This window comes from Saccostrea echinata, unplaced genomic scaffold (genome assembly GCF_033153115.1).
Source record: "Saccostrea echinata isolate AGI-Se365-2 ecotype Australia unplaced genomic scaffold, CSIRO_AGI_Sech_v1 ptg000032l, whole genome shotgun sequence".
Classification (NCBI taxonomy): Eukaryota; Metazoa; Mollusca; class Bivalvia; order Ostreida; family Ostreidae; genus Saccostrea; species Saccostrea echinata.
The window spans coordinates 7,625,484-7,697,572 of record NW_026889781.1 but is presented as its reverse complement, the minus strand read 5'-3'; the positions used below and the strand labels follow the sequence as shown (position 1 = coordinate 7,697,572).

At 32.4% G+C, this 72,089-nt stretch overlaps 2 protein-coding genes and 1 long non-coding RNA gene across 3 annotated transcripts in view; 2 read left to right on the top strand and 1 right to left on the bottom strand.

Moving 5' to 3' along the window:
* Positions 1-20,789: 20,789 nt before the first annotated feature.
* LOC133197982 (uncharacterized) lies at positions 20,790-22,642 on the bottom strand. The gene is made up of 2 exons (XM_061334135.1): positions 22,539-22,642; positions 20,790-22,084 (listed from the first exon to the last, which is right to left on the bottom strand). Coding segments are annotated over exons 1-2 (1,125 nt in total). The 5' UTR covers positions 22,541-22,642; the 3' UTR covers positions 20,790-20,961.
* A 2,457-nt stretch (positions 22,643-25,099) lies between these two features.
* Positions 25,100-36,602, top strand: LOC133197913 (protein draper-like). The gene is made up of 10 exons (XM_061334089.1): positions 25,100-25,160; positions 25,364-25,603; positions 30,336-30,590; positions 31,663-31,797; positions 32,226-32,363; positions 32,674-32,814; positions 33,430-33,564; positions 34,952-35,092; positions 35,731-35,749; positions 36,431-36,602. The coding sequence occupies exons 1-10, from the start codon at positions 25,100-25,102 to the stop codon at positions 36,600-36,602; spliced, it is 1,437 nt and encodes a 478-aa protein (XP_061190073.1).
* Positions 36,603-64,726: 28,124 nt separating this feature from the next.
* Positions 64,727-72,089, top strand: part of LOC133198010 (uncharacterized) — an 8,830-nt gene continuing 1,467 nt past the window's right edge. The window contains exon 1 of the long non-coding RNA XR_009722483.1: positions 64,727-64,820. This is a non-coding gene — a long non-coding RNA (uncharacterized LOC133198010). The remainder of the gene's footprint in view (positions 64,821-72,089) is intronic.

The window sequence follows — 72,089 nt, the reverse complement described above, 5'->3', positions numbered from 1 at the left end:
GTCAATCGGATGAGTGGTTCTATGAGAACACTCCCGGACAAAAAAGTACCGGAGAAGAAAGTAGAAAAAAAGAATAATAATAATAATAACTAGAAACTCATTACTAGTAATGAGAAGGTCTTCCGTTATACTACTTCCTGTTTGCATGAACATGTCTTTTCCAACGTCGGTATAAGCCTAAAACTGATGTAGAAACAAAATAACTTAAAAAAAAAATACTTTTTGCTTCATTTCCTGTCACGACCGGAAGTAATGACGACAGACGACTTTTACACGATCCAAATGAACTGATGACTGACTATAAGTCCTGAAAGTTTTAGACTTCAGTCTTTTACTCTTACCGAGCAATTGTGAGAACACATTCTAATTTTGGGGACAGGAAAACACACGACCGGAAGTGAATTGAATAAAAATCTCTGAATTTTCTCATGACAATTGTAGTATCTACAGGATATGTAAAACAAAAACAAAAACATTTTAAATACTTATCTGCAAGTGATATTTATGAGAAAGCTAAACATCGAAATAACGTAGTTTATCTCTTTAAAACGGAAGTTTACAGTTTTTGTTTCCGGTGGAATCTAACATATTTCAAAACACGAAAGAGATGCAACGAAGTGAGGCAAGTTTTAATTTTATAAAGAAAAGTTGAAATTTTCGATTTTTTGATCACTTCCTGTGACGATCAGAAGTGACGGCTGACGCGTCTAACCCTATGTGTTTTGCCTACTTCTCAAGGTCTATTACTCATTCAAGTTTGGTGTCTTAATCTCATGCCGTTTCCGAGATCTCACTGAGATAACTTTTCATTTTGAGGACAGGAAAAATACGCGACCGGAAGTGAATTTTACTAAGATTTTTGACGTTACTCTAGACATTTGGAGTCTGAATAATATATCTAAAAATCTTTTCAAATACTTTATCTATAAAAGATATTTAAGGGAAAGTAAAATACTCAAATTATGTAGTTTACCTCTTATAACCGGAAGTTGTCGTTTTTGTTTCCGGTGGGACTGACATATTTCGAAACTACACATGAGATGCAATAATGTGATGCAAAAAAAAAATTCAAAAAAGAAAAGTTGAAATTTTCGATTTCTTTGATCACTTCCTGTGACGACCGGAAGTGACGGCTGACACGCTTAACCCAAATGGGCTCGCCTACTCCTCATGATCTATTACTCGTATAAGTTTGGTGTCTTAATCTCTTACCGTTTCTGAGATCTCACTCGGAAAAAATATTTTTGAAAAAAAAGGAAATCGGAAATATCTGACGACCGGAAGTGAATTTTGAAAAAAATGAAAAAAAAGCCTCGGGGTATTTCCATTCTCTATCAACCCTGAAAATTTCAGAAAAATCCATCTAGTCATCTCTGAGAAATCCTGTCGACAAAAAAAGGGGGGGGGGGAAAAATAATAATAATAAACAGTACAATCACTATAAGGTCTTCCGTCTGGAACGGAAGACCTTAATAATAATAAGAAACAGAGTAAAAACAATATGTTCCCAAACTTCGTTTGGGGAACATAATAAACAGCAAGAATTTTACGCTTAACGACCTTCCTTTTAAGCTACTTTATGTACGGTTTATCCAATGAAACCACCCCGATTTTCTGAGGTAATCCCGGATGAGTGCCTTTTGGCATCACTTTTGAATTTCCAATCCAATGGCAGTAGTAACACTGACGTGTCATATATCAATAAAATGTACATTTCAAGACATTATATCCATAGAAGTTATTATCGAATTTCAGGGTTTAAATTTGGCTGCTTCTATACTCCAATAAGCGATATACAACAGAGGCCTGAGTGCTTAATTTTAAATGTGTTGAATGAAAATTTACATTTTTCTTTTAAATTTGAAATAATCCGTCTTTTTCAAATTGTATTCAGTTGATTTTAAAGACCAGCTTTCGCCTTCATATTAAAAAGTCTCGTGAAAATTTAAACAGGTCGCTTGGTCAGATCCTGTGAAGTCCGTAGGCTAATGCATGTATTGATATCTTCCAGCTGACTTGCAAATATAACGTGAATACTTTATTCTTTTTTAGGATGAAGATTTAAGAAACGTTTATATGAAAAAATAAGGAAAAGGTTAAACGTTGAGACTATGCAGCTGACATAAAACATCATAACACGCAGCTGTTTATTCTCTATGTAAAATCGCCAAAGGACCGGATTAAATACTTGTATACCTTTTAATAAAACAATCATTATTTTACTTGCGTATTTTGGGCATTTTTTAAAATATGAAATTCATATGCTAAGAAGGGCTAGTAATTTTATGTGGATATTATTGCACGGTGTGATTAGCTCACGTAATGACCTATGACCTTTGGAAAACTTCATTATAGGTATGAAGGTTTTTGCACTCTGCATTTTTATATAACAGAAAGATACCACAAATGTATATTTATAAAAATGAAAATGAAAGGATTAAATAGTAAAAAGAAAGAGTGGAAACTTCTATAAAGACTTCATGTATGAAGGCGAAAGCTGGTCTTTAAAATCAATTACTAAATACACTTTTAATAAAATGGATAACTTACTGTTTTAAAGACATTTGTTAAATTTATATTTGTCTACAGAACAAGTATTACCAATCCAATATGTATGATAACACGAGTAGTGATTCACTTTTTTAAACGAGTATAATGTAGGAAATGCTATCAATATAACACAATATCCCCATTCCGTTCCTAATGTGAAATCGATCTATATGTATCATTGATTTTTTTTATCCCATTCTTTATCAAATCTTGCACAAAGAAATAATTTTCCAGAACTTTGTGAATAAATTTTTGATCCGTCAGAACGGGTATCTAATTCTTCCGAATGAATATTTAATTCGTCTGAACCATTGCGTCCAATGGAAATTTTATTTGGCAAAATGAATATCTAATTGGTCCCCACGAAAAACTAATTCACAAAAATCATTATCTTATTCTTATTTTTCTGATCGAGTACGTAAATACATGTTTATAATTCGTGCGATTAATATATCTTATTCATCCAAGGAAATATCTTATTCATCCAACGGAACAAAAGACACACTAATACATTTGTACAGTACTGTTGATAAGATGCGAGTTAGACATTTAATTCGGTTCGCATGTATCGAAAATCGACCAGTGAATGCCGCCTTCAGTTGGAGGCGGTGAATTTCCACTTTTCATAATGGCTCCGGTTCGGACGCTTTCCTGGCACGTCAAATATCGAAATCGTAAAAAATGCCTGGAACACGTCAGATATTTCGGACTAATAGGTATGTTTTTCACTTATGCTTCCTTACTTAACTTGGAGTTATTAGGCATAGCCTTAATTATGCATATGACTCAATGCTAAGAAAGATAACTCAGAAATGTATATTCAACTATTTCGTTTCATCGTTAACAATGGCTTGATTCGTTGCTCTTTAACATACTTTTAAAGAATCTAAATTCTTTTGCAATAGTATCCCTTTTTTTAAGTACAGAAAATATAAATATCTTATAATTATCTTTTGGTTTTTAACTTGAAGTATGTATTATGATTGGACATAATTACTGACTGTACATATTAGACTGCAACAAGAAGAATGGAACGAACTGTAACATAAGGTGTGGACATTGTCGAGGCGGTGTTGAGTGGAGCATGTCCAAATGGATGTGCTGCGGGATACAAAGGAGAAATTTGTATCATAGGTAGTGATGTTATCTTATTACTGGTTGTCCACCATGCTAAATACTGAAATATGATTGGTTTATATTCATTGACTGGTAGTATACTTACTTTTAAATACCTAAATCCCGAAACCTGATTGGTTAAGATTCACTGACTGTATATTTAGTGCATAACTATTCCAACTTAATTCATCTAAGTGTATTTACTGTAGGTGCACGTTTCTCTCATAGATATAGTGGCGCCTCGTTTACTCGGACGCCTCCGTCCCCAACAAAATCGATAAATGAATCGTCCGGATAAGTGAAAAACTTCTCAAAAACCCCCTCTAAGCATGTATTTATGCACATACTGGTATCAATGTGAAGGCAAAGGGGAGAAACTTAATATTTTGGCTTACTGTTTTTATTTTATAGTTTTAAAAGAAGTAATTAAGAAAAATATATCAAAATGTAATTTACATGATAAAAAATGGATAGGCAATTTTATAATCATTGAAGTTCATATTATATGACAGAACTGTAAAACATCATCATTGAAAATGTTCAAATATAAACTAACCCCGTATATTTATTACACAGGGATGTTATAATAGCTGAAAACTGCAAGCAAACTCAAACACGCGCAATCAGTGAAAATATTGCAAACATCCATCGTAAAAGGAAGTCATCTTAACGATTATCATTATTTTTTATTGAGATTTTAAGTTTACATAACTTGAAAAACGTAATAAACTTCTATAGCTAACGTCAGTTTAATATTTCTTTTCTAAAGTGATGGTTGTACATTAAATGGAAAGACATTTCTCAATTCGTTTTTTTGAACTGTCTGGGTAGAAAAATTAAGTTTTATATACATTTACGTTATTAGGAATAGAAAATCGTATTTTAAACTAATGCAGTCAACATTATCAAAGCCATTACGAAATCGCTCATACTTTATTGTTCATTTCATTAACAAGTCTCCAAAATTCTCATGAATTTACTGATGTATTATACGGTAAGCAATATGATTTTGAACGGTTTCTTATTTAATTAATGCACAATGTAAGCTAAATTCTTCGAGCTTCATAATAGACGTGTGATGTCTTTGGGGTAAACACACGCTAATTATATACACTATTTTTTGTAGGTCACGGGTATCTGCCTTCAAACTGACTGCACGGCCAATGTTTTTACAACAATTAACACTACTGCAAGATAAGTGTGAAAAAAAAAAAAAAAAAACGTTTCTTGAAAAATAACTTCCGGATAAACGAGTCATTTTTCAATGAACTATTACGTTTTGTAGTAAACATCGACCGTCCGGATGCGGAACGCGAATTTCCGGATTAATGAGACAGAATAACGTGGAAAAAATCGGTTTCCAAAAATATCGTCCGGAAGATGAAGCGTCCGGATAAACGCGGCGCCACTATATATTACAGAGGTTCACATCTTTATACAAAATTGATAGAATTAACATAAAGTAAAAAGAAAATAAACAATTAAATTCTAAGTTTGCATATTTACCCAGATGTTCTTGGAAAACATTCTTCTTTAGACGCCCCTCCATTTCTTTAGTGTACTTAACGTTTTGGGATACGAGATGACAGAAACCCCACCCAAAAAACAAAGATAAAAAAAATCAATATCCATCTCGTAAGTTAAGAATTTTATTTATTCTTCCTCCTCATCGGGTACATTTGTGCTAAAATTTCACTGAAATCTACTCACAACTTTCTGATTCATCCTATGGACAAATGGTTAGAAAGACAAAATGTCATATTTGCAACAATGGCAGAGATAAAAAAAATAGAAACAATACTATAAGATCATACGTGTATCATACGTGTATTATATATTCAGGTATTAAAATGTATATATTCTGACTAAAAAAAGAAGAAAAATAGATTTATATCAGATTTTATAACAATAGTAGAATGAGTCAACAGCCCGTGGTCAGTGAATCACAGGAAAGCAGTGATAAGAACTTACCTCTTGAGAGCGCAATGCAGAAAGAGAAAATGTACGATGCCCTTGGCAGCAATGTCAGTCGAACAGATGAAAAAGATGTGGAAATCAACACGTCATTACAAACAACCTAGTGCATATATTATTACGACATTGGAGGACATATGTTCTTTAAATGAATTACGCGGTTTTGCATAACATTTCATAGCATTAACCTGACAATCCTTCATGTACACTCATTTCGGTCCATTTTAAATGTCTTGACAAGGAAATTGAATGAAAGAATGTTCTATTGCAAATGCTCTCAAACAAGGAACACATTGATTTGAAAGGCGTTTTATGCATGATCAAGCATTCTAAATGTAAAATATATATATTTTTAATATTTATATTGTATTATTTTATACTGTGACCTTGAATGACTTTGATTAATAGCGCTTTGTATATTGCAGATAAAGATGTATCACCTTCCATGATGTATTAATCGTTCAATGTTATTCTTATCCATATATGATTAAAAGAAATATAATTGTTTTTTGTACTAAGCATATAACTTTGTTTTTGTTGAATTAGGATCTTCTTACGATAGCTGTTCAAGAAGTAATGCAGTGTACGGTTTATCATAATAAATGTCGATGCACTTAATTTTTATTTTTTCACAGGTAGAGAAGTATCATTTGAACACCGAAAACTGCATGCTTTTTCCTACAATTTTTCGCTTAGAAATTTACTTTTAAAGTAAGCATGGTCATTACACTGTGCTGAAAATTGTTTAAAAATGGTCTTTGCATTGAAGACGTATGTCAAAAGTGCATAAAATCGCTGAAGGACCAAAATGAGAGATGTGATTTTGATATCTGGAATAACAAGTCTTTCACGCTGTACAGTGATCAAAAGAATGTTACAAAATTACATTTGAACTGGTCGGATCATAATCTACAGAGACACCAAAAGATGTCGATGCTCTGATGAACGTAATATCTGTAATTGCCAGTTTTACGGTGAATAATGATATTAGATGGGTGCCTTATTTCCTTTCAGATGCCTAAGAGAAAGACATGATTAAATGTGTCAATGCTCTATCAACAAATATACATTATATTATAACAGAAGGTATGATAAACGTGGTTGATGGGCTCAAAACATTGGTTGAATCTTTATTTCATAAAAAAGGAAGAACAAGAATAAAAAGTAATCAGAAACAAGATGTGTTTGTGAAACACTGATGCCTCCGCATGACAACTTATAGCAAAGGTTAAACTTTCTCAAATGCAAATCAAATATGTTAATACGCAAAGTAAGGTCTTGGCTCTAGGAATATACCTTTGAAATATGAAAGCCCTAGCAGCAACCATTGAATAGATACGGAAAAGATTAAAGTTTTTTCAAAAGTAAGTCAGACATCAAGGTCAAGGTCAAATGGTCAACATTAATGGTGCCTTAGGAAAGGCCTTCTCACAAGAAATATACAGGTGAAATATGAAAACTGAAGCACCAATCGTTCAAAAGTTATGACAGAGGTTTAAGTTTTTCAAAAGTAGGTCAAACTCCAAGGTCAAAGTCAAAGGATAAAAGATGTTGGAACCCAAAAAAAGGTCATGTTACAAGGATTGCATATATGAAGTATGAATGCCTTAGCAGCAATTGTTCAGAAGTTATGGCCAAGGTTGATTTTTTTCAAAAGTAGATCAAACTCCAAGGTGAAGGTCAAAGGGTCAAAGTTTTTGGTATCCAAGGGAAGGCTTTGTCACAAGGATTACATATGTGAAGTACAAAAGATGAAGTACCAATTGTTCAAAAGATATGTCCAATGTTAAAGTTTTTCAAAAGTAGGTCAAACTCAAAGGTCAAGGGTAAAGGGTCAAAGTTGTTGATATTCAAAGGAAGGACTTGTCACAAGGATTACACATGTGAAGTATGAAAGCCTTAGCACCAATTGTTCAAAAGTTATGGCCAAGGTTAAAGATGGATAAAACTTTGCAAAACTGGGTCAAACTCCAAGGTCAAGGTCAAAAGATCAAATATGGTGCTACCCAAAGAAAGGTCTTGTCACAAGGAATACACATGTGAAATACGAAAGCCATAGCTCCAACCATCAAAAGTTATCGGCAATATTAAAGTTTTAGCGGACAAACAGACAGACAGACAGACAGACGGAAGGACAGGGAAAAACTATATACCCCCTAATCTTCGATACGGGGGCATAAAAAGCCGTCGTCTTATTTTTGAAAAGAGAAAACGCTTTGGTAAATTTCCATTCAAATAGACATATTAAGTATTAATCATCCACGCATCCACTGCTATTTAGACCAGAGAAGCAGTCAATTTTACACCTCAATCCATTTGCCTTCTAAGAATTATTTTTAATTTTTCTACATCATATTTTTTATATGAGGTATGATAAATATTACAGAAAACAATGACTCTTTATGAACAAATAAATATTTCATTTGAAGCAAAATATAATTTGACGGACTTAATATCAAAGTCGTAAAAACAAATAAATAATTTTTAAGAACAAACATCTTATTCGACGAAACAAATATAAATTTTAAATCTTATCCATAAAAAAGCTGTAAAAATTGCACATAGTAATAACAAACTGTGTAGGTTTCATAACATTGAATATGACTTCAGACTTTATACCATACATGTAACTGTCTGAGGATACATACTTTAAAAAGAAAAAGGTGAAGATAAAGAACAATTATTGAACTTAAGTACAGTTCTGTGTAAAAGTCATGCAAAGGGTGATATATGAGGGTTCTCAGAATTTGATGATTTTTCACACATAGTTTTCTTTTGCCCTATGAACCATGTATGCAAGAGGAAAATTGTTTTGATTCACGGTTACCATGGAAACATGGGTAAAGAAATTTCCCTAGCAGCCAGCCAATTTTCAGCTTCGATGGACTAAAAAATCTCTTATCTTTTAGGCTCAAATTAAATGTAAATACTAGAAGAATTTCTTTTTCATTGCTGTTATTCTCAAGATAATGATCTTAACAGTTTTCACAATCAAAAATATAGAAATAAGATTTAAAGATATATCTGTGATAGGTGTGGGAATATATGCATGTTTTTCCTTTTTTGCTGACTCATCATTTTCCTTGATTCTGGAATTATTCAATGCCCAATTACTCCAGTGATGGACCTCATACAGACATCTTGTGTATATAACATAAAAGCAGAGGATTTTGAATTTTAGAATTTGAATTCAGAAGCGTATAATTTTTAAATATTCCTATCCGTTGCCTAGCAACAAAAATGGATGTTTTGATGAATAAAGTGAGTAAAAATGTAAAATGCTAAAGTCATAAATCACATAACTTGTTATCTTTGAATACTCAAAACAAATTTTACAATAAATTGAAATTTTTGAGACCTCTCTGTAAACTATGGAATGTTTTACAATTTGTAATCTCCATGGTAACAGCAATTTCCCGTTAGCAACACATCATAGAATAATAATTTTAGCATGTTCACGTACATGTTGTTAAGGATTCTTCAAAGCATGCTGTAGAATTGTGATTAGGCAAATTTTACAATGCAATTAGCATCTTATAAAATTCTATTTTTCATTTTATTTTCCCATAGCAACGATTCTGAGCACATAGCAACCAATGTAACCTATGTAGAGTTAAGAGTCATTATCTGTAGGAATTTCAACTGTTTTGATACTCAGAATAAAGATTACAGGACATTGGCATGTAAAATCATTGCTGGTACAAAATATACATAAATATATACATTTGCAATCAAGATTTAAAAATTCAAACTATGAATGTTACCATGGTAACGGGTATAAACATTTTAGCTCACCTGAGCCGAAGGCTCAAGTGAGTTTTCTGATCGAAATTTGTCTGATGTCTGTCGTCGTTGTCGTCGTCGTTGTAAACGTTTCACAATTTCGTCTTTTTCTCCAGAACTACTGGTAGTGTAGATAAGTTTGTTCAAATCATGACCGGATGTGGGGAGGGGGGGGGGGGGAGAAGTTTGGGCCACATAAGGCAATGAATTTTCTTACATAGGAATTCATACGTATATGGGAAATATCTTTAAAAATCTTCTTTTGAAGGACAACAAATCCATTAATTAATCATACAGAAGCTGCAGATTCAAGATCGTTCAAATCATAACACTTAGGGGTAGTGTGGAGCCACAACAATGATCAAAGTTATACAAAGGAATACATAAAAACATGCATGAAATGACTCTTACAGCTAAGTGATCTGTGGGTTAAAAAAACATTTGGTAGTGTACTTTATCAGATGAGTTGAAATGGTATATATTCCCGACGTTAAACGACGTGGATAAAGCAAACACCACGTCACACAATTATAGATGTTTAATTAATTGCACAATTAAAGATATTTCAGTTAGCTCATAAGATTTTCTTTTTTCACAAAAAATCAAGATAATCCCTGTAAAATGATGTTAATTGATTTCTATCCAAATCGACGACACGTTAATTGATGATGTCGCACTGTAAACGTTGAAATGCATGAAAGAAAGTTTTTTGTAAATCTATACAAAATATGAAATCTTGGAATGATATTTGCTGTGTCTTTTAAAACATATGTGACAATTTGTTAAAGATTCATGTTATACAAACTTTTGATTTTGAAGTTGTACACGTTGTAAAGACCGAGGAATCATTAAATGTAATCCTACTCTGAAATCATTCTGTGTATTGTGACAGTGCTAGGCCAGCTATTTGTAGAATCATGGTAAGTAATATAGTATAATGTAAGAAAATATTGATGAAAGTGACCAGATCACTTTCCTGAATGGTAAAATGAATCATGCAACACCATCTTCACTGATCAACTTAATGTTTCCTGTGAGAACGTGTTGGTGGTGTTGGGAGTGGGGTTGAAATTCATATTTACAGTAGTCAGTTTAAAAATAAGAAATTTCGTTTAGGTAAAACGAGAGCTCTCTTATTTTTAACAAAATTTTGCTCATTATCATTTATGTTAAAACGCAAGAACTTTAAAAAATAAAAGTTTCGAAAATTTTACATCCTGAAGCATGGGATTGTGTCAAAACCGGAAGTGCTATTTACATATAGGTATAAAGCATACACAAGGATAAAACATAACTTTATCTTATGGGTAGTATCCAACACAAGTATGAGATTACCGGTAAACGTAATTAGTTTTTTCTCACACGTGTGGTGGATAATACCCATAAGATAAACTTAAAATGTATTAAAATTGTCTATCCCTGGTATTTCGATATAAACATGTTTTATTACATGTATATAGAAAAGTTTAAAAACAGCAAAGGCATGATTAGTCATTTTAATTTAGAAGCATCCTAAGTGCAAATTTTAAGTTTGTCCAAATCAAATGCCCCCGGGCTTAGGGTGAGGACCACGATAGAAGATCAAATGTATAGCAAAATCTTGTAAAGCTATGATTAGGTAAATAGATATGGAAGCATCTTTAGATAGTTAGGCCTTTGTTTTGTCAAACAATTTTGGACCTTTATTTTATTTAAAGTTTTCAATACTGAACTGTGTTCTGTTTTTTAAGCCAAAATGCTTAGGTGAGTAGTGTAGCCAATGGGCCTCTTGATACAAAATTTGTATACATTAGACTTAGTTTCTAATTGTCATAGACAAGGCTATAATCATAGGCAATGCCTGCTGCCTAATATATTTATGTAGATATTACTAAAATATGCTCAAATGAAAGATTTCTAATAATTTACTTTTATTAAGTGTTTGGAGCTGATTTTTAGTTTGTCTTATAATATTGATGACTGACAAATCAATTCAAGTTTATTGCTGACTGACCCACTTTTATGAAAGTACTTGTATTAGTATCTTGAATGTAAAATATCCTTTAATTCACTGCAGTTCAATAATAAAAATTTCAAATTTTTTTGCTATGCCTGCAGATAATTAGCTGAAGTGTATTATGTTTCTTTATATCAATGACCAAGATAAGGTTTGACAATCATGATAAAAATAGAAATGTATAGCACTCAGACTTTAGAAATTCACAGATGGTCTTTTGTTTGTCTCTTTATATTTTATTTTCTACATTCGCATTGATTGAACCATTTCAATAAGTTCACCTGTACAGAAGTTTCAATGTAAAAGGTGAAGATAACGAACAGTGATCGATCTCAAAAAATCTATAAACATTACAAATATATGAATAGGGCATGAAACACAGACCCCTGGAAATTCCAGAGGTTGGACCAGGTGCCTAGAAGGAGTAAGCATCCCCTGTTGACCGGTCACACCAGCCGTGAGCACTATGTATTTATCAGGATGACGGAACTTTCCGTAGTCAATTCAGTATAAAAACAAAGACCTAACAATTGGTATGAAACAAGTCATCCAATACAACCCAATGGTAGGTTATATTTGCTAACAAGGTCATTATAACGACCATCAAATTTACGAAATACCAACTTTAAACGAGGTTGTAACATCAACTTTTCAGTGAGTAGCATGCCTCGCTTTAAAAATTGATCGTACTCAGAGCAAGCTCTTGAGTACCGAATAAGCACCATAAGCAAGTGCTACTGGAACATTATTACAAAAATAAGGAAAGGTGACAAACTGAGCTTTTCTGATCACCAGTCTTCTGTCTATCTGTCCGTCTGCCCGCTGTTCATTTCTTATTTTTTCAACCTTTTTCTACAAAACCCGTTGGTCAAATTCAACCAAACTGTCGCAAACTAGTGTATTCTTACAAAACATATATTTCTAAGGGAGAGAAGAATAAAATCGAAAATGATTCCCCATCATCACAATTAAGGTTAAAATGTACAATTTTTAATAACATTGTCTTGATGATTCATAGATTTTTCGATATTGGTCATATTGTACGAATGCAATATAGGTTTTATGATTGTAAGTAAAATTCAACGAATCAAATAGCGCATTACAGGCAGAAGTTATATATGCAAAAATATTAACACTAGTTTCCGTCTTAGTTTTGGTTTTAAGACTTGATTGCAGAATTATAACATTTATATATATTTTCTAGCAGCAATCATTTTAATTGTCAATATTCCGTAATCTAGATTCTGTGTAACAAAACTGTTGAAGTGCTTAAGAATATGACTCTCAACTCTTCATAGATTACATTGGTTGTTATGTTTACAGAATCGTTGCCATGGGTTAATCAAGTAAAAAAAAAACTTTGATAAGATGCTAATTGCATTGTAAAATCTCCCCCCCCCCCGGAAAACTGCCTCTAGAGTAGGATTTCCCCCCTGAAAAAATGACTCTAGAGTAGGATTTGCCCCCAAAAATCCCACAACAGATTCAGTTTTCTGGTACAAGCTAGCATAGCAAAAATGTATGGAAAATTAACTATGCCAAAACGCGAACATTCATTTTATAAAATATTTTAATTAAAAAAATTAATTTATTTCAAAGAAAGAAATAATAATTAAAGAAGTGCATTAATACTTTTTTTTTCAAAACATGAAACCCCGTGCTTGTATATTTCTTTTTTTTTAATTAAGAAAGTTCTGAATGAAAATGAAGAAATAAAGCTGAAATGATATAAACAAAAATGTTTATACCAATTACCATGGTAACATTCATAGTTTGAATTTTTAAATCTTGATTGCAAATGTATATATTTATGTATATTTTGTACCAGCAATGATTTTACATGCCAATGTCCTGTAATCTTTATTCTGAGTATCAAAACAGTTGAAATTCCTACAGATAATGACTCTTAACTCTACATAGGTTACATTGGTTGCTATGTGCTCAGAATCGTTCCTATGGGAAAATAAAATGAAAAATAGAATTTTATAAGATGCTAATTCTACAGCATGCAACATGCACGTGAACATGTACGTGAACATGCTAAAATTATTATTCTATGATGTGTTGCTAACGAGAAATTGCTGTTACCATGGAGATTACAAATTGTAAAACATTCCATAGTTTACAGAGAGGTCTCAAAAATTTCAATTTATTGTAAAATTTGTTTTGAGTATTCAAAGATAACAAGTTATGTGATTTATGACTTTAGCATTTTACATTTTTACTCTCTTTATTCATCAAAACATCCATTTTTGTTGCTAGGCAACGGATAGGAATGTTTAAAAATTATACGCTTCTGAATTCAAATTCTAAAATTCAAAATCCTCTGCTTTTATGTTATATATATGTCTGTATGAGGTCCATCACTGGAGTAATTGGGCATTGAATAATTCCAGAATCAAGGAAAATGATGAGTCAGCAAAAAAGGAAAAACATGCATATAATCCCACACCTATCACAGATATATCTTTAAATCTTATTTCTATATTTTTGATTGTGAAAACTGTTAAGATCATTATCTTGAGAATAACAGCAATGAAAAAGAAATTCTTCTAGTATTTACATTTAATTTGAGCCTAAAAGATAAGAGATTTTTTAGTCCATCGAAGCTGAAAATTGGCTGGCTGTTAGGGAAATTTCTTTACCCATGTTTCCATGGTAACCGTGAATCAAAACAATTTTCCTCTTGCATACATGGTTCAAGGGCAAAAGAAAACTATGTGTGAAAAATCATCAAATTCTGAGAACCCTCATATATCACCTACATGCCTATTTTGCATGATTTTTACAAAGAACTGTACTTAAAAAACCTACAAACAATACAAATATATGAACAGGGTACAAACAAGAAGTGTTTGTGAAACACTGATGCCCCCATATGGCAACTTATATCAAAGGTTAAACTTTCTCAAATGCAAATTAAATATGTTGGTACCCAAAGTAAGGTTTTGTCTCGAGGAATATACCTTTGAAATATGAAAGCCCTAGCAGCAACCATTGAATAGATACGGAAAAGGTTAAGTTTTTTCAAAAGTTTGTCAAACATCAAGGTCAAGGTCAAAAGGTCAAAATTAATGCCCAAGGAAAGACCTTCTCCCAAGAAATACACAGGTGAAATATGTTATGACCAAGGTTAAAGTTTTTCAAAAATAGGTCAAACTCCAAGGTCAAGGTCGATGGATTACGATTGTTGCTATCCAAAGGAAGGACTTGTCACAAAAAATTGACAGCTGAAATATGAAAGCCCTAGCACCAATTGTTCAAAAGTACTGTCCAACTTCAAAGTTTTCCAATAGTAGGTCAAACTCCAAGGTCAAGGTCAAAGGGACAAAGTTGTTGGAATCCAAGGGAAGGTCTCGTCACAACGATTACATATGTGAAGTATGAGAGCCCTAGCAACAATGGTTCAAAAGTTATGGCCAATGTTAAAGTTTTTCAAAAGGAGGTCAAACACCAAGGTCAAGGTCAAAAGGCCAAAGTTGTTGGTATCCAAAGAAAGGACTTACCACAAGGATTACACGTGTGAAGTATGAAAGCCCTAGCTCCAACCGTTCAAATGTTATGACCAAGGTTAAAGTTGGGTAAACTTTTGCAAAACTGGGTCACACTCCAGGGTCAAGGTCAAAAGGATCAAATATGGTTGTTCCCTAAGAAAGGTATTGTCACAAGGAATACGCATGTGAAATATGAAACGCATATCTCTAACCAATCAAAAGTTATGGGCAATGTTAAAGTTTTTGCGGACAAACAGACAAACAGACAGACAGACAGACTGACGGACAGGGCAAAATCTATATACCCCCGAATCTTCGATACAGGGGCATAAAAACGGATCTCCGAAAAATTCAGAGGTGGGATCAGGTGCTTAGGAGGAGAGTGCATCCCCTGTCGACTTTTCACACCCGCCGGAAGCCCTTAGCATTTATCAGTCAGACGAAATATTACTAAGTAAAAGGAGACGGTATGATAAAGACCGAATTATGCCTCTTATTTCATATAGAAATAGAAACACAGTTAAAAAATTAAAATACCTCGCAATTTACAAAACCAAATGATGCTTGTTTTATACCAAGCATTGATTCTATTTCAAATATATATATATTCATATTCGAAGGTTCCAAGGGAGTAATAAACATTTTACCAAATTACTACAATTCTGATTAAATTTCATCAGATCTGAAATACTTTTTTATGCCACTGGATTGAAAGATCCCGGGGGTATATTGTTTTTGTCCAGTCTGTCTGTTTGTTTGTTTGTCCGTTTGTCTGTTTGCTTGTCTGTCTGTTGTCAACTTTAACCTTGCCCATAACTTTTGATTGGTTGGAGCTATATATGACTTTCATATTTCATATGTGTATTCCCTTTGACAGGACCTTTCTTTGGGTACCATCATATTTGACCTTTTGACCTTGGAGTTTGACCCACTTTTGCAAAATTATACGAGACATTAACCATGGCCATCAATTCTGAACAGTTGGTGCTTGGGATCTCAAACTTCACATGTATATTTTTTTTGACAAGCCATCCTTTGGATACCAACAACTTTGTCCTTTTGACCTTGACCTTGGAGTTTGACCTACTTTTGAAAAACTTAAACCTTGGCCATAACTTTTGAACGATTGGAGCTAGGGCTTTAATACTTCACATATGTAATCTTTGTGACAAGACCTTCCTTTTGATACCAACCACTTTGACCCTTTGACCTTGAACTAGGAGTTTGACCTACTTTTGAAAAACTTTAACCTTGCCTATAACTTTTTAATGGTTGACGCTAGGGCTTTCATATTTCACATTTTTAATCATTGTGACATCATCTTCTTTTGGATACCAACCATTTGACCTTTTGACCTTGACATAGGAGTTTGACCTACTTTTTAGAAAACTTTAACCTTAGCCATAACGTTTGAATGGTTGGTGACAAGGCTTTCATATTTCACATATGTAGTCCTTATGACAAGACCTTCCTTTGGACACCAACCCCTTTGACCCTTTGACCTTTACATAGGAGTTTGACCTACTTTCGAAAAAAAACCTTGGCCATAACTTTTAAATGGTTGGTACTAGGTCTTTAATACTTTACATATGTAATCCTTGTGACAAGACCTTTCTTTGGATACAAACAACTTTGACCTTGACCTTGACGTTTTACTTACTTTTTTTTAAACTTTAACTTTCGCCATTTCTTTTGAACAGTTGCAGCTAGGGCTTTAAAATTTCACAGGTATATTCCTCAAGACAAGACCTTTCTTTGGGTACCAACATATTTTATCTTTTGGCCTGGATTTTGACGTGCATTTGAGAAATTTTAACGGGGGCATCAGTGTTTCACAAACACATCTTGTTTACTTCTGAAAACATAGAAAATAAACTTGCCTATCTGATATTTTCGCTCAAAAAGTATATCTGATACTGGTGCATGAAATATATAAATTTGGTAGATTGGCAAGTTTGTGCTTTGTGTTTTCTAAAACATAATATACTTAAAAATTGCCAAAAATTTGAATAAAATGGAAAAAAGGTGAATGACCAACGCACAACACTTGTTATTCACACCGCGGCCATTTTGAATCCAAAGCGAGGCTGGGAACGCAAACATGGCAGCATGGAGTAAAAACCTACAGTTCGTCCCACCGCTGACACAAGATAAAATTGAGAAATGGGCCAATGAGACGGCGAAAATACCTCGATCAAAACAGAAAAAGGGTTATGGCAACTTCATTGAAGGATATGTACATGAAGTCGAAAGTAAGTGCCTGCTCTTGATCGTGTTTACAAGCATCATAATCATGACAATGTTGTTGTAGGCCTTATTAATATAGTTGGATGATATTTTTTTTCAAATGCAAAACTTAGCTAATATGATAAAACGAAAACAATGTGCATTGTTATTTATCGGCAATGCTTAAAGAAAAATACAATTTACAAGTGACGAGCATTTAACAGGGTACACTGGTATTGACCGAATTTCCTCGGGAAATGTTCCGCTGGAATATTACCGCTGATCTGCTGATGGTGTAAACATGCATTGCATTATCGTATTTATTTTAGGTTAAATGTAAATCTGTTAAAGTTTTTTTTAATACTTTTGTGTCTTGTCTGTAGTACAAACATGCAAGGATGTTGTTCGTGCCAGAGCCAAGGCATTCCCATCCATGAGAAAAAATAACCCACCATATAAATTGATGGTTGGCTAGTTCAGAAGTTTAATTGTTATCGATTGTTAGTTGGTTGGTTGGTTCTTTTTTTTTTTAATTGCCTTATTTTTTTCTGTTGCAGCTCAGAGGCATGTTATTATATTATCTTCCTTATTCTGAATAATTTGAAAATGTTATGAAAATAATTACTAAAAAATATTCAAAATTTTCTAAGTAATTAAAAAAGAATATGATTTTGACTAAGAATCATTGTATTTGCCAATTGTCATTTAAATTGGGTTTTTTTTTTTTTTTGGTTCATCATGCGTTTCTTTTATTTCAATCTATGAAATACAAATATGTATGATACTCGAGTGTACTTGAATGCCAGGGAGATTAAATTGGTAAATAATTTGTTGTTTATATTTTTAAAGATCATGAACTGAATGTTAAATATTTATATATTTTTAAATATAAATATTTAGTACTACTTGATCAATGAATGGGGCCTAAATTACATTAATAACCACTGTTTACACTGTGATTGGTCTAACTGATATATTGCTACTCTACAATATCATTTATGTTTTTTTTCTTTTTTGTTTGTTTGTTTGTTTGTTTGGTTTTTTTTTTTGGTAGACAAGTACAGTCTGTACATATATTGAAATTCTTTTTAAAATAAGTTACAATTTTTTTTTTCTTTTATAGGTTGAATTGTGTAAAACATCCTCAGTCATTTTGCTTTCACAGTGTGAGTGTAAAGCTGGAAATGGGCACTGCAGTCATTGCATAGGATTACTGTACCTTTTGTGTCACTACCAAAGGTATCAAATATGCAAATTTCTCACATGTTGGAGTAATTTTCATAAAATTACAGTTATAATGACAACTTCCATCTTTTAATTTATCAAAACCATGCTTAACTAAAGTGAAGAAGCTTATAATAGAAATCTTAAAAATAATCCTGGTAGTTAATCTGTTTCAATTACACCAATAGCCTATGAAAATTAGTTTTGAAAAATTTAATTGCTTGGGGGAAAAATTGGTTATTTTTATGCTTTAAGACTCGGATTGAAGGCTGTACCACCAATGCAGAGTAAAACATCTTTGCCACAGACCTGGCATATTCCCCAGAGAATAGAGGGATTGGAACCAAAGCCAGTACATAGTTTGGAAATTTGCAAGGTATTTTTGAATAAAAAATATAATTAATTAATTTTATTTTAAATCATATAAATATTGCATGTAGTTAAGATAACATTGAAAATATTCACCCAAGAAATCTATTGTCAACAAATGCTGTACCTGGCTTTGTTGACAATTGAATGGTTTTTGAGGGGTAAAATTCTCAATGTTATATGTATAAATATTAATTATGTTAATATATATATATATATATATATATATATATATATATATATATATATATATATATATATATATATATATATATATATATATAATATATACATGTATATCTATATATATACAATATAATATATTAATATTATAAATATTTATAAATATAACATTAATCTAATTTATATTATACTGAATGTTTTTTCAAATACATATAGCAGAGCTATGCACACATAAATTCTGCACATTCTCAGCATTTTTCCTAATGTCACCTTTGTCAAGCAATGTTGATTGCAACGTTCAATCATGCTGCTGGGCCTGGTTTCATTGTTTAGAGGGTAATAGTGTTTTTTAACAAATTGTCCTTGGCGAGACTGATTTACAGAAAAGTATATTAGTTAAATATTGTATATTGGTAAATGTGATATTTTTTAAAATAATTTTACAGGTGAACCCTAAAAAGGAACTACCCAAGAAGAAAAGGCGAGTAACCGAGGGAGTCTTACCAAACCTTTACTGTCCAGTTCAGTCGATTCCAAGTGCACAGTTCACAAGCACACTGCTTGAGCAACTCTCGGCAATGAAAAGTGATGCACAGATTTTACGCACGTTATCCCATTCAGATGTCAAAGAGTCGCCATCCAAGTTTGGAGCAGTACCGAAAGGATCTGTGCTTTCTTACCAACAAAAACGACTTACTGAAATTGGTGATATAATCAATGACAATGAACAACAAACTTTCCCAGAATTTTTACTACCAGAACAACCTGATCACTATAATAGAGTATTGAACTGTGCTGAGTATGACATTTTCATGGGCATGCAGACTGATCGAACTCATGCACTAGAATTAGAAGAGCAGACTCGCTCACAGAGTGCTACTAAATTATGGCATGAAATTCGATGCCACAGGATCACCTCTACCATGTTTAAAGACATATGCGTCAGGAGGGCAAATCATGAAAAACTGGCAGTGCGTCTTTTAAAGAGCAAAAATATTCAAACTGCAGCAATGAAATTTGGCTTGGAAAATGAACCTGCTGCAGCTAAATTGTATTCAGATATAACTGGAAATAATGTTTACTTGTGTGGTTTTGTAATTAACCCTAGTTCTCCATACCTTGGAGCATCTCCTGACAGAAAGATTTTTGATCCAAATTCTACACCACAGTTTGGGCTTCTGGAGATCAAATGTCCCGACAAAGATTCTTTCCAGGAATGTCTATACCTTAAAATTACCAATGATGGGACTTACAAACTGAAGCAATCTCATCAATACTATTACCAAGTGATGGGGCAGATGGGTCTTACTGGACTCCAGTGGTGCGACTTTTTTGTGAAATGTAGACATGATTACCATAAGGAGAGGATTAACTTTAATGCAGAGAAGTGGGAAGAAATCAAGTTGTCTCTGGACAGATTTTACTTCAGTTATTTCTTGTCCGAAATTCTTAAAATGAAGTAGTCTTTTTTTTACTTGACATTAATGACAATAAATATTGTTCAGAATTGATTGAACATAACAATAAGAATTTAACAATGCTTTTGTGTGTAATTACACATACATTGTAAATGCATGTACATGTACTACTGTAACAGTTTTGTTTAATGCCTGAGAAACTGCCATTTATTGTAAAACTTTTTTAAGACTACATTAATATTAGTATTTCAATAGATGCCACTTTGATTTTTTTTTGCAGAAGTGTAACAAATAATTTTCAATTCATATTAAAATTTAATCATTTCAATTTAACATACCTATCTACTCCTGGCAGAATAAATTTTAAAAAATACATGCACATTTATCATTTATTTCATTTGAATTCATATGAAAAAGGTTGTATACAAAGTAAAATACATAATTTGCACTGAAAAGCTGTAATGCTACACAATCAGTAGTAACCCTGACTACAATACTTGTTGATGACCACTGTCTCCAGTCTAATACAGTAATACTGAATGTGAAAGAGCATATCAAATGCAGAGTAGTATTTACATTTCAACATAATCAAACAAATTGCATATATTGGATTGATGTAACTTTTGAACTAGAATAAAGGCCCCCTGAAATTTGTCAGTATTGCACAAACTGTCCATATCTGATTAATGGATGCAGCTAAATTTAGAGGGATGACCCCATCAAATATGTGATACTCTTTTATACGCCTTATGGCTCGTTCTACATGAATACGAAGCCGTGCTATTTCATGTGTTTGTGCTACCTCACTAGCAGAAAATTTACCCTTTTCACCGAGAAAAGGAGGTATTATCAAAGATGCTTGTTTTTTGTCTAATAAGTCTTCTATCAAAAACCCTTTGTCAGCCATTACTTGGTCGTTAGGCTCTAACAGGTCCAAAATTCCTGACAATGCAGTTATAGCTTTATCACTAATGCTACCTGTATACAATGAACTAATAAATGCCACAGCACCACATGGAGTTATCCCAATTAAGCTCTTAAATGTTGTGTGACTCTTGTAATTAGAGTAAGTTTCAGAATTTAACACTTTTGAGCTAGGAGTTTGAACTTTAATTTCTGTACAATCCAAGATGACTCTAACATGGGGATAAGACTCCTTGAAACATTTAGGCATGTTACTGTCAATCACACAACGAGGTGGCCAAATGGGTAAACTACCCAGCATCGTATATAAATAATTAGACCAAGTTATTAAAATTCTACTAACTGAAGGTTGAGATATGTTAAATCTAACAGCCAAATCCTGTTCTGGAAATCCCTGTCGCACTCTACAAAGGAACATAAAGAACTGATCTATGAGAGGCAATGCTTCATTACGAATAGCATTCAACTTCATGTTCTCTGTATTTGAAGAATGTCTTTGCATTTGTGTCCATCTAATCATTGTTGCTGCTGTTGGCTGAAGTGCATTATACAAACATTTTAAGGTTTCATAATCTTTAAAACCAGTATAAAAGTTTATCAATTGGGGATCTGTAGTGAATCGTTCCAAAGAAAAAAGTCTCCTTTCCACCGCCACAAGTTTTCTTTGTAAATTCACGATTTCTTCTTGGGCTGCCTGCAGTTGGTTGTTGACTGAAGTATGGATTATGTAGTCATGGTCATTTGACACAGGTGGAGTCTGATCCACAGAAATGGACAATAATTCAGGTGCTTCCTCAATGCTGTCCTCTGCAGACTTTGCTGGTGACCTAAATGAAAACAATATCAATGTTGAGTTACAAACCTAAGGAAGCAGCACAAACATATTAGAGGGGAGCATATATGGGGAGGGGTGAAAACCTAAAAATTGGGGAGGTGCTAACATACTAAAACATAAATCAATAAAAACATTAGAGACTGGGATACTAGATTCAATTCAATCATCTTCTGCCTGCTCTTTCTTTGTGCCATAAATATTTCAAAAATGTGGGTGGGGCACTATTCTCTGCCCATTCAGCACCCCCACACTTGATCGCTCGAATGAAGATGACGATACATGTCAACAAATTTTATCGTAATCAATGTATCACTTTCTTTAGGTATTTTTAAATTTCTAAAGTATATCAGTACATTTTAACAATACCTTCTTGTAATATTATCACAACAGTTCATCTATAAACTTCTAACATTTTCGACTTATTCTTTAGAACCATATCAACTTACATGTTTTTCAATGATCTCCTTAGTGGCCTGATTCTTTTTACTGGGGAATTCCAAGCAAATATACTTGGTACACTCCCTGGCTTTAGAAGTCGTTTACAATTTAAGGACCGACGTACTTCGGTTTGTAGAAAATGTGCTGAACATACCCTGGTAGCATCGGATATCTAAGAAAAAAAATCATACGATAATTTAACTGATTTGTGTTCCGAATTTGCTCATTACAAATACATAAATGCATATAAAATATCGTAATTATCTGCAAATGAACTTATGAAATATGCTTACAACAATCCTCGAACTTTGATTGAATGGTTTAAAAGTTGATCTATCTTTTGTTTTTTCAAGCATTGATTATTTACGAAAGTCAACACTTGTCAACTTCGTGGCATACTTACTCTGAAGGTTTGACCTACATCCCTTCGAATTTTAATTATCCACTCTTTCCTTTTAATTTTATCGGTAGGAAACTTATGGAAGGATAATTCTCTGTTGCTGTCATACCGGGAATCATTATTGCACAATGGGACACAACAATGATAAGCTGTACCCGTACAGTTCGCATATGCCTTACTCGAACTCGCCATCTTGTTTGCGTTCATAGCCTCGTTTTGAGATTAGATGACGCAATCCGTGAATAAGGAGTACTGTCGAGGCTACATAAAAGTGGGCGGGACCTAATTTATATGATAATATAAATATTCAATAGGAAATATTTTTTATGACGTCATCATGGTGCATTTATGTGCAGTGAAGAGGCGGATCAAGTGAATCTTTCACATTGAAATATGCATTTTATTATTAAACAGAATTTTATTTACAGATGTTAGATAAATAATTAGTACCAATGCGAAAGCTTTGTTTAGTGTCATTATTTATTATGGAGAGAATGTATTTTATTAATTCTACCGTGTTTTGTGTACAGGGTTTACAAGTTTAACATCGGAGTGCCTTATTAAATTGTATTTCCGCATAACAAGGGTATACACTTAATAAATCTTTATCATTTTTTGAATATACATAAATACTTAACTTTAAAAATGTGCTGCTGTTTTCTTATACAAAAATACATGGTAAATGTCACATATATTTCAACTTCAGCCGAACTACTTAAAATGTTAAGTAATAAAATGCGACTTGTATTTAAAGCAGCAGCACTTTCCAGAAACTAATTTGTAGAAACTATTTATCACTGCAATTTTAATATGAATTATGGTATGCCCTTGCGATATTGAAATTTGTTTATTACCTCCGTGCAGTACACATAATATGCATTGATCAAATGACTTTCAAATCAGGTAATCAAACTAAATTCAATACAAAGTAGGGTATATTGTGTTCTTTCAATATGATATTTACGTAACGTGATACTATAGTACATATATATGCAAATTGCAGAGGGTTCAGAACACGGCTGTTAGATTTATTGCTAAGACAGGTAACCGTGAACATATTCAGCCCATACTTGTTGAGCTACATTGGCTTCCTGTCAAATATAGAGTGCAATACAAACTATGTGTCTATGTTTTCAAAGCACTTCATGGTTTGGCACCGACTTATCTTTCTGAACTAGTTTGCGAATACAAACCCGCCAGGTCACTTCGCTCGGTTTCGTCAAACAAGTTGGTTCTGCCTCGAGTCCGATCAAAAACATACGATGATCGTAGATTCGACAGAGTTGCTCCAACACTTTGGAATCAGCTGCCAGTAGAACTTCGACAAGTTCACAAATTGGAAGTTTTTAAAAGGGAACTTAAGACTCATCTTTTTAAAAAAAGTCTTTACTTGAAGTGGAAAGTGTATATACGTATGGCTTGTTTTAATATCAACGTGATTGTATTTTCAGAATGTCTTACTATTTTATAGGTGATATAAGATTGTTTTAGTCTTTCTTTTATTATGTAGATTGTTATATATATGTAAAGCGCTTTAGAGTTCACATAAGATAAGGCGCTATATAAAATTTTATTATTATTATTATTATTATTATTATTATTATTATTATTAATATTATATATAGTCGCTTTACAAAAATAAATTCATATTTTAAAAAAAAGTATCTTTTTGTGCACGTCTATATTCCGTTTTTTCTTCATAGTACGCCTTAACAGTGCTGCAAATTTTTTAACCTTCCTGTGACATCTCTCTAAGGAATCAATTTTCTTTTGTAACAAGGGCGAAAACAGTGTTATATTTTGAAGAAATGCACATTTCTAGCTTTATCCGATCTTGTCCTTTAGTAGAAAAACAAAGCACTAGTAGTTAGTATGAAAATGATCGTCAACGTATGACCCAATGACAGGTTGTATTTGCAAACAGGGTCATTATAACGACCATAGAACAATTACCAACATAAAAACTAGGAACTAACTGGTACTACTCCAATAAATAAGAATTTAATTAAACAAAAAGAAATGTATAACATGTACTTATGAATGAGTGGAATAAATCATTGAATGAATTGGTCCTTTTTAACTGCGTCATTAAGCATTAGATGTTATCTCAGATTATACCGCCGCTATAAATCTCTACAACTTCATTATTTGACAAATCTTCAAACTATGATGCGACTCATCGCAGTGATTCTGACACTCCAGGCGTTGGGTCTCCTTTCAAATGCATATGGTAAATTGGAAAATGTAACAAATCTCTGCATTTTATTTCTTTTATGTTGCATTCTACAAATTTGAGTTAAAATTTTAAAATTCTGAGAATTTAAAACTAACCATAATAATCAGATTATCAAAAATCAGTTTTGATTTTTTTGAATTCTAAAACAATGTTACATTTGCTTGATTTATTCTTACATTTTCATTTTTGGATTTTAGAAAACGTTGCCTTGCATAAACCGTCATGGCAAAGTAAGCAATACTTATATCATCAAGGGGACAGCAGAACCGATGCAAATAATGCTGTAGATGGACTGAAGACTAACCTCACATCTGTTGGAGGGCAATGCGTTATATCCGGTAACGATCTTAGGACTGCCACCTGGTGGGTTAACCTGACATCTATTCTCAGTATACATCATATAACAATTCAGTACAGGACGGAAAATGAAAAGTGGGGTATGTGAAAAAAGCTTTTCGCCATATTTGTAATAAAGGAAACACAGGGTTAGCATGCTTGGTGAGAGAAGAAACAAACTATATCAGTCAACTTTAATACACCCATTAGTCCTTAATTTGGAACGGCTTCTAAGTTTTCGAATACAGTACACTTCAGCAATGTTTTTGTACGTATTTAAATATGCAACTGTGTTCTATATGTAAAATATAAATAGTAAATAGTAGGGATGGCAATCGAATACAGAACTGCTAATCGGTTAACCGCAAGATGTTCCGACCGATTAACCGGTTAACCGTATCAAATTATGCATTTTCTTGATATACGCCCCCCCCCCCCCCCGCCCCTAAGTATCTCTATTCATATACACAACAAGAAGAAGACTAACAAAGTCACTAGAAGTTGAATCATTCTATTTGTCTTGATTCTTGATAAGAAAACTACATGCGTATATATCTTATTTCAGTTTCAATAGACAAGAAAAAATATAAGAGAACCATAATTACATCCAAGTCAGTTGGAAATGTGAGAACCTTGAATTATCAACGTTAATGCAGAGATTTCTCTTTTTCCGAAAATGAATTATAAGAAATTTGCGTTAAAATATACAAGTTATTTTTTTCCGACTAACCGATTACAGATTTTCTAACCGATTGCCATCGTTCCGACCGAGTAATCGGTTAACCGGTTACAAATTGCCATCCCTAGTAAATAGCATTGAACAACTTCAAAACAATGTTTTGTTTTGTTTTGCTTTTTTCGTTTTTTTTTTTTTCGTTTTTTTTTTTTTTTTTTTTTTGCAAAATTGTTGCGTAACGGCGTAGCGCAGAATGGCTTTGACCATCAGTTAGCTATAAATCAAGTCATGAGTTAGAATCACGCCGGAGGTTACATAAATTTCACCTTTCCAAACAAATTTAATAAAAGAAATTATGGATATTCATTGAAAATATGACAACAACAAAGAGTTCAGCACTGCTGATACCTATAATGCGTAGTTACCATGACAACCTTTACATATTTAGAAGAACAGGCTGTCCCTTCTATATAACGTACTGAAGATCAATAACAATAATTTCCATATTTCACCCACTTTTTTTGAAAGTTAAAGAAATTTTTAGAGGTGAATTTAGATATAAACAATAAATTTAAAATGCTTTCTTTGATGGTTTACGTGGGAAATGCACGGCGCAAGCATTGCAGGGGGTATTCACCGTATTGTTGACAGACCAGGGTCACAGGTCATTACATGTATTTACATAACAAAGCTATAAACCTACAATAATGCTATTGATTTCACTGCACTTCTAAGAAATATAATGTGAATTTTTTGCATGGAATCAAATATTTCTTTGCCCTTAGTTTATGTTTCATATTTACCGAGTTATAAATTTCAGCAGTGAAGGTAATAGTAAACATGGCGAACAAATTCAAGTTGCAATCATTTAGACACATTTCAAATTGAAAATATGGGTTATATTGACGTTATTTAATTACTTCGATTTGTTTCAAAGTTAAGAAATGAAAATAATGTTATTGTAATTTTTGGCGGAAAAAGAATGCTTACTTCACTAAGATATGTGATTCTAGCTGGAGTTGTAACCCCCCCCCCCCTCAAAAAGCATAAAAGAAAGGAAGGATAAAATAAAATCGGGTAGTTACATTAATATTGCTCCTACGATCATGAGCTTTTTGCCCCCGTTGAGATGGCCAGAGACATAAATAACATATAATAAATGTGTCTCCGAGATGGCGAATGATTACCCACGTGGCCACAATATCACATTTGTATGGATAAACTTAGTTAGAATAATCTAACTGTGTCTCGGGACAAGCCTTCACCACAGTTAGAATACGTCCCATATACTTGCAATGTAGCAAATCGGAGTGGATCCACTCCGAAATGATTTTGAAGAACACAATAGGAGTTGCACTGAAAATAACTACCAAATTAATCATAACAAACCTTCTTGAGATGGTATATGTCTTTTAACCTAAAAAATAATCCAAATAAATACGAAAATTCAACTGATTTTCTCAACGTTTTATCCTCGCTTCAAATTTAACGCCATGTTGACATTCGGAACTCTCTGGATTGTTCATAGAAAATGTATAGAGTACGAGTTATCGCCCGTGTTTATTTTGCAACATTGCGAATACACGGAACGAATTCTATCGTTAAACCGGGTCCGTAGGACATTGACCATTTTAACGATAGAACATTCTATCTAGGATAAACTCAGAAAGATAATACAAATACGTGTAAATTTTCATTGGAAATTTGCTATATATTCTGTTCATATATATTTATGATTTCTTATATATATGTATGATTTCTTATTTTCTTATTTCTTATTAGAGAAATTATAAAATAACAAATATATAATTATCTACTTAGTACTTCTTTTGTCTTCTCTGATTTGAACACCGTGATTTACCGTGAATGTAATGCGCACGCGCAAGATTGTAAAATCCAAAATATCCAGATGATTTCCGGATTTTTTTGTGGAATTTTCGTTGATTATTAATTAGCAAAGGCTAATTGAGAAAAAATAAAAACAAATTGGTAATTTTCAAGTACCAATTATGTTTAAAATATATATAACAAAAGACAGTACTCTTCCGATTTATCGGTATTAAAGGCCAAAAATTCGAGTCTATTATCTTAATACATGTATAGTAGTATAGATATATATTTACGCAGACAACGATGCGCTCATTCATGAATACTGCTAAAAAAATCATTTATAAATAGAATATACGGCACGAACATGTATAGCGCTTATCCATGATTTCGCCAACACCCCATACCCAGTGACTGCTCTTAATTTTGAACACACGTATTGTATCTTTCTGAACCCAATGCACTTTTAGGTCACCTGAGTCACTTTGGTGACGTATTGCTGTCAGTTTTTGTTCGTCGAAGTGTATTGTAACTTCTAAACATTTTCAGCTTCTTCTCTGGAACCACTGCGCCAATTTCAACCAATTTTGGCAAAGTGTCTAATAGGTAAATTTTTAAATTTAGTTAATTTCATGGTCCCACCTTCCTGGGGCTCGAGGGTTGAAGCTAAAACCATTAAAATTAATACAGTCTTTAAAAATTCTCTTTTTTCTTAAAAAGGAATCAAACTGTTCTCATGTTAAAAATATTCAGTGAAACGTTTACCATAATTGTGAATTTCATGGACCAAAAGTCAGGGGTTTTTTGATGTTAAGGTAGGGTTCTCTGCTTCATAAAGATGAAACGCATAAATCTATAAAAATTCTCCTCCTTTCCTCACTTCCGTATACGTAGTGGACAAACTAAGTGCACTGTTATGATGAGCAATTGTGCCTCTTCCAAGATTTTGAAATTCATGGCCCCTTTGTAATGGGTTATTGTGTAATTGTTGGGTTCTATAGATTAAAGCGAAAATGCATTTTTTTTTTTAAATAGAAACTTCTCTGGTCCAGGGTATTCAGAAGACAAATGTATGATGAACAAGGTTGCCTCTACTTAGATTGTGAAATTAATTGCCCCATGGGCAGGGGTTCTGAAGTTAGGGCGGGGCTCTACTGATCATATATTGAAAAATGCATTTTTCTTGGAAAATCTTGTCGTCTGCTCTTTGGTATTTATTAAACAAATAAAGTGCATAGTTGTGATAATTAAGGGTGTTTCCTCCAAGAGTAGGAAATTCATGACCCATGGGTCAGGGTTTATATATTTAAATGGAACTTTATTGATCTAATAGTGAAAACATATTTATTCCTTGAAAATCTACCTTGCTTTTGGGCATCACGCTGGCTAATGAAGTGTATAGTTAGAATTAGCAAGGGCGTTTTATCAGATTTGTGAAATTCAAGACCATTGGAACAGGGGTTTTGGTGCTAGGGCAAGGTTCTTTTTGTCATATAGGATTTTTATTCTTCTTTAAGAGAAGTTATTCCCCTTTTATTATTCACTTATGATAATCAATCACAGTAAATTATATAATTGATATGTCACATATTCCTTGCATCAAAAAATAAACTATACACGGTCTGTTTTAATTGTCCGATTAAAAATAATAAATGAATAAGCAAAAGAAATATTAATGTTACTTATATATCAGGAAAGGCCAATAGGCAGAATCTATGCTTGATTTTTTGTTGACGTACTATTGATAGTGACAGTTTTGGGTGTAGTTAATGCTGGCATAAATACTAGTAGATCTGCATTCAGAATTTTAGAATACCAGATTTATATTTTGTAGATACTTCTTTGCTCGTTTTCTTCTGATTTGAAACACTTATCTTCCTTTATCAGTTTAATTTGCATATAATCTTTTTATAACTATTTACATTTGCAATTTTATGGATCCTTAACAATATAATATACTCAGGTGACCTTAAGACCAATTTATATATATTTATTAAGTAACAATTACTACAGTATTTAAAATTTAACACTGAGATTATGTTATTTGAACATTACTTTTTACGCGTTTTTTTTTTTTTTTTTTTTTTTTTTCAGTAATATTGATTTACACTTCTATTTACGTATACATTAAGAAAGGAGGTAACGTATAAATTTTTGTGGTTATGAATTGTATTAAAGAATCTTAAGTGGAAATTGATTCAGTTTTTCTACTTTGACCATCAAAGTATGAGATGAAGACATCATAAATGATTTATATTGGACTGAAGACTTCTCATTCTTATAGTTTAATATCCCACTTAGTCATACAGCGTAAAATATTCTTATTTCAGATCCCAGTAATCATTATACAGGACGGTTTCTTGGATTTTATTTATATGTATCCAATACCACATATAGAAACGACGGTTACCTTTGTTTTCATGACACAAGATACACCAGAGCCACCATACCACCTGTCTTAAACATAAGCTGTCCTGTACATGGACAATACGTCATCTACTACAATGAGAGACTAGAGGGAGTGAAGTATCCTGCTGACTACTCTCGCCATGCATTTACTGAGTTGTGCGAAGTAGAGGTTTACGGTACGTACGAACCAAATTTAACACCGATCGCCTTATAATTTACGTTTGAAGTAGAAATTTAAAGATCGACTTCAAACAGAGGTGGAAATGGAAAAAAAAAATAAATTAAATAAATAGCACCTCATATAATAAATAATTAAAAAGAATGAATAAGTAAATAGATAGAAAAAAGATATAATTACATTTTGGTTAACATAACAAACTAGATAAATAAAACCAAAAATACAATACAGAAGGAAAAGGGAATACAAGTATATACTCCACTGTGACCTAATTGGTGTATGTATGTGCTATCATTGAATATAATAAACGGGAGAGTAGAATACTTGAACTCTCACACGAGATCACACAAATAACGAAAAGATCATTGCGATAAATCTGTGAGAAAATGTTTTGAGAATTTACATACCTTCCAGTCTCCCTAAATTAGGAGAAAAAATAAAATTTCTGAGCATAATTACATAGATTAATTAAAAAAAGGTTTTCTAAACATTACAAAGATTGTTAATCAGAATGTTCTTTCCCTTTATAAATTACGAGATACACAATATATTTACTTCCATAAAGTGAATCTGTAAAAATATATATGTTTTTCATATTTAATATATAAAGTTGCTTATCATTTACTATCGGAAAAAACGACAGGTCCTTTTTTTTAGAACATCGAATTTCACTTATCGCATAAAAACGTAAAAACGTACTTTACACAGCTCGTGTTTTATATTCTTAAGGTGAAAGACATTTTTGAAAATAGGTGATGCATGTGCCTGGTTTCAAATTATATTTTGCAGCCAACATTTACTTGAGGAATTGATAAAGTTTAAAAGGGTATCGTTTTTGTTCGATTTTCATCCGACTATAAGTTTTCAAAATATTCTCGACTATCGTCTCCATCATTTAGACGCATGCCTTTTTCACACATATCAAAGCGGTTTGATGATCAAGACTCATTTCCATTGTTTACTTTATTTATTTTCCGGGCGACAATTGATGGTTACATCAATGTTTTCTTGTTCTGTTGGATATAGGTATTTGATCTCTCTGAAATGAATGAAAGATGTTTGCTTTTTAGGATGTCCTACTTCAGGATTGTTTGGACCTAATTGTGATCTCAGATGTCATACAAACTGCCAGGAGTACTGTAACATCGAGACTGGGGTGTGTTTAGGATGTAAACCAGGATATGTTGGTCAATATTGTGAGCACGGTAATATATGAAGACCTTGTTATACAATTATTGTCTAAATAAAACAAAAATATGCGTTTGCAGTCTTCAGTTTAAAAGAAAGAAATATACATTTAACTAAAACTCGCTGAACATTTAGAGAAAAATATTTAAAATCGGAAAAGGAATCGCAGCTTAAAATCTGATCAAAAATTGAGTTTTGAAATCGAGACCATTAACTTAAAAAATTGAATATGTATTTATAAATGTTGTTGGGACGTTTGTCCTCTAATATATTTGTATATCTATAAGATAAAAGTAAGTCCATTTGCCTAATTTTTAACAAAATTTAAAGAAAAAATGTGTAATCTGATGATACACAATTACCAGTTTCTGTGAAAAATGAAATACCAGTGCAATACAACTGAGGACAGATAATCAATCTATTTCTTATTGAAATTTCCTTTAAGAATGCAGTGAAAGACGTTTTGGACAGAACTGTGAGGAGTTTTGTGGAGACTGTGTAGACTTCGAACAGTGTCATCATGTTAATGGAAAGTGTCAAAACGGATGTGAACGAGGTTTTCATGGTACCAGGTGTACTGAAAGTAAATATATTTTTATTTGTGGTATAGCTCATACATTGTGTTGTTAAAAACAAAGAAATTTGAAATAGATTTATCCTTTTTTTCGTTAAATAAGTTGACTTATAATTCACTTGTATTAAATAAGACGATTTATTAATCTCTTGAATTATTTTGTGTAGAATGGTAAACTGTATGTGAATAAAGACAGAAAATACATATAATTTATATTTTTTATTTACTCCCTCAGATCATTTTTTTTGTAGAATGAATGAATGGTCAACGATTTTATTGTGTTACTATCATGCTGCTAAATCTTTTGCCTGCGTTTTAGTATGTCCAATAGGGTTCTATGACAAAAACTGTAAGAGGAAATGTAGTTCGAATTGCCTCTACTCCAATAGATGTGACTCAAAATCTGGTGTATGTCAAGGGGGCTGCAAACCAGGATGGCAAGGTCCACTGTGTGACAAAGGTAAATAGGTACAGCATACGAGAAATGTATGTTTAGGAGAAATGTGTCCATCTTAGAGATACAATTAAGAAAGTAAACGAAACACCTAGGTCTTTATAAAATTTCACGTTTAACAATGATTGTATGACTGGCTGTCCCCTTTGGAATATTTATTTTACCTAAATTTCATTTATAAAAAAGATTTCTTGAAAATTATAAAGTTTACGGAGCAGTGGTTCAATCGCTATTAAGAAAGTTTCCTTCTCATCCAAAAATGGCTTTGACTGAATATTCTTTTGTAATCTTATTCCATTATCAAAGCATATAAGTATGTTTCGTTCATGGTTCATCAATAAACTTGGATTTATTGAGCATAGTCTCAATTATGCTTATGACCAAATGCCAGGAAAGATAACTCAGAAATTTATTATCAACTTTTTTGTTTTTTCTTTTTCAAAGGCCTGGTGCATTAATTTTTAACAGATTTTTGAGAAAAACAAAATCCTTTGTAATATTTTCCCCTTTTTAGCTATATAAATGTAAATTTTCCACATTTGTTTATTTATTTTTGAAATTTTTTCTTGAATTAAAGTTTGTGTAATAATTGGATATAATCATTGATTGTTATTATTAAAGACTGCAACGAGAAGAATGGAACGAACTGTAACAAACGGTGTGGACACTGTCGAGGGGGTGCTGTGTGCAATCATATAAATGGAGCCTGTCAGGATGGATGCGCTGCGGGATACAAAGGGGAAATGTGTACAAAAGGTAGTTTAAATATCGAATGGTTTAGATTCATTGACCATATTGGAATGTTACCCTCAGCATAAACACTACACTTGGCAGGGGTATCGAAACGAAAATGTTACATGCCTGTAATTTAGGCTAGTGTGTGATTTCTCAACATGTCACTTATGCGTTTGAAAATAAGCCGAAATACACGAAGTTAATAAAATCTTGAGTCTGAGTAAGATTATTATAAAAATGTTTCCGAACGCGGAAAAAAGAAATTATTGGATTAAAAACCTTCTTAACATTAAACGAACACTTGAAAGGTCGGTGGATAATTTTGGAGGCCTACAGAGAAAAACTGAAGTGGATATTTTGAAAAACCTTTCACGAGAAAGATTTCAGAAAAAAAAAATCCTACTTTTCTTTTCTTTTTTTTGTTTTGTTTTGTTTTTTTTTTAATAAATCAAACATTCGGTATGTCCCCCCCCCCCCTGAAAAAAATAGAGCGTATTTTGGAAGACAACAGTTGACACGCCGGTGACAATCACTATGTTTTTCTCTGGGGGTGTCAATTTCCACTAATTACCCTTTAAAACATGCACTATATTTATATTGAACAAAAGAGGGTTACAACGAATCCTGGCTTACACTAAGTGCACATGCATATATGATTGGTTAATTGTTGTTTAACGTTCCTTGCAAAAATATTCTCTTACATGAGACATCATCAGATAAGGAGAAAAGCCTCATATTTAGACCTTTACTCGGCACTCTTTATCTTCTTTATCGTGACAACCCATACCATAAAACGCGTTTAACGATGTTGTTTAAATTAAGAAAATTCACTAGAACATGAACTACGGCCATTCACCCCGGCATATTTCATGAAGCCCTAACGAGCTTTATAATAAATACACAGGTATGAGGCGTTGTAGTTCAATATAGATTCCTTTCTTATATTTGAATTATTGGTGATGAATAGCCATAAATTATGTCATTGAAATATCACTTTAAAAATATGATTGAACTATATTTTTTATGGCAAGGAGATATTTATACTCATCTATGCGAGTTCATGAGAAAATATATATCATTCCTATTTGTAGAGAATATTAAAGGAAACTTAATTAAAAATTGAATATAAGGTCATATACGGAGGTCCCGTGACTTTTATTTCTATTGCCAGGCGTTTTGGGAAGCAAAAATCTTATCCAGTGTTTCAGATCTTTTATTTGACGCGGCGTCGGGAACGTGAGTCGAACTCGGGTCTCCCGAACATGAGCGAGTGCCCTAATACTAGGCTATGTCGACCGGTCATATGTATCTATTTATGAAATCAATTTGCTCAAGTACTGAATACAATATGTTGACTAATTTCAAGGACCATGAGAAATTATATAAAAAATTGACCATTTTTTTGCAGAATGTGACGTTGGGTGGTATGGTCTTGGTTGTAAGCAGAAATGTAGTGCATATTGTAACGATTCGGGAGTTTGTGATCACGTGACTGGTTCTTGTAAAAGTGGTTGTAAAAGTGGATGGCAAGGAGTGAATTGTTTGGAAGGTGTGATCTCATTTTATTTTTGGGTCACAACTTTAATCTGTTTAATCTATATTTCACCATATTTGTTGCAATGTCAATTCGTGTTACTTTTTGCAAAGGATATTATCATTTTTATGTCCAGATTGATGCAGTCTGAAAAAAATACATGTTCCTTCGTAAACTTGTTAATAAATCTACAGGTTGTAATATTTCAATTTCAACTCTTTCCAGTTGTTTGAATACAGTAAATCTTCGACAAATTTTCGACAAATTGAATGTTTGATATATCAAATTTCAGTATTTAATAAATTCCCGATAACAATAAGGTCAAGACAGTCAGGATGGTCTTTGAGATATAGAAAATAACAAAATCTTTTGTATTTAAGTTAGCGAATTTTTGTCAGAAAATTAAACATTTAAAGGATATGTAAGTCCAAAAATGCAAAATCTTTATATATCTCTTCATTTAGTTTTCTCTACTGTATATATATATTTGAATGATATATTTACCTTGGGTTTACAGAAGAAACAAACATTACTGGAAAAATCGAACAAGTGAATCCAACCTCATCGTCTGATGCACCTCATATATTTATACCTCTGTTCTGTATAAGTAATGTGGGCATGTTTCTATTGACTGGATATATTATCTTTTTAAGGGGGGTACAGTCAATTTATGTAAGTAAACGGTAGGCTGAAGGACGTACACTTCTTGAGAAAAAAAAAGGAGCTGGGATTTCACGCTGCTATGAAAGGTAGTTGATGAATGATGGGATAATTTTCTAACATTTCCGTTTATCTCCATTTCTAGTACAACTATAAGAATTTGATAGGTGTATACTTTAAAGAAATATATTTATATGGAAATAGTAGAGTATGATGTGTTTTTTTATCACTTCTTAATAAATACAGGTTTTATGCAAAATATTAATGCGATTTGCCTGACACCCAATGACATCCAACCGAATCAGTTTCTAGGACTGATTGGGATCCTACAGAGCTGATATTAATCTACAACTCTAATACGAATTTACATCACATCTCTTGTAGATTAAACAGGACTTGTAATACTATTTTTATTTTTGTTATTGTTGATATTTTCTTAATTTCAAATTATTGTTCTTAATACAGTAATAAGTAGATATGTTCTGTATTTTATTACCAAGAATATAATGAACATGATAAAACATACCTATTTCCATATCACATCATGTGTCCCCAAACCTAACATCAGCCAGAGTTATTCTCTATTTGATAAGATTCAGAATTCAAAATATACATGTACATATTTGTGAGAAATCTATTTTTATTCACTATAACTAAAAGCGCAAAGAAGATTGATATCTGATTTTATTACAGAAGAGGAATGAGTCAACAGCCCATGGTCAGTAATTCACAGGAAGGCTGTGATAAAGTTTTAAATGATGATAGCGGAAACCAGAAAGACAAGACATACGATACTCTAGGTAGCAATACCAGTCGTGCTAGTGAGAAAGATGAAAAAATCGAGATGTCATTGCAAACAGCCTAGTGCAAATATTGACATGATAATGGAGGATGTATCTTTCATTAATGAATTACGCTGTTTTACATAGCAGCATACATGACATTGACCAAATCCGTTATGAACACTCCTGTTGGTCCATATTGAATGTGTTAAGAAGAGAAAAAAATCGAGATGCGCAGGCATACAAAAACATTTCTGAATACTTCGATGCATGATCATGTGTATTACATTACAGTGTATATTTTAACTTGTATAGTGTATCACTTTATCTTGTGACTGAATGTAATAGCGCTCTTTTTGTTAATTATTCTATCTTATTCTAATCTATATAGAATTAAAGAAATAACAAATTAATTGAACTTTGCATATTTGATTTGGCATTTCCTTATGTGTATGGTCAAGTGGTACATGTAATGTGGAAGATATGGCTACACTGAAAGGATGGAAAAGATATGTAACACTTGAACATTATTTAACAATTGGTATGGATTTTTAGTTTTGCAATTATAAAGAGGAATCTAAAATCGTGTTTAAAAGAAAAAGAATATAAAAGTATTCAATATGAAAGAAAGGTAAATGATGGAAAATAACGATGGAAACTAGAGATCGGCTCGGGGAAGTAATACATAATGTGAAAGCAAATGAACTATGTATGGAACATGTAGAGGTCAATTTTGACCCCAAAATCAACATTTTTATAAGTGATTCAGATATGTAAAATTGTTTTGTAATTTAGTGAAAGAGATTAGATACATCTTCCATCTATTAGCCCTATTTATGTGAGAGATTTTATTAAAAAACTTCTATATGAAAAGAAGTCTGTTGCTGTGGCCTTCAATAAAATATTTAGATATATCTACGGCGCTTATCAATATTCATTTACATTCCTATTTGATTCGATATATCTCTTTGAACTTGAAATAAAAGATACCACAAAGTCTGACACATCTGCTTAATATTTGGATATTTTACTTAAAAAGACGTTAATGGTAAACTAACAACAAAACTGCATGATTAACATGATGACTTCATCTTTTCTATCGTCAACTTTCCTTCTCTATGTAGCAATATACCATTATTACCTGCATATGGAGTTTATGTCTCCCAGTTGATTCGATACGCAAGAGCGTGCTCTAAGCCTACGAACGATTTCTAAAACTAGGCAAGCTATTGACAAATAAGTCGATTTTTTTTTCAACTTTCAAAAGAAGTAAGGTATATAGGGTAATTTTGGCGTCGAGAATATTTGGAGATATTGATCTAAATATTGGCACCTTTTGTTTTGGAGGATTCTCATTTTCATTCTTTGTATAACAATTCTGTGTAAACTTTATGGAAAAGCTGGTGCTTTCTTTTTGGGGATTTTTTTAATATGCCAAATAAACCCACTGTTGCAGAACCCAATATACGGTATATCTTGGCTGTCCAGTTTCATAAGGAAATACTACTAAAATAGTAGTACTAAAATGTTCAAATATTAAAGAAAGATTTATGACAGAAAATATTAGAGAAAAGAAGACAGCAAATGATAACTTTTATTGCCGTTAGAAAAGCCTACATTTTGGACAATGTTGCTATTAAGTAAAATTATTGACTTAAATGTAAAGTGGGCACTTGTATGAAAAATCAGCGTTCATTCACTGGACTAATGGGAATCAATTAAGGAAGAAAAGGCTTGGGAAGTGCGTAATTAGATTAGTATGTCGACTACTTTAAGTGTATACAAGGATATCATAGTAATTATCTTTTCAATTGGCATTGTTTTGTAGGTAACAAGTGCTACGAATTTGTATTGTAGATTTTTAATGTCTGCAGGATGTTTTTTTAACCAATGATCAGCAACTAGGTATTGAAGTTGTTAAGTAATGATTATGATGGGGAGGTTAATTACAAAAGTAAAGATCAATAATTAGTCCTTGTTTAAACGAATAAGATATCTGTTTGAACAAATTACACATGCATCGATATCAGACGAATTAGATATTTTGAACGAAAAATATATTTGTTCTGACATTAAAAAAAAAAAAAATACAGGTAAATTAATTTAGAAACATTTATTTTTTTTCTCTCAGACAAATCGGATATTTGATTATGTGAGAAGAATCATTTTTGAGGTTTTCCATTCTTCTGATTAGGAAGAGGATCTAGAAACATCTAGAATAATTGATTATATAAGACACATGGATCCAATATACATTTGGGACAAGTTGGGGGTATCTGAGTACTTTTTCCTTTTGAATCCATACCCTTGTTTCTGCTGCATTCTTATAGAACGTCGTTCGTTTGAAATTGACAGCATCTCCACTCTTGTTGAGTATATACAGTGGATTATTTAAACTTGCGCTGTAAATGTGAACCAGAACTTACCATATCACTAAATATGAAGTAATCTTTTTATTCAACATATATTGAGTAATTGGTTTTGTAGACCAACTTTCACCTCTATATGTGAAGTACTTTTAGAAGTCAACTCTTTCTCCCTGCTAAAATATTATCGATTTCAAAGACTGAAATACAAGCAGGGATTTTTTGAAAAATAAAAAATAAAGATTAGATATCATAATCCTGGTCCCATTAAAAACGTGATCCATTTACGTTATAAAGAACTATCACTAATTTTTCTAACTCTGCTCCTTTATCAGACGTGCGGTAGATATTACAGAAAGAATTGTTTCTCTATATGAAGAAATAAATATTTTTGAATGGAATATGATTTATATTGTGCTTCAATTCATACTATAGCCTCGACAATGAAGTAGCAAGCGAAAACCAATAAGTAATTCATAAAGAGCTACAGTTAATTGGAATTTCATTAAGGAAAATATGTTATATTTTTGAATAAAATTAAAAACTCATTGAATGAATGGCTCCTTTTTTAATTGCGTCCTTAACCTACAGATGTAATCTGATATTATAGAATATTTATAAACCTCTCATTGCTTAGTGTAACAAAACTATGGTACAGATCATCGCTTTCATTTTGACATTCCAAACGATGATTTTCGTTCCAATTGCATATGTAATTTAGAAATTTGACAAATTTTCTATTGCATTATCAATTTTCTAAATACATACCACTAACAATGAAATATGATTGTTTCAATTATTTTGATATATTTTGTTTAAATTTCAGAAAACATTGCCTTAAATAATTCGTTATGGCAAAGTAACCAATATATCTTAGTTGACAACAGATTCCATGCCAGTAATGGCGTGGATGGACTGAAGACGGATCTCTCAGCTAAAGGAGGACATTGTGTCATATCCGTAACAATCTTCGCACTGTCACCAGTTGGGTTAACCTGAAATCTATTCTGAACATACATCGTAGAACTATAACAATTTACTACAGGACGGATAATATTAAGTGGGGATGTGATAAAATGCCCTTTTTATTAAATATTTGTGCTGAAATAAAATGCAGGATTTTGCATGCCTGATTAAGACGCAAGTAACTGCCTGTTTTTATGTAAACTGTATGGACCTGACTTCATAATATCATTTCTTTTTATCTAATTGTTAATTTTAGCGCTGATTAATGTTGAATAAGAAGGATATTTTTTTATCTAATGCTTGCAATCAGGATTAAAAGTTTAAAAGAAATGACACGAATTGTAATTTAAGATTTTTAATTAAGAGGAAAATTATGACAAAATCTGAACGACATGCCATTTCAACTCTTAGTCTATATCAACAATAAGGTTTTTTACCCTCAATATCGTGTTCATATAGAATGTGAACTGAATTTGTCTTGTAGTTATGTCGATGCATTATCAGAAAACTAAAAAAAAAAAGAGTTAATGTTGTCCATGCGCTGTATGTTCTTTTACTACAATTCACTATTTGCGCAAATAATTTACTCTAAAATTCATTGTTTCTGTCAATTTTAGAAAGATATATTATTTACATGTAAAACAACAACTATTTGAAGCACATATTTTAAACTTTAATCTTGACCTCTCAAAAACACCTCTTTGATAGTACGAAAGTGGTCCATCTGGCACTTGAGGTGAAACAACGTGCGTTTCAGAAGGATTCCGAAAAGAAAGATGCACTTATCGCAAATCAACAAACGTACTTAATATGTAATTATTAATTTTGTTTAACTTAGGACAGGGGGAATCTTTTTATCGCATTTTTTGGGGTTAAAATCGAATTTCAAGGTGTTTAATATCCTCTGTATTTCTTTTTTGATTTAAGCTTCAAAACAATATCAATGATATTTTCTTACAAAAATTGAGTTTACTAAAGAGAAAAAAAATAAACCCATTGATAAAAGGTTTTTCTCATACGTACTATGTTATTACATTATTTAATAGATCAAATAAAGTTGTACTTGGTTTTCCAAACATTGGGAAAAATTAAAAACACATTTTTGTTCCTTCTTAAGTTTAAATATCCTTGGATAAATAGGTTTCTTTCTCAATAAAAAGTGAAATCTGTCTAGTCAGTCTCCACAAAATTCATACATTTAGAAATATTCTTATTGCATGTCCCATTTATCCATATACAAATCGGTTTCTAGGATTTTACTTGTACGTATCCAGAGCAACCCATAGAAATGACGGTTACTTATGTTTTCATGATACAAACTACACCATAGCCACTATAACAGCTGTGGAAGAATGCAAACTGTTACAACAAAACTATGAGAAACTAAAATTATTTTAGTTTGCAGATTTATTATACTTTGCAATATTACATTTTGCCTTCACGCAAAATGTAATAACGCAACATGTTATATTATTTTCTGGATTATTATATTAATTTTGTGTTATTATATTTTGTGTCGAGGTTGACACATAATGCAATAACTCAAAATTTTAAAACACACATTTTGGATTATTACAATTTTCAATATAACAGTTTGCTTCAAAATTAACACTGTGATATTGCAGAATGTAATGATCGCTTTAGTGATTGTTTTTGTATCTTCACAAATAAATGCATTCTTCATAGTATAGTGGTAATATATTGCAATGATATTTTCTTTATGAAAATTTGACCAAATAAAATAAGATTTAAATTTATCCACAGTTTATATACTAAAGTGTTTCTGTTATATAACTCTATTCTTTTTTACCTTGCTTCGCCTCAAGAAATGGTTTCTCAGAATTTATAAAGCTTACATTTTTATCTCTAGTATCAATGTAATTGTTTCAGTTGGCATTTGTGTAAATTTCTACACAGAATGATGTGAATTTCCATATCTTTCTTAATACCAAATAACACCGATAGATATTTCAATCACTAAGAAATATGATTTAAAATAATCTCCAATGATATCTAAGTTTCAATATTAAATCCATAGAAAAAAAAAAAATAAAAAAATAAAAAAATAAAAAAAAAACCCACAATTATTCCTAATTGTATTTTCATACTAAGTTATTACATTCTGCGTTGATCCCAACACAGAAAGTATAAAAGCAAAATGTAATCCTCACATTGCATTGTTATTACATTTTGCATTGTAAAACAGCTTTTCCCTTTCAAGGCGGCATGGATTGAAAAGTTTTTCTTTGTTTTAAATTATTTTCGTTGAGGTTGTAAGAATTCCTTTTTACCCTAATAGAAACAGACCATTAGACTATAGGGACAGGGATTTTTCGATAAGGATAGAAGGTCGATTGTACAGAAAATGTATTCTTGAAAGGTTTGTATGTCGAGATCTGAATGCATTTCCAATATCGCCTGAGTCATACAGATTAAGGAGACATGAAAATCACATAATTTGATAAAATTTATCAAATTTAGTGTATGTATGGACTTCGAAAACTGTGTCTAATTCTTCAGTTTTGAAGGTTTCGTCCAGTTCAGAGGACAAAATAAATATCACTGAAATAGTATTACCCTTCCTACTGACCTAAAATCTATACAAATAAAAGAAATATCATACGTATTAGCAGAAAAATTATCGAGGATTCAATTTTGAAATATTTAGCGATGGTGTTAAGATCGTTATAATTAGATATCCATGACGATTTATTTCGCATTAGAGGTTACTGTTATCTTTTTTCACCCTAAAAGCGCTGAAATTACGTCTCACTAAAATTAAATACTGATTTTAAGGAAAATTGCTAGATTTGCGGTCTCACTAACAATTTCACTTACGGTTGTTTGCTTTGCAACTTTAGAGTGAAATATATGTATATTTTGTTCTTGTAACTTTATAAAAGAATAAAAACTGCCATGATTAAATATTTAAGAAAGATTCAAACATAATAAAAAAAAATAAAGAGCAATGTTGTAGAGTAGCTTAGGCTAAGCTTGAGCTTCATTTTTTTCTTCATCAATTATCCTTTCTTATGAAATTTCGAAACTCGTGTAAAGATTCTCCGGTCATTCATTGGACCAGTTAAAAGGAATCTAAGGTGCACATGCATAGAATTAGATGAGTAGGGTAACCAGATTAAGTGCATGTTAGAATACTAACGCAATTTGGCAATTGTTGTATAGGTTACCGGTGTAACAACTTTATATGATAGATATATTTGCTTGCTAAACTTTTCACAATCTCTTAACTTGTTTTACAGTCCTTACAGGTAACATAATATTAATATTATCGAACCAGTCAAAGACTTTTGAGATAACCCTAAGTATTGGAGTCGCCTACAAAGTTAAGAACTTTTATTTATTGCGCAATTTTATTACTGGTGCACATTAGAAACGAACAGGTAACTCCTTATAACTAATATTACCGGTGATAAATTACAAATTGAATTTTTTTTGGTACATGAAATATGACATTTTATCTGTTAAACGCTGAAATTTTCAATTACACCTTAAAATAATTATCCAACGAACTATAACTTACAAGTCACCATGACAAAACTATGAACATTTTTTTTTATTATCAAAGAACTATACATAAAAAATCTCACGCAAGTAAAACCATTTTGGGCTCACCTAGAAATTGAAGCTTTTTTGTCATTTTTAAGTTTTTTTTTTGTGTGTAACAGAATGGCAAAAATCTATATTTTCATCGTTTCGTCACTGATGTTTGTTCTACAAACCTCGTGCAGACAGTGCAAAACTCAATCGTGCTTAACTGATCTGTACAATACCAGGGTTACATGGGCAGAGTATTATGTGAGGTGAGCTCATTTTATGTTTTTCTTTGTAGTCTCTTTCTTAATACGTTTAAAATCATTTTATGCTTGTTAAAGTCTCATTCTACAGATATATTAATGTAGTTTCGTCTTCAGTGATAGTTTTAGTACAATTACCTTACAAGGTGTAACATATTTGGAAGAAGACAAGTCTTAATATTTAAGAAATAACATTGAATGTGGGAGTGACTATTCTTATATCATAGTGATTTCATTCAGAATCATCCGATAGCATAACATCAAAATAGAAGGCAAATTAGCAATCGCCAATTCAATATCAGAGAAAGCTGAGGCGGAATTCACAACTTTAATTTTCGTAGTTATTGAAAATGATTTTTTTTTAAATGCACGATCGAAAAATTAATTTCATTCTCACGCCTAATTCTAGTTTTTAAGATGATATGGAACAATAACAAAAATTCGGGAAAACTTTGTTTTGCTTTTAAATAGCAAAAATTAGTATCGCAAAAATAAGATGTTCACAAAAATTTAGTTATATGCCGTAAAATGGATTGGCGAATGGTAAGCTTCCTATCGCTATTAATGTTTACGTCGTGATCATTGGAAAGGACAAATAAGGACAAAATGAAAATAAATTGTCACATACTACTACCGTTATTATGACAACTTTACATTCAGACCCTTGAGTGGATCGGGAAGTTCCGTCAGCTCAGGATCATCTAGCGGAGGCATGGGATCGATTTTGGGGAGGAAGCGAAGGTTTGATTATTATACCATCCATGCCGGCGTTGTAGTTCATTTGAATACCGGGGAACGATGGTTGATTCACAAGGGGTCGAATTATGGAGATACATCTGACACAGTCTTAACAGATGCTGATTCTATGAGTTCAAGGTAAATTCTTCAAATACAAATATAAGACAAATTTTTACATTGCAATTTGAAATCTCTCTTCTCTTTTACAAGTACAAATTAGTTCCGATCAGTTTGAATTCAAACATCTGTAGGCAAGTAATTTGCAGACCTGCCTACCCTTCCTCTTTTCGGGTAATTTTTTCGCGTTTTGTCACTAAATTATTCTATTACGCCATTAAAATCAATTTTACGCTTTTAGCAGCAAACTTAGCAATTGTATTATTTAGAGCAATGCACAACTTTTGAGAATCGCTCGCATGGCGAAATGGTAAGAGTGTTTGCTCAAGAGTCGGTGAGTAAGGAGTTGATCCTTACGACGCGCGTTCGAATCTACCTGTGAACGTGGGGACCGGTCCTTCGGATGGGAGCATATAGATGGAGGTCTAGGTGTTTGCAAGAAAAAGATTTCATTGCTCAAAGGCCGTAAATGCCGATTATTGGTTTAAATTTGCAACCTTACACGGGCAAGTGGCGGCATCTCATTAAGAGGGAAGCTAAACTATCAAACAAACATTAACTTCTGAGTTAAAGTACGAACAACTTGAATGCTTAGAGGAGATCTGTAAAACATTTCATATATCACGGGTGCTATAGTTCTTTAAGAGCCAAGTAAAGAAAATGATTATCGAAATTAAGCTGGCTTCCAAACCTAAGCACGCAACACATGCTAAAAATTTTGAAGAAAAAGGCAGATGGAAATACATCAGAACTTAACGATTATAATCATATGTGCTGCTATTCGTGAAATGAAAGCTTTTGATCCAATACGTCCGTGTGGAGTTGTTACAAGTTTTATACATTTTTGGATGCTAGGATGCAGGTGTTAAACCTGTTAACAAAACATAGGATTTATGTACAGAACAAAGCACAGAGTCTGACTGACATTACAAAGAACCACAGTGAGAAATTAAAAAGGGGGAAAAAGACTTCGCCTTTGTCTCAAAAATTCCACCAAAATTAGGATCTAGATTATACATCTGTCAAAGAAAGGGTAAGTAGGTCTGATTTTGGATGGTTTCTCTCGTTGCACCAATACATAGAACAATTGAAATTAATAGGTGTCCAGCTTGTGGAACCTTCATTAACATGCCATAGAATTGTGCATTAATTTATGATATTTACAATAAAACAGACTCTTTCTTTCATTGAGATAAGGCCCTCAAACCTCAAAGATATATGAATTTCTGCAATGCTTTAAGAATTGAGCGGCGGTTTATAATATCTTTTTAAGCCTGAGCCAGAAACTTTTCTGATTATTCATTATAATTTCACGTTCCTTACAGTTGGAAATATATCAAAGGCAGACTACTCTATACCTGTGTATACACTGTAAACATGTTCATGCAGAATGCCCTCATATCGGAACCCTACAACTTGATTGGGGCCAACTGTCAAACAGCAGCAAACAAAATGTGGGAGCTGGTGGAGAGTTGTACTATTTGATAACCATTCTTATACCCTGTTCACACGGAGAGTTTAATTTGCAGCAAATTAATGTGGAGTAAAATAATGAGAATTAAACTAATGCAAATTAAATTGCGTTCACACGACAGCTAATGCGAAGTAAACTAATGCAAATTTCTACAGTAAGACTTTTCAGCAAGGCTATTATGACATTATTTTCAAGTCACGTCACCTTTTGCAGTGCAGATCCATTTGACATAATGTCATAGTGTTTGTACACATTTTAGTGATAAACATAATTTTCCTTTGTTTTTCACTAAAAATAGCAGAAGTACCTATATCTGACCACCGACATGTGACTTAATTTTGCCATTATGCATGCGTCAAAATTTTATTCGAATTAGCTTCGCTTTGCCTTCACATGGAGCTTATTTAATGCGCAGTAAATTAATTCGACTTAAACTAATTCGCATTTAATTCCCCGTGTGAATGCGGTTTAAATTTAATTCGCAGTAACGTTTAATTCGAATTAAACTCTCCGTGTGAACAGGGCATTAGATAGTAATATAATAAAGTAGAATAGTAAACATGGAAGAATTTTTTAACCTTGAATGTACTTATATTAAAAGGTAAAAGTATTAATGAAGCCGGCAAATCTATTTTTGGAATTCTTTCATATTAAAAATCTGCTCAAAAGAAGACACGTTGTACTCTAAATGAATATAAAAAAATCACCCTTATGGGTTAAAGTACCTCTAACCAATATTAAAAAAAATCAGAGATTTTTAAAAAGGTGTTTTATTCTTTCCTCTCTTAACGTAGACTGGCGTCTTTTATTAAAACATTCCGAGAAAGCCTTGATATTTCTTGGAGTTGCATTTGATTTAAGGTTGTAAATGCTTTGACAAATATGAAGATGCTAATTGTTTGAGTTTACAACTTATTCTATGGTATGAGAACGATCAATTCTTAACTGGTGCAGGCCACTGACAAATACATTGATGTAACATGGATTTCAACTACATCGTTTTAAATCAGCATTTGGAAAATTCGATGATTATTATAATGACCTTGTTTGCAAGTATAACCCATCCTTTCAAGCATATAGATACATCACCATATACAGGTGAAGAACATAAAATTTAGATCTTTACTCAGCTAGGGCCATTGAGGAAGAAGGGATCTTTTGCGTGCCAACGCTTGCCATGAGATGGGGCATCTGGTCTTTTTGAGGTCTTGTCCGAAAGACCGGCAGTTTTCACTTCCAAATAACAAGTGATTGGCGAAGGAACAGTTGCTACTTCTTTTTTTCAAATCCTATCAACTTAGGTCAGTCGCAGCCGAGGTTTGAACCCACAGCCTTCCTATCACCTGTTCATAAAGAAAATAGGGTAGAGTGAGGTAATTTCGACAACTTTTGCTGATTTGTGGCTTTCAATCCACAAAACACGACTGTTTTCAAATGTATTAGTTTCAAAAGATTCAAAGTAAATTAGATTGATTTTTTCTTCAAATTTTCTGCTTTAGGAGTTAAAAATACATAGAAGATGATGAATTGGTTTAAAAATAGGTAATGCAATGCAAGTAAACTCTACATGTCGCATTTCTTAAAAAACAAGATGTGTTTGTGAAACACTGATGCCCCCGTATGGCAACTTATAGCAAAGGTTAAGCTTTCTCAAATGCAAATCAAATGTTATTACCCAAAGTAGGGTATATACCTGTGAAATATGAGAGCACTATCAGCAACCATTGAATAGATATGGAAAAGGTTAAAGTTTTTCAAAAGTAAGTCAAACATCAAGGTCAAGGTCAAATAGTAAAAAATAATGGTGCCTAAGGAAAGGCCTTCTCACAAGAAAAATACTGGTGAAATATGAAAGCTGAAGCACCAATCGTTCAAAAGTTATGACCAAGGTTTAAGTTTTTCAAAAGTAAGTCAAACTCCAAGGTCAAGGTCAATGGATTACAATTTTTGGTTTCCAAAGGAAGGTCTTGTCAAAAGGATTACATATCAGAAGTATGAAATCCCTAGCACCAACGGTTCACAAGTTATGGCCAAGGTTAAAGTTTTCCAAAAGTAGGTCAAACTCCAAGGTCACGGTCAAAGGGTCAAAGTTGTTGGTATCCAAAGGAAGGTCTTGACAAAAGAATTACACATGTGAAGTATGAAAGCCCTAGCTCCAACTGTTCAAAAGTTATGGCCAAGGTTAAAATTGGGTAAAATTTTGTAAACTAGGTCAAACTCCAAGGTCAAGGTCAAAAGGTCAAATATGGTGGTACCCAAAGAAAGGTCTTGTCACATGGAATACACATGTGAAATATGAAAGCCATAACTTCAACCAATCAAAAGTTATGGGCAATGTTAAAGTTTTTACAGACAAACAGATAAACAGACAAACAGACAGACAGACGGACGGACAGGGCAAAAACTATATACCACCGAATCTTCGATACGGGGGCATAAAAAGTTATGGTCCGAGAAACTACATTGCCTTATTTAGAAAATACGTGTATCTCTCTCTCTCTCTCTCTCAAAAAAAAAAAAAAAAGGTTAAAATGGATAAATAAGTACTAGTATCCATACCGTAAAGAAATGGGTTGGGTTACTTAAGCTTTTCAATGCTGCCTTATAGACATCCTAATTCTTACTCTTTATTCTAAATTCTGCATTGTAATTCGTGATCTCTGTATTTTAAAATGGTGTTTTATAGTTATGCAAATAGATAACTTTTCTCAGATTCCATAAATAAGTTCTTTATGATTTGTAAACTGTACAACCCAAAAAAAAGGGATTTTATTCAATATCGTCTTTTCACAACAGATTAATTCAAATTGTATATACATGTATATGTATAAGTTTTGAGCATTGCATTGCGTATGTTTTTCTTCACTAATTTTTACCATATACAGATTAATTTGGAATGCGTTATATTATGTATTTTACGCGTTTTGTTAATTCTTAAAAGAGATAGATCCTGAGAAATTCGATCAAGTCACTCATATAAAACGAGATTTACAGAAGCAAAGTCCTCTGAAATCCCCCCACACCTTCGATAAAAAAAAAAAAAAAAAAAAAAAAAAAAAAAAAAAAAAAAAAAAAACTCAAACAAACAAATCATATATTTCGTAACATCATAGTGTTTCTTTGGTTCTTTTTTTTGTTTCAAGATTATTGCAACTCTTTTGGTGTGTTGTTCTAATATTTTGGATACTATTTGGATTTGTGTACCTGGACTGTGTGATTCCATCTTAATACCGCTGGTTCGTTGGTTTTCGATAGCCTCAAAGTCTTGTCCGTCAAACGCATTCGTAATAATAATAAAAAAAATTACAAAAACCTGATTTTTTGAAATATATTTAATGATATTGCCTGTATTCTCTCTTTTCTTAATTTGACGGGTTTGGAATCTTTTGGATTGCTCTAGCCATGTGTTATTTCATAGCCAATGACGACTCCGTGTTTTCAGTGAGCTAGGCATGCATATGTTAATAATCTGACATATTTTTTTTTAAATGTAAAAGGTTATATGTAGATAATATTGTACATAAACATATAGTCAATTTCATTTTCAAAAAAAAAAAAAAAAAAAAAAAAAAAAAAAAAAAAAAAAAAAAAAAAAAACTCTGCATTGCATTAAACAGCTGTTAATGACAACTTGCACATATTTCAGAATAAGTGGTCGAATTTACATGGCGTCCTTAAAATCAGTAGGGGTAATTTCGACCAAAATCAAATGAAGGTTTCTAGTGTATTTTGAGAGAAATCCAATATAAATTTGTAAAAATTCTGCAACTTAAGGATACTCCAAGAAAAATAAAACAATTTCAATTTAATTCGTGCTGAAGACTGTTGAACAAGGTTAAACTTAAAAAGAGGTTGTACGAGTTGTCTCTTGCATTTCCTTGATCGAATCAAGCGCATTGAAGACGGGGACTTCGAACGTCAAACTGGAGACATAAATAATAGTAAAAATATTATTTATATCTCTGATAAAACCGTATTTGCGATGAATAATTATACTAGGAAACACAATTTGAGGAATAGTTTTCTTTAATTCCAAATAAAGTAAACTTGTCTCAACACTTCCGTAGATCTCTGTGTGGTGTGTTGCTGTGGTCGAAATTAAACGGTGGTCGAAATTACCCTGACTTACCCTATAGGTCATAATACAAAAACTTACCATGGTGCCACTAAATTGAAGAGTAAGTCATTGATTTAATATCATACATGAATAATAACTCTACAATTAAAGGTCTACTATGTACAGAAGGTGTTTCTTTTTATTCATTTCGTCATCTGAGTAAACGTCATCCTTTATACATACCAGAAAGCTCGGTTTAAAACCATTCACCTGATCCTCAAGTACATCAAAAACGTTTTGCTTGCTGCATATAATAACATGATATACTATACCATAATGAACAAACATTTAGCATTAACTCAAACAAGTGTATTAAACGTGTGTCAGTTGAATATTCTTATAAATTATTATTATGGTCTGAAGATTTGGCCAACTGCGTTGTTTCAACGCGAAATGTAATAACAACGCAAAATGTATTAAACCGGGATTATTGCATTTTGCGTTATTACATATTGCGTCGAGATCAACGCAGAATGTAATAACGCAAAATGTAAAAACAAACTTTTTAGGATTATTACATTTTGCTTTATTACATTTTGCGTCGATAAGCAAAATGTAATAATCCCAGTTTAATGCATTTTGAGTTTTTATTACATTTGTAACACTGAGTATATACAGCTTTCTCTTATTTTTTGGAACAATGTTTAAAATGCATTTTTGTTGATAAGTTCCTACATTTAATGTACTGCTTTTCTTATAAAGGATGACTGTAGCCGTTTTCATGTCCAATAATAAAGAACCCTACTAAAACACTTAATATATATAAATTCAGAGAAAATTAAAGATTCAAACTCTGTTCATTGTAAGTCAAAGCTGTATGTTTTCTCTTTTTGAACTGTCGCTGTAGCCTAGGAATTTTGCTTTCAGATCAGGAGTTCCAGGTCCAATTATTGTTCGCTACTCTGCGTCTAAGCTAAGATGTAAACGTAGGTAGAGACTGTTTCTTCGCCAAGCGTCCGGCATTAGAAGTGAAGTCACGGATCTTCCGGATTAGACCTTCATATCGAGATCCGCATCACAGTGGGTATCACAGTTGGCGTTTGCAGAATAAAGACCCCCCTCCCCTCCTCGCTCCTGTTCAATGGCCCTGAACGCCGAGTAAAGGTCTAATTTTGAATTCCGTCACTGGTATATGGCGACTTTTCAAAATAAGTAAAAATTCACAAAAAGGGTGTAAAACAACAATCAGTCAATCAATCAATCTCTTCTTTCTGTATACTTACTGATTATGTTTACTGTGATTTTTAAATTGTTTCCAAATGTACGTGATTTTCCTATTCATCATTCGTTTTTCTTTTGGACGGATTAGCTGAAGAAATGTAGCTCTCTGATTGAGAAAATTCGTTTTCTTTACAGGAGCGAAAAAAGCGCAAAGAAAGAAGGGTACAATTCTGCAACTATGGAGGGATTACTGTTTGTTATCTTGACTTTTAACACTGTTATATTTCATATATATATATATATATATATATATATATATATATATATATATATATATATATATATATATATATGTGTGTGTGTGTGTGTGTGTGTGTGTGTGTGTGTGTGTGTGTGTTGGTTTCACCGATCTCCCGAGGACTATGGTGTAAAAAAACACCTTTACTCCGAGGACGTAAATTTCTTCCGAGGACTTTTTCCACGTCCTCGGAAAAAAATTGCTTATATCGTCACAAAATGTCGAACTACATCACGTGGTGAAATTTGGTGCAAGTCCTCAGAAGAATAGTAAGATGTGAAATTGTGTTACACCATCACACACTTTTATCGTCTGCCATTACACACATTTTATATTTAAGACGCGCGCTGATGCGCGCGCATCCGAACAGGATATTTCCGGTGCGCACTGCTGCATGCGCATAAGAATGCCGGAAATGATGAAAGATCTTGACTTTAACGTCTCAATATGTAAGTATTTACAGTATATTTACTAAATGTTGTTTTTATTAATGAAAAGTAAATAGAAAATAATCTTAGATAAAAGTAGATACTTAACAAAGAATTTTAATGCTAGTATCTCATCTGTACTTACATTTAGGTGTAAACAGATAGAACACACATGTACTTCAATAGGAAAAGACATAAACAGATAAATAATAGATCTCATTAGACTTGCTAAAATCGGGCAATTGAGGAAAAATTGTCAATGAAGAAGGGGAAAAAGATAAGTGCAGTAAACATATGTTTATACCTTGTTCATTTCTGTGAACCCTTCAATCTTTAACTATCATGTTAACTCAGGGTTTTAGGTGACATTAATTTGTTGACAAAACGCTTGTTTATCATTGAAGAGTATAATCAAAAATATTCTAAAATAAAACGAACAAAATAACTACTTAATAAATGAATATTGGTGCTTACATTTAATTCTTTACAATGTGAGGAGAATTTGCAACACCAAAGATAGCTTTATACTTGGTTATAAAGAGGAAACTCGAACTAAAATAAATGTAGAATGGTAATCACAACAGCTAAATTTCTTTGTGCTTTTTCAATATCATTTTGCAAATACATGTATTGTGTTTGTTAGAATTTGTGTATCATTACAAGTTATCGGGTTTAATGGGAGAAATCTGAAAAATAAACAAATTAACGCACTTCCAAAGAACATATTTCAAACATTTGTTGATTGACTTCATAAAATTTTTATTCAAGCACAATCATGACAATAATAAGAGCTGTAAACAAAATTTATTTTGTCATTCTTTTTGTAATAGTAGATCAAATATAGGTAAATTTTTTAATGTTGGCAGAGGTAATTAAGACCAAAACAACTTTAATTAAAAACCATCTTTTTTGTTTATAGTTAGCAACATTATTGTTATCTTATTATTTTTTATTATCCAAATTTGCTTATTATTGATCCCCAACCCCATATAACTAAAGATTTTCTTTGAAAGATGAAACACTTGTACAAGCAGTGATACTAAGCACTGGTTAAATTAATTTACCTGAAAGGTAGGATAATTAAAAATGGCAGTTTGTAAATTTAGAATTTACAGAGGGAAGAGGCCAAACTTATTTAAAAGGGAAACTAAAATTTGGACCATTTATCTTTACATGACAGTGATCTTAGATTCCTCAGTTTTTCATTGTAGAGACTTTGTATTTGGAATTGAAAACAATGTATAGTTCCTTTGATATATTTTTTCAGAAATGGAGCAAGTAGATTAACTTTTTAAAAAAGGAGCATGCTTGTAGATCTTTCCTGTATGGAAAAGCAAAATTAGAAAAAATATTCTATTCTTTTACAAAATCATGGTAAAGTTTGTTTGTTTGTATGTTGTTTAACGTCCCTCTCGAGAATTTTTCACTCATATGGAGACACCAGCACTTGCTGGTGGAGAGCTTCAAATTTTGTCCTATACTCGGCCATTGAGCAGTGAGGGATCTTTTTCGTGCCAGCACCTACTGCAACACGGGACCTCGGTTTATACAGTCTCATCCAAAGGACCGGTCTCCATGTCCCACAGTGGGATTTGAACCCGCAACGTAAGATCAACTCCTTACTCCGCGACTCTAGAGCAGACGCTCTAACCACTGCGCCACGCGGGCAACCATGGTCAAGATTTAGGGTCTGAAAAGCTGTGTTGATCAAGAAAAAAAGACCAACCATACTCAGTATTTATAACTTAACAAACTTTCAGAAACTTATAAATGGAATATTAAGATAATGGAATTGTTTATATTTGTTGTTGTAAAACTCGAGGTTAGTATTAGTACTTTTGCACACTTTATTCAATGTTCCTTACATCATATTCATCTTCAAAACACAAAAGTGACTCCTTATTCAACATTCCTTCGAGAATTGAGAAGCCAATGGCTTCAAATTTAGAACTGTACTCAGTACTTACGGCTTTTGAACAGTGAGGGATCTTTTGCGTGCCAGCACTTACTGATACACAGGACCTCAGTTCATACAGTCTCCTCCAAAGACTGTCTCCACGTCCCGCAATTGGATTTGAATCCACAATGTAAGGATCATCTCCTTATTCCTCAACTCTAGAGTAAATGCTTTAACCATTGCACCATGCCGGTGATTTTGATCAGAGGAAATGGCTTGTTAGCCTCTTATAAGATTAATTGATACTGATTATATGCACTACCTATGTAGTCACATAAACCAAATACTGCTGCTCTTTGAGACACTGTTTATAAGTCTTATATGATCATCCAAATGCACTTAAAATAAGTCATGATTCCAAAGAATTTCAAGCATTACATTAATTCAAAGAGTTAAGAATAATCAGTACCTCAGGAAGTTTTGATAATTCTTACATTTGAAAAATATTTGCTCAAATTAAATTATATTTCATATTTTAATCTCTTTATGTCAAATATGATATGTTTTATTTATTAACAATTAATTTTTCTCCTTGGTAAAATGTTTTTTTTTATTGTTTATTTTGTTTGTTTATTTATTGTTTAATGTCCCTCTCAAGAATTTTTCACTCATATAGAGACGCCACCATTTGCCGGTGGAGAGCTGCAAATTTTGACCTATGCTCGGCACTTAAGGCCATTGAGCAGTGAGGGATCTTTTTCGTGCCATCACCTACTGCGACAAGGGATCTCGGTTTATACGGTCTCATCCGAAGGACCAGTCTCCACGTCCCACAGTGGGATTCAAACCCGCTACGTAAGGATCAACTCTTTACTCCGCGACTCTAGAGCGTACGCTCTAACCACTGTGCCACACAGGCAACTATTGTTTATTTAATGTCCCTTCAAGAAATTTTTTACTCATATTAAGAAGCCACTACTTGCCTTTAGAGGACTGCAAAATTAGACCTGTACTCAGCACTTATGGCTGTTAACATTAGCAGTAAGGGATATTTTGTGCCAGCACTGTGACTAAGAACCTGCTTTATACAGTTTCATCCAAAGGATTGGTTTCCAGGTCCCACAATGGGATTAAAACCCATGAAGTAAGGATCAACTCCTTACTTTGCAACTCTGGAGTAAAAGCTCTATCCTCTATGCCACGTGGCAACTGGTAAATTGATAAACATGCACTAAATATGTTGACTCTACCATATATCGCATACCTTGTCAATGTTTACACTATCTGCACATTTTTGTTTTTTTCCTTAACAAATCAACTTGGGTATAAAGATACAGGACTGTATAATTTTTGTAAAACAGCTGGATTTTTAAGTTCAATTTCTTTTGATTTAAAGCTAAGAATACTTAGATATAAGACCTAAAGGAATGGTTATTAAGGGACAATCTTAAGTATTTCTGACCCATTTATTATATCCCCTTTAAAATTACCATGGGGTTATAGATACAGGTTGGTTGTGTGATCAAATCCCATGGAGTCCAAAGGGCTTTATGGTTGGTAACAACATGACTATAGTCCCATAGATGATAAAATATTATACTTTTTCATGTTACATTTTGCCAATATATGCAGTATTAGAGTATTATAAAAATTGTGTATAAAACATTAATGTTTTTACTCTAAATTTCAAATGTCAAGCTAGAATAAGGAATTACAGCATTGAACTATTGACCCTTTCTAGTCATTCATACTGGTAGTTATAAATGAGCCTTGAATCCTAATATTTGTCAGGAGAAAACACTGTAATTTTGAATAAGTGTTTATTTTCTAAAAACTTGTTTGTGCAGGTGTATTAGATGCATTCCAAGTGTTCAGTCACTGAAAATAAATATACCGTTGAACTTTGGTATCTAAAACACTGATATCTTGAATACCATGGATATGTGCAAGTAAACTGGAAGTCCCAACCACTAATCTTTTTAGAAATTAACCCTCAATATCTTGAATACTCAGATATCTCAAAATTTTTTCAGTCCCATTTATGTTGAGATAATGAGGTTTGACTGTACATGTTTCATGAATTTCACATGAATCACCAACAATTTTTCACATTTTGATGCAAACTTTTATAGTTCTAACCAACCAACCACTCATTAATCAATTACTACATATATTTTAAATAAAATAAATTCAAAATTAGTTAATAGTACATTTAACCAATTCTTTTGAGGTATTCAACTACAAAATATTATATACATAATTAAAATAAATTTAAATTGTTCAGAAATGTCAAAATGGAAAGTTTGAGAAACCTGGCTTCATTTACTGGTACTGAAATTGCAGAAAAGAAGTTCATTCATTAAAAAATTTTATGAAATTCATTCTAGGAACAGATCAGAAATTCAAAATAGACAGTATCTATTAAAATAATAAAATAAAATCAAAGTGATGGAACACTTTAGCATATGTGCCTGCATTTCCATGTATTTGCAATCATATACTAATAAACAAACAAAGTTGATGTATCACTATCAAGATACCAAATGCTATTATATAACTGAAGCATTTCAAGTAAATCTTTTGGTTGTAATAACCACTATAGCAATTTGTCGTGTTAAACAGAAAAAGTAATCCGAAATGCAAAGTAGCTCCCAAGTAGTCCATGTGTAAGTACTTCCAAGTTCCTTTGTAACAACCAGTTTTGTACCCATTTTTGCAGATGAGTAGAGCAGTATACATGGGCCATATTCAAAAGCTTTAGAGATATTTTTGAATGAAAAAGTTTGGCAAAATAATCAATTTCATTTCCTCAGTTGATATCATTCGTGTTTCTTTGGATTGAAAAATCTTTATATATATAACCTTCAATAAAAGTCCTTAATCATTACCTATGTATCTTATAACACGAGATCTGATTGGTTAGCAAGTGGGGTGTAAATTTCCATATAAACAGCTATAGCTGGTATGGGGAGGGGGGTTACATAATGAATAATGTGACATCACAATGAATAGTTTCTATATCAAATATTAACTCCATACAACATGATGTCATGATGTATATTGAAGCATGTAGTAAATCAATCAATAGTTTAAAACATCAGTGGAATTAGGTTTACAGAGAAATTATTAGGTTTTATTATATATTTGTTCAGTAATACAGGATTTTTGCATCCCTGATATGAACACAGGCACGCACCCTGTATTACACACCCTGTATCAGCACCCTTTATTTTACCCTTTATCACACCCTTTATTACACCTTTCCGGAACATCTCTGTATTTTTCATTCGGAGTATCTCGGATCTTTTTCTATTAATTGTTTATGAAGTTTATTTAAACTGTAAATTTTCATCAGATATTTTATGCTATTCAAAATAATTATTTGTTTAATTTATAATTATTTCATTTCTTATCGCTGTATGCATTGCCTTTGGAAAAAAATAATGAGAAAGGAAATTTAACGAAAAAAGAACATATTCAATTATTAAGAATTAATTAATTTACAAGTTTATATATGATTTTTTGACACTATTTTCAAATATATAATAAAAACAACAATACATGGCAAAATCTGTATCACACCCCATATCAACCCTCGACCAATATCAGCCCTCTGGCCTTCGGCCCTCGGGCTGATATTGGAGTCTCGGGTTGATATGGGGTGTGATACAGATTTTGCCATGTATTATTCTCTATATATAGGAAATAAATTTGTTATACAGGTTTAATAAAGGTGTACAGTGATTTATCTGTTAGCAAATATAACCTATCACTGGGTCATATTTTGGTCGACTTGTTTCATACCAATTGTTAGGCCTTTGTTTTTATGCTAAATTTGACTATGGAATGTTCCATCTACTTGATCAATACATACAGCTCACAGCGGGTGTGGCCGGTCAACGGGATGCTTACTTCTCCTTGGCACCTGATCCCACCTCTGGAATTTCCGGAGGTCTGTGTTTATGCCCTGTTCTCAGATTTGTATTGTTTGTAGTTTTTATGAAATTGATAACTGTTCATTATCTTTTCCTTTTCATTCTATATCACTATGGTGCAATCACAACCTTGATCTTTTGACTCCATGTAAGAATCAAGAGGAATCATCCTCTCCACTGGGATAGTGCAAGTTTTAGACACTGCGCAGAGACTGATCTAAAAGCCAAACCAACAATATCATAGACACAAATTAAATTTCTGATGTGTACCCTAAATTAAATTAGTGACTATTATCTGCTCCAAAATAAATACAGAGACCCAAGTCTTTATTTTTAAAATAATTATAAATTCTTTTAAACAATGTATTAATCATAAAATAAGTAATATAAGTACTGCGCAACAAATGTAAATCACACAACAAATTACATAACTATGCATATAATATTTAACACATATAACATGGTGGTTGGGCTATGTGTATGTTTAAGGTGTGCAATAGAACACCCTCTATGACCCAATACAATATTTTACAAGATACATGGTGCATTATATATCTAATAAATTATGTCATATTTAGTTAGTATATTACTATATAGGTCCCTGGGTACTGCATGCTTGTTTATTTAATTAGATATATGCATTTTCTTTACTTTTAGAGCATATTTTATGATTAAACAAATGCCATTTCAAACTCTACCAGATATACTGTGCAGCCTACACTCAGCATGTACAGGGTGATAAAAAAAATACATTATCAATATTGCCATTTATCATGTTTATTTACCAATAATTTCAAAACTTTTAAATTCTGATATGAAAAAAAATCCTGACGATTATATAAATTACTTGCGATAGGATTAATCAATAAAATAAATGAATTGTGCATTTCCACCCTAATCACCTTCTTTCTTCAGCATCGACTAATACGAGGTTCGACATGGCAATTAAAAATAAATATTTATCTATTTATTCTGTCTTCAAATGCTGTACAGCTGGTCTGAAAAAATGTGATGGACTACCAGAGGAAATAAGATCTGATTTATTAGAATTAAAGGTTCTGTATTAAAAAAAAAAAAAAAAGTTGGCAATTTACGAAACGAGATTGGGTCTGGTTATTTAGCTAACCAACATGGCAGTAGAGGTCCGACCGAAGGCGAAGATTGAGGACACTTAGGAGGACTAATAAGACTGGTTGCGGGGAGTGTTTTGTTGTTTAAGTATTAGAAGAATGTTTGGATACACACGGTTAGTCGCCTAAGTTTAAATCTATCAAAGTTGTAAAAAAAATTTCCACACTTGGACGATGCACAGTCATTTAGCACGGTTAGGATATTCCTAATGACCCGCGCTTCGCGACTCATGGTATTTTACCTTATGACTGTACCTCGCACGACACATCCACACGTTTGACAACCAGCCAGTCATGAACATGCATGGTATATTCAAAATTAACTGTTTAATTCATTATTTAACTTCCTGTAATCCTTGTAACAACAGTACAGCAGTGGAGATACCAAGCACCAAAACCGAACATTCAACAATATAAAAACTCATTTTTTGTTTGCACTGCCTTAGACTGCAATCATCTGGAAGAGGAAGTAGTTGTAGATAGAATTTTCTAATCATTAAAATAATAATGTGCTTCAGACCTGGTTTAAGTGAAGTGTGGTGAGGGCCCGTCTGGAGACGCATGCGCTTAGATTATTTTAACTAATTTAAAAGTAGTTTGTGCCTACTCCAGCATGCTAGAGGTTCACGGCGAGGTACTTTTGACTTGGTGCTGCGCATCCTCTAGCATCCATTGTAAAAATTCTCGCTGCTGAAATCCCAAGTGGAAATAAATTGTTTAATTAAAAAGTCAGGCTTTAAACATTAACGAATGACACGAAACAATAAGATATTCACTATTTGCGATAAAACTTGCACTTTAAACAATGTTAATCTCTCTTTTTAGCGATAAATCCATTATTTTTAAAATCGAAGCAGAAATGAAAACAAGTCGTCTGTTTGAAATTTGGGAATGGAATGCAGAATATCTGAAGAAACAAAACTAGTTTTCCGCTATGAAATCATTGAAATTTTCGTTTTCTGACTAGCAATCTGCAAAATTAGCATGAAGTCAAATGGAAAGTAATTCTGGTGACAAATTGAAATAATGATGATTTTGATTAATGAACAATAGTGCATACTGAATAAAGTGGATTTTAGGATTTCTTGTGACTTTCATACCCCATGCAACATGTAGGTACCTGAGAATTACTTGTTTACAGTTTATTTCACGCATAATATGTTCTGCCCAAAATCTCAGGTGGAACAAGCTCCTTAGAAAATGGCTTCAGATTAGGAGTCCGAGGTATATAAGGAGCATAGGGACGTTAACCGGGGCTCTTACTTGTAGGAGTAGTTTGTGCCCCAAAGCTATTAAAGAGTTTTAAGACCGCGTTATAGCATCCTGGCGACTAAATGCACACTCCTCCATCACATTAAAACCCAAGAGGATTCTTATAAATTTGTACTGGTACATAAACAAATAGATTGAAGAAATGCCCATGTAGAAAACGCATGGTTTTTCTCATCAGTTTTGTAGCATTATATTGATGGATGAAACTTGACATTTTAGTATTAATAGAATGCTTCCAATTACAATTACTTATTTTTGATTTTAACTCAAAATCATTTAAGTCATGACTGTATTTGTAGACCCCTACAGTTTGGGGTATTTCGAATCCTGTGCGTACATGACCGCAGATGAATAAAATACACATGCTGCACACTTGTTATATTTACAGGTCAGATATACACTCAATTTTTAGACAGGACCAAACTTTTACTAGTCAGTGTCGATCAGACATGCCTTAATGTTAAACCCTGTGTCTGAATGCATAAAGATTATTTGCTTGTTCGATTCTGAACAGATTTTAAAGAAAATTATTAAACTTCTATTAAGAATACTCAAATTTGATTGGCTTGTTAGAAGGCTTTTAAACTCAGTAATGACTCCAAAAAGTACCATTTACAGCAATAATGACCTAGGAATTATTGCACGTGGGGTATAATGACCCTGTCATTATAAATAATGACTGCTTAAAATGACCTGTTAATCTAAATTCCATTCAAATTTAAAAATTAATGCATACAGTAATGACTGTTCATTACAAAAAATGCCATTATAGAAATATGTATAGTCTTTTTATGATACAGAATACGATTGTCCTTTAGATGCGTCATAAAATTTATTATTTTCGTTGAAACTTTCGTTACAATGTCAAATTCAACGAATGCAGAGTTGGCTCTTTTGTACAGTAAAAGTCTACACCAGATTGTCATTGTACTCGGAAATGGTATTTGTGAATTTATAAAAATGCATATTTTTGACAATCACAGAGTATTTTGATAAATCGGCGGTGCCAAAACTTACAAGACTTGCAGGCGAAAAGTAAACAACTTCACCAGCGAATCCCGATCCCGATGAAACACTGATAGTAACAGTTCGTAGGTCTAATACACAATTGATTATTTTAGTAATTAAGCTTACAAAAATTGTCTTAACTTATATCGGTATAATAAAACAATTGATTACCCCTTATGAGGTCAACATGGTGAAATAAGGACCCTCGACCTGGCCCACTCGCTGACCTGACCTGACCTGGGCCGCTACAGGTCAGCGAGTGGGCCAGGTCGAGGGTCCTTATTTCACCATGTTGACCTCATAAGGGGTAATTAATTGTATATTGTTGAACTTAATGAAGGCTAAATTAGCTATAAAAATAACTGACTTTAGATTTGTGTTATCATGAAGAAAAAAATATTAATTGTGCTCCTCCTCTCATTAGCAATATTTATCAAGGTATAACTAAGCGTTTAAGATGGAAAATTTATGCTATGCTACATGTACATATTTTAACTTCAGTATCTTAAATCGTAGGATATCACAAATTTTTTTTTCTAAGACCCATTAGGTTTGATGTTTATATTCCACTCTACTCGTTTACATTTTTTAAAAACATTTTTTAATAATTTTTTTTTTATCATGTTTGTATCACAAATGTAAAGTTTCACTATATATACCATGAAGAATTCTGAATCATACCAGAAACCTTTAATAACAAACGCCAGAAACAAATACAACAAAACAGAAACAGTTGTAACACCCTCTTGATCATCCTCGTGTGCTTTTATGCTACATATTATAATAGATCGGGTTCGAGATTTAGTGCTGTTGGTTGCTAAGCAAATGTAAACAAAAAATGGGGCAAAGTTCCAAGGCTCGACATTGTACGCTCGTCCACTCGTCCAGTACCAGTGAAAATTTTTCATGAACAAGTGATAATTGCTGACCACTTGTCCGATTTGACAAGGTATATTTGTCTAGGAAGAATTTTTATCTTTAATTAGCTGAGCATGAAAACTTAAAGAATTAAAATCTGTTGTCAACTTTTTATCCGAAATTCAAAATGAAAACATGCCATGCATGCAGTTTGTAAATAGTTAAATGTTGATCCTGCTCTTAATAATGACGGCCCTTGTTGTCAAACTTGATCAGGATCAATGTTACTATGAAACTAGTCTGAAATATCTGATGTTTTTCAGGCGTTTGTCACAATTTTTATACATGTATTTGATGTACCAGGAAGTTGACTAAGAACTACTTTGAAACCTGTACTTTTACTGAAGGAAATTTGGGTTTTTATTACCTGGTAGGAGAGCTTTAGCAAAAGACAAAGGATAAGCAAAAGAAGGCAAAGAAAAATTTGAAGTCATATAGCCAGCTATTTCTTGTTGTTACTATTTTTCTTTCATACATGTAATTATATAACATGAGGATAGGATAATACAGTTACCACTCAGAATCTCAAAAACAGACTCAGTGCATGTATTATAGATTATTGTAATGTACAATATTTTTTCGAATTGTTAAATAGGTCTTTTATAAAATATTTTCATACAAGTAAAAGTTATGTTCAGACAAGTAAATTTCACAATCACTTGTCCAAGTGGACATGCAAGTAAGAAAAAACATTAATGTAGAGCCCTGAGTTCTAAACGTCATGAAATCATCCTTGGATTTTTTGTCTAAACTAAATTATTTATAACATATACCACATGGCTTCAAGGGTAACATGCCAGAATATTTTCCCCAATTGTGTCACCCAATGTCGAATGCATATCTTGTCATTTAATTATTCAGTTTTATTTATTTTAATATATCCAAAAACATTATTGCTTATGTAATTGCTAGTTATGAGGACCCCCTGGAGGTAAGCCTATTATGGCAATAGATGGGACTGAAAAAAAAACCCTTTGAGAAACAGATAATTGAGGTTTCAAGAATAGAGGGTAAAGTTCATAAACTAACTGAACTTGAGCACTTAGACATATCCATGGTATTTGAGAAAGAGTTTTAACATACTGAAGTTAAACTGTCATTAACAATTAATTTTATTTCTCCATCTTTTATTTTTGCTCACCTAAGAGAGCTTTTCTGATCAAAATTTGTCTGTTGTCTGTCACTGTTGTTGGCGGCGGTGACATAAAAACTTTTCACATTTTCATCTTTTCTCCAGAACCACTTGGCCTATTTAAACCAAACTTGCCACAGAGCATCCTTGGGTAAAGGAAATTCAGGTTTGTTCATATGAAGGGCTACATCCTTTTTCAAGGGGAAATAATTAAGAATTGGGGTAAATTTAATGGCATCTTTTAAAAATTTTCTTCTCAAGAATCAGTGGACCAGAAAATGAAATTTCTCTGAAAGCTTCATTACTTAGTGGACATTCAGGTTTGTTTAAATCATGAACCCCCGGGGTAGGATGGGGCCACAATGGATAATCAAATTTTTACAAATGGATAAATATACTCATCATGTGTAGTAAAAAAAAAAAATGTAGAACAGCAAGGCCATAGTGACTCGGGTGAGCATTGTTGCTCATGGCCACTTGTTCTTTTTACAGGCATTTTTTACTTTGACAAATTGCACTTAAATAATTTTGAAAGCTTAAATTGGATAATAATTTTTTTATTAACAACAACATTGTTAATCAAACATCCTTTTTGTGGAAATCAAAGACAAAACCAAATGCTTGGGTATTTATTTACAAAGTTTGATTTGTTCATTTTTTTACCATATGAATAATTTACCCTTTCTTTCCAGTAGACCCTTGTTATGCTGTGCTAAGCTTATTATATAGAGCCAGGAAATAGCAAATCAAAATGAACTTGGTCAGTTGTTGTTCTTTGTAGAAAGAGACAATTTCTTTTCAGGTTTTCTTTTTCGGTTTCTCATTTTAGGCCTACAGTATTTATTTTTTGACTCAAATATTAGGAATATTATACCTGTGGGCAATCAATGAATTTAAGGAATACTCTTTTTTTAGGTGCTCATGATGCAACTTCCTGGATGGTGTGTAAACTGTTTATCAGCATGTGAAATCCGCATGATTGAAGGTATCTTACCTATCAATAATATCAATTTTCTCTATTAAAAGCTGCATAAGGAATATATCTTATTTCTGGTCTCAAATTTTTGTTCAAGCATTATTCATTTTTTCTTCATCTTTTATCTAGTGAGGGTCATATTAATTGTTGTATGTAATCAAGGCTTTATAGTACCGATAAATTATAGTGAAATTATTTCCTTGTGTATGGCCTTTAAAGGGGCATAGATACAGATAGTGCAAGGATGTGTCAATCAAACGCATCCCGAAATTTGTAGTTTCAATAATTTCAAGATAAAATAAGTTTTTTATTATATTTCAGTGTGAAATGATATATGTCATGATATAATACAGAAAATTTGAGAAAATATTAGCTTCAAATCTATGTCTATATCCCTCTAAGAGTAACAGGGTAACTTTACTTTTGAAAATAATTTTTCTTATTTCAGGAGAAGTTATGATGCAATCTGCTCACTAAAAAGATTACACCAATACATCCCATACATGTATTTCTACCTATCACCTATGTAACCTTTGTCATGCTCTTCAGAGAGGTAAGAAAACAAAATTATGAAAAAAAAAATTTGGTAAAAGCAACATTTAGAGATCACTTTGCCTGGTGTCTGTCTGTCTGTCATACCCTATATCCTGAGAACTGTAAGAGAAATAAATTTGATACTTTGCACTTCCCGTATGAAATTTAGAGGCGTATTACGCCTGGACTTTTTGCAAATCCTGGCGTACAAGAGACGTATTCTTAAAAATACGGTTCATTTTCAGGCGTACACGTATTTTTGCCAGAAATACGTCTCCTTTTCTCCTGGCGTAAATTCTTAATCCAGGCGTATTTTTTTCTTAGTCTCTTTCGCATAGGGAAATAAAAACTTAGAAAATTTCAAAAGGCGTATTTTTGGAAATCCTGGTGGATTTTCTGACTTAGTCCTTATTATTAAGAGAGCTAGATAAAAATTTTACTTAGACAACTTCAATCTCCTTTATGTAACTATTGAGTTGCTTTTGTGATACATGTATTAAAATTAACCCCCCAAAAAGTATTTACTCCACATGTAAACATTGATTACATTACAATATTGCCTTTGTTGTATTCATTGTATTTATTAAAGCAATTAATTTTAGTAAATTATACTATTCAATCTTAGATTACTGTGCCATTGATTCCCAAATAAAAAAAAATGTTTAATATTATTTCTCTTAACTAAGATGATTTTATTTCTAACAAACTTAGTATATTCTTTCATTAATGGTTTAGTGGCTTAATATAAAATAGCATTTAATTAAATGAATATTTAAGTCCTTAGTTTTAACAAAGCACTATAGCTGATGCTAAAAATAATTTTTCAATCAGTAATTGCATGATCAATGTCTCTATAATAAAACAAAATATAGATGGTATATTCAGATAATATTACATTACCATCTACTTTCTCTTCCCTAGTCTAACCAGTTGGGATTAGGCTAATTACTTACAGATGTGTTGAGCATGTTTAGGAACGACTTATCTGTAATGTTGTAAACCTTTCTAAGAACATCCGGTTTCTCTAGAGCAGTTCTATTATCCACCCTAATCTTTAAAATAAAAGTATAATTCATATAGAAAAAACATCTTGTGTAAACATAAATGAATTTTTGTTATTGTATTCTTTAACAATACAGAATTCTTTTTTCATCAAATTCACATAATGTACTGATTAGATCTCTCAGAAATGATAAAACCGTTTAGGTAACAAGGGGGTTATAAACAACAGCATTATTTACATCCAAGTATTTGCGCCAATTTTAAACCACCAGGAAGGTCATGCCAGGAACAAAGAGATTGGAGAAAGTGGCAACGAAGCACAGATGGTGAAGAGGTGATTATTTTGAAATACATTGCATAACATTAGATTTTTTTACCTAAAAAAATAAGACAGATGCATTTGCTTGATTTGCAGAGCCAGATGTTCATGATTGAAATCGGTCAGTATGACATTGAGTATGTTCTTATGTTTTTCTTTTTCCAGATCATAATCCATAGGATAAATCAGTTGGGCGATCAATTGAATGATGAAATAGTCCATAAATTCTTGAATTTAAGTGAAGAAAAGATCTTGCGAGAGTCAAATGACCAGAATTGCAGCATTTTCCATAGATGCATGCCAATGAACTGCAGCTGTTGAGTGTAGCATCAGGAATGAAGTGTATTTTCAATGCCAGGAGTTATAAAACATGAAAAACATCTTTTTGTGAATATTTCTATGAAAATGTGATTGGAGAATATAATAAGAAATGTGAATGACAAAACTGCTTGTGAATTGCATCTTTTGTGCCAAATAAGGAGTACAGAGAATGGCAGGATTAATCGGCATGATTCTCAATAAAGTGATTTCACTGTGATTATTGAAATGTTGCAACTGCTGACTAAACTAATATGTCAATCTTGTAGGTTAAAATACTGTGAAACAGGAAAAGTTAATGTAAATCTAACATGTGATGTGACTGTGATTTGAAACAGTAAATGTTTGATTCTGATTTTTAATCATTTCTCATTCACATTTAAGCATACTGAAAAGTATTAATAAAATAAAAATTGTGTATGATTGTAAGCTTAATTTGTCTGATCTTTTTTGTATGTATTTATATGCACTTAGACTCCTAGTAATCTATGTACTAAAGTACTTTGTACTTTTATATTTATGTTGGTTGTAGTCCCCATAGCTGTGATAATATTTAATTTGAAATGAATATTTAAGGCAGGCGTATTTTCTATACGGGCGTATTCATTTTACGGGTGTATTTATTTTACGGGCGTATTTTTTTTTTACGGGTATGCTTGATATCTAGGTGTAATTCTATTTTTAAAATTTCCAGGCGTATTTTGAATTTCCAGGCGTACTCATTTACATATTTCGGCTAAAAATACGGTAGGATTACGCCTCTTGTACGCCTGTATTTCACTTTATACGCCTGCTTTTATGTATTCATTTTAATGGAGAATCCACCAGGATTTTAAGAATATAATACGCCTGGATATTTTTTGAAAATACGTGACTAAAATTTCGTACGGGTTGCATTGCCTGGCACTTTGGCTTTTGTAAAACCATATATACAGTCAAACTTGTTTACATTGAAATTTAAGGGACCTTGAGATTTATTTCAAATTAACCGAATTTCATTATATCTGTGTGCTATGAATTACATAAAAAATGTGGATACAGTTGAACTTGGTTATCTCGAACACTGATATCTCGAACACCATAGATATGTCGACTTCGGAAGTGATTTGCCTGTCCCAACCACTTATTCTTTAAGTATTTTACCCTCAATATCTCGAATCCTCAGATATCTCAAAGTTTTTTTGGTCCCTTCGAGTTCGAGTTAACGAGGTTTGACTTTCATATTTTTTTTTACGCAACATTACATGCAGTGTTTCAGAAATATATGTATCTCTACTTTTCAAAGAAGTCCTAATTTTTTTTTTTTTTTAATTTTTGTGTGTGTGTGTGTGTGTGTGTTAGAAAACTATCAAGACTATTTACACACAAAAAAGTTCATCCTGAACATTGCCTCATAGATGCAATGATTTGTCAGGTTCACATCTATAGAACAGCCCTGTCTCATCAGCATTGAAAACATATGCTTCATATACTTCGATTCAAGTTTATTTTCCATTTACTTAGTTACAGTGGATTTATTTACTCTGGCACTTTCTCCACACACCAATTTACACATGACACCCATGTCGGTCTTAATGCCGTAGTTAGAAAATAAAAATGGCTACTAATATGTTCCGGTGATAAATGCTCAATTGTTTTCTTTATACAAGACATAATTAAATTTGCACAGGTCCGACAACATCAAATCACGTGTGAAAAATTAACACGTGCTAGACTTTGTACATAGTCAGTTACCTGAGTCCATGTGTCGCAATTGGCGACTTCAATGTAACTGTCATCAAAACTATAAGCTTTGTGTTCAGCGGACCCCAAAATCACTTTAAATTAACAGAGTTTTTAAATTTAACCGATTTCATTCTAAACGATTATTTATTCAAAGAAACTGTACCAGTATTTTAGGGGAAACCAAATTCATTTCAAACAAACCGATTTTTCAAATAAAGAGAGTTCAATGTAAGTGAGTTCATTACATTACTAATCAGTTGACCTTGACCTTTGACCTACTTTATGAAAATACTCTGGATAGTTGATTTAAGAACAAGGTACAGTTTCAGTACAAATTCAGCCCTGTATTTTTCTAAAATATGAAAGCAATGAAAGAAATTAAAATTTGTGCTTTCTGAATTGTTGAAACTCCATGCACTAAAATCAAACAAATTGTTTTTCTCATTTGACTTCCTAAATGCTAACTGTGACGTCATAAACTTGTGCATTTTCCCGTATTTTCTTAAAAAGTTGCAGAAGACATAAATTTTCAGTGAAATTTTCTTTCATATAATATAGACCACATGCATCACCCACAAAGATTTTTAGAAGTGTGATTTTTCACAGACTTTTACACCACATATCCAAATATTGAAGTGGCGACATCTGTAAACACTATTTTCTCAAGGAAAATACCCCCTGGAATGAGTCATTTTGAGGCTTTTTTGCTTAAAACTTAGAAAAATATGAAATTAATGATGTCATATTTCCAGAATGGTACACCTTCATGCCATATTCTTTCATGAATTATCAAACTCATATACTCAACTCATATTTATGCCGATTTCAACACATTTTGAAAACATTAAATTTTCAAGGCACAATAAGGCCAAAACCGTACCTTCTTCTTTATTTATTAATTTACTTTTTTTTTGATTTTGAGAGGCAGGATTTTGATAATTATTTGTATCACATGTTACTGTATATGAGCTCATGACACTGTACTTTGAAACTGTATGCAATATTACCACACAAACAATTTAAATACAATGAAAATATATCAGGATGGGTATACCAAAAGTATCATTATAGACTGAACAGAGACTGAAATCTCTTGGAAGATAGCTGGGATAAAGATATATCTATTAATGTCAAGATCTAGTAAACGAAAAGAGCTTACAGATTTCTCAAACTTGAGAAATAAATTCCTTTTATGATGCTTTATAACTATAGCTCGGTCAAATAAGGTGTATCGGGGCATAATTTGCAAGAAAACAAGACGAAAAACCATCTTGTAAACTGTCATTTTCAATGAAAAATTAAGAAAGCCAGTCACGAATATGGGAGTTTTTTCCATATCAGACGAAGGAAATGTATTCAGATTGCCTACAGTCTCTCAGAAAACGGTAATTTGTATGTTCTTAGCCTCTTCTTTAAAATAATGTAAAATTGAATATAGGTATCGGGATTACTTTTCATATGATTTCAAATTGAATGCCATGAAAATACTTTATTTTCTACATAATTCTATTGGAGCTGTAAAGTACGCGAAAAGGAAAGTTTGAATTGATTATGACGTCATAATGGATCTAGCACCGAAAAGACGGTCTAAAGTCATTTACTAGATCTTGACCTTAAAAATAATTATTTTAATTAATTTCAATTTTATAATTCACTTTAGCTTTGAAGGGTGGGGAATAATATATCTATTGTCAGATTTTATAGGATAATGTTATTCTATATGGGTCTTACTATTTGTGGATTTTTTTCTTTGCTATGTAAGGGCTATTTTGAAATTAATGAGACATTTACTTTTACTCCATAAAAAAAGAGATAAATTCATGAAAATTTGTCAGCATTTTATCAAGAACAAATAAAACAGCTATGCAAAATTTCTAATTGATAGGATAATTAGACATGTCCCATTGGAATTATAAACTTGCATATGTCTATTGACCTAAAGCAGCATTGCTTCTTCATTTTTACCTCATGCCAGCCATAGATCTTTACTCATTTTGAGACAGTTTGGCTTTAATGCTTTAATGCTTCTTTCTCTGTCATCACAGAAACTACTCAACTGATTGAGATGAAACCTTTTTTAGGGTTAACAGGCGTGTTGTGTAGATGTGGAGAACGAAGGTCATTTTACCCACACTTGCATGCATGCGCGTGCAAGGAGTGAAATGACTGAAGTAATTAAAACACCATTAACCTTCCTGTTTTTTTATGATATGCTTTGAACCTCATTGTATAAACTTATATTAGTGGTGTAGACAAGAAGAGTGGTTGAATTAGCAAGAGAGCATGTGCATGAATTTCTGTTTGACTCTTTAAATCTTAATAACCTTTGTGTTTTTTGATGAAATGCTTTGAAATTTAAAACATAGTCATACACAACAAGGCTCTACATTTTGAGATATATATGAGTTATTGTGAAAACACACTCATGCAAGTGTGCTGCAATTTGATTGGCTTAAACTTTAAATAGCTGTTACACTACTAACTTTCTTAGTTTTTAACAAAACAAGATTGAAATTAGAATAAAGATAGGTGTAATGGGTTCCTACATTGTGCTACAGTAACTATAAAAATTGAATGCAAGAACCTGGATTCTGATTTGCTAATATTTATATGGCTGTATCTCTCATAGTTTTCAATGAAAATCTTTAGATTTCGTACATAGCTATTTATTGTGAGTCTTTTACGAGGAAGGAATATGAAATATTTAGAAAATATGGGCATGCACATGCACTAGAGGTGTAACGATACAGCAATACATCGATCGTATTGATCACAAGGGCTGACGATACGCATATTGTATTGCCATGTATGTATTGTGATACAGTAGAAGATAATTTTCATTGTTTTGTTTGTAACTTCTACATACAACCTAACAAATTTTAATGCTTTGAAGTGGCTGAAAAAGGGTAGCAAAGAAAAAATACAATATCAAGACTATAAATCCACCTTTTATTAACTTTTGTAAGGGTTATCAAGATATTCTTTGTATATATTTTCTATAACTGTGGAGTTAGCAAAGAATTATATGTTAAGATATAGCTTAATTCAATTGTTGACAGCTGTAACATGATACATGTTGTATATCGCATGATTGTATCATTAGGTAGCTTGCGATACTCAGGCCTAGCATGCGCTGAAATCTGATTGGCTAATACTCGAAGAACAATACCAGTGTTGTTTTTCGATGAAATATTACTGAAAATAAAGTATAGATTTATTAAACAAAAGATTTGCATAATTAAATGAAGCTTGTAATGAATGGGGCCCATAAGAGAATGGGGAAGTGTTTGGGGAACAAATGAAACAGTTCCCATTACAGTTAGCACTAGTTGTTATTGTTTTAGCAGATCTTTTAGTCTGGAAAAGAGTTCTCCACAGAGCTACATAAAATTCTAGGTATGCTTGCTGTGTCGCATTGACATCAAAATCCATTTTATTGCTGTAATCAGGTATCTATACCAAGCTTAAATTTTTTTATGATCTCCGTATTTCTGATTGAAATTCTAAGAAGCTTGCACAAAATGAATTTAAATAAAATTGAAAAAATACATACTGATATATATAATTTGAATAATTTTCGCTCTTGCTATGGGTCCACTGGGAGTTTGAACATAGGTGTTACATATTTCATTATATGATTTCGGGCGGCACCAGGTACGGTAACCCCTTCTATTTACCAGGGTTGGTCGGGAAATACCAGTGGTGGGAATTACCAGTGGTAAATACCGGTATTTCCCGTCCAGGAAAATACAAAGTTTAAGTTTTTTATTGCTTTAATTCATTCAATCTTATACAAAATTTAAAAATAAAATAAACACAAAAATAGAAAATGAACAATATTGAATATGTCTCAAACTGCAATTTAACATATTCAAAGTGTATCACTACTCCAGTTTCCATACCCATAAGCATTCAGAAACATCT

Bases quoted from the DNA above. Each gene is read 5' to 3' on its own strand.
- LOC133197913 (XM_061334089.1), top strand. From the start codon at position 25,100: ATGCGACTCATCGCAGTGATTCTGACACTCCAGGCGTTGGGTCTCCTT. The intron at 32,364-32,673 runs GTAAATATATTT...CCTGCGTTTTAG, and splicing joins TGGTACCAGGTGTACTGAAA to TATGTCCAATAGGGTTCTAT. The intron at 32,815-33,429 runs GTAAATAGGTAC...TTATTATTAAAG, and splicing joins AGGTCCACTGTGTGACAAAG to ACTGCAACGAGAAGAATGGA.